Source organism: Triticum aestivum, chromosome 1A, assembly GCF_018294505.1.
Source record: "Triticum aestivum cultivar Chinese Spring chromosome 1A, IWGSC CS RefSeq v2.1, whole genome shotgun sequence".
Lineage (NCBI taxonomy): Eukaryota > Viridiplantae > Streptophyta > Magnoliopsida > Poales > Poaceae > Triticum > Triticum aestivum.
The window spans coordinates 538,725,322-538,796,238 of record NC_057794.1 but is presented as its reverse complement, the minus strand read 5'-3'; the positions used below and the strand labels follow the sequence as shown (position 1 = coordinate 538,796,238).

The window sequence follows — 70,917 nt, the reverse complement described above, 5'->3', positions numbered from 1 at the left end:
AAAAACACAAGTAAATCAATAGTACTTTTTTATCATGGAATTTTCTAACAGTACCACTGAAACCTACATGTATTAATGAAAAAGTAACATCCTAAGTTTTGTACTGGAGAATGTGTTAAATCCTAAAAGGACTGGCACGGGATACAAAGAAGGAAGAAAAAAAATACTACATATATATGTACCTTCTGACCCTCCTACGGTTTGTGTGCATAATCTCAGCCAAACGCTTCTCCCTGGTGACCTTCCTGATCTCACTTTCTGTGAATGACCCATCCACAATCCACCACAAAGGGATCACTGGCGTCATGCTCGAACCTGTTGCTTTTGGTGTTATCGTTTCAAGGGCGATGGCTGCTGCTTCCAGCACCATGTCCTCCTCATCCCGGCATGGCAGAACGCATCAGCGGGTTGCTTTGATAAAGTAATGGCTGGTTTTGCATCCAGTTCAATGAGCTACCGCCGTTGAAGGCCGAGAAAAATAATACATATGGCTCCACGTACTGATTCAGAAACAGATGACACCTAACAATGTATGAAATCAAACTTTTCAACTTTTGCTATTAATATGTAAAAAACAATTTTTATTAGGAATATGTAAAAAACTGAAGTAAATAAATATTACTTTTTCATCATGGAATTTTCCAATAGTACCATGGAAACCTACATATATTAATAAAAAAAGTAACTTCCTAAGTTTTTTGCTGGAGAACGTGTTAAAAAAGGACTAGCACTAGATAGAAAGAAGAAAGAACAAATTACTGCATATCTATGTACCTTCTGACCCTCGTAGGGTTTCTGTGCACCATCTCAGCCAGACGCTTCTCCCTGGTGATCTTCTTGATCTCACTTTCTTTGAATGACCCATCCGACATCCACCACAAGGGGATCACTGGCGTCATTCTCGAACCTGTGACTTTTGGTGCTACTGTTCTAAGGGCGATGGCTGCTGCTTCCAGCACCCTATCCTGCCCATCCCGCCACGACAGAAGGCATCAGTGGGTTGCTTATAGATGGATCTGCATCCAGTTCGATGAGCTAGCGCTGTTGAAGGCCGAGAAAAATAATACATATGGCTCCACGAACTGATTCGGAAACAGATGACACCTAATAGTGTGTGAAATCAAACTTTTCAACTTTTGCTATTAATATGTAAAAAAACACTTTTTTACTTGGAATAAGTAAAAAACACAAGTAAATCAACATTACTTTTTTCATCATGGAATTTTCTAATAGTACTGTGGAAACCTACATATATTAATAAAAAAGTAACTTCCCCAGTTTTGTACCGGAGAGCGTGTTAAAATATAAAAAGACTACCACTAGATATAAAGAAGAACAAATTACTACACATATATATGTACCTTCTGACCCTCATAGGGTATGTGTGCACAATATCGGCCAGACGCTTCTCCCTGGTGATCTTCTTGATCTCACTTTCTGTGAATAAGCCATCCGCAATCCACCACAAGGGGATCACTGACGTCATTCTCAAACCTGCTGCTTTTGGTGTTACTGTTCCAAGGGCGATGGTTGCTGCTTCCAGCACCCTGTCCTCCCCATCCCGCCACGACAGAAGGCAGCAACGGGTTGCTTTCATAAAGTAATGGCTGGTTCTGCATCTAGTTCGATGAGCTACCACTGTTGAAGACCGAGAAATATAATACATATGGCTCCACAAACTGATTCGAAAACAGATGACACCTAACAATGTCTGAAATCAAACTTCTCAAATTTTGCTATTAATATGTAAAAACACTTTTTATTAGGAATATGTAAAAAACACAAGTAAATCAATATTACTTTTTTGTCATGGAATTTTCTAATAGTACCATGGAAACCTATATATATATATATATTAATAGAAAAAGTAACAGCCTAAGTTTTGTACCGGAGAACGTGTTAAATCTAATAGGACTAGCACTAGATACAAAGAAGAAAGAATAAATTACTGCATATATATGTACCTTCTGACCCTCATAGGGTTTGTCTGCACAATCTCAGCGAGACGCTTCTCCTTGGTGACTTCTTGATCTCACTTTCTATGAATGACCCATCCGCAATACACCACAAGGGGATCACTGACGTCATTCTTGAACCTGCGGCTTTTGGTGTTACCGTTCCAAGGGCGATGGCTGCTGCTTCCAGCGCCCTGTCCTCCCCATCCCGCCATGACAGAAAGCATCAGCGAGTTGCTTTGACAAAGTAATGGCTGGTTCTGCAACCAGTTCGATGAGTTATTGCTGTTGAAAGCCGAGAAAAATAATACATATGGCTCCACGTACAGATTCGGAAACAGATGACGGCTGACAATGTTTGAAATCAAACTTTTCAACTTTTGCTATAAATATGTAAAAAACACTTTTTACTAGGAATATGTAAAAACACAAGTAAATCAACATTACTTTTTTCATCATGGAATTTTCTAATAGTACTGTGGAAACCTACATATATTCATAAAAAATTAACTTCCCCAGTTTTGTACCGGAGAGCGTGTTAAAATATAAAAAGACTACCACTAGATATAAAGAAGAAAGAACAAATTACTACACATATATATGTACCTTCTGACCCTCATAAGGTATGTGTGCGCAATATCGGCCAGAAGCTTCTCCCTGGTGATCTTCTTGATCTCACTTTCTGTGAATAAGCCATCCACGATCCACCACAAGGGGATCACTGGCGTCATTCTCAAACTTGCGGCTTTTGGTGTTACTGTTCCAAGGGCGATGGTTGCTGCTTCCAGCACCCGGTCCTCCCCATCCCGGCATGACAGAAGGCATCAGCGGGTTGCTTTGATAAAGTAATGGTTGGTTCTGCATCCATTTCGAAGAGCTACCGCTGTTGAAGGCATTCTTCCCCAGCTACAACGTCTCCGAGGTCCAGTCGACGGCTTCTGTCTTCACCATAGGGTAAGGAGGGCCGGGGAGCATGCTAGATGTGCATGTAGGTACCGGTGCTGGTGGGCTGGTATTGGTCACGAATGGCGACCAGTCCACAGGTTCCTCCTTCACCCTATCTCTAGCAGGGATGGGTAGCGAGCTGGATGTCACTGGTACTGTTACTCCTGGGATGGTATTCATCGCCAATGGCAACCAGTACATGAGTTCCTGCTTCACCATAGCTTCAGCAGGAATTGGCAGCGAGCTGGATGATACAGGTAGTCTGGTACAGGTGGGCCGGTATTTGTCCCCAACGGTGACCAGTACACAACTTCCCGCTTCACCATAGCTTCAGCAGGGATAGGCAGTGAACTGGGTGTCGCCGATACTGGTTCTGGTAGGATGGTATTCTTCCCCAATGGCGACGAAGACACGGTTCCTGCTTCACCATAGCTTCAGCAGGGATGGGCAGCGAGCTGGGTGTCACACATGAGGTAATATATTTAGGTGGGGAAGCCCCCCCCCCCCCCCCGACCGTTCAACAAGTAGGAACATAAATTTAAAAAAAAGATAAAACATTGAATTATGTAGATTTGGAACATTTGGTTCCTAGTCCTAGAGATAAAAATGTTAAACTAGTGTGCTTCTAGGCTTGGGATGCAACAATCTAGTTGATAGGGAGGAGTGATAAGGTGGGTGGAGGAAACGTGGACGTGAGAAGAAGTGGGGAAGAAAAAGGGTCGCGAAGGGCTATGGAAAAGTAGTGAACCACCACAGATAGAGATTCCAATGATGGTGGTAAATACCTCACTAGCAACTTAGTTGTATGCCTATAATAAGAGGGGTAACTCTACAATCTGACACTACAAGCTGAGACAATGGTGGTGGTGGCACTATGGCAGACATAGCGAAGGAGACTGAGGTGATTATAAACAAGATGGCGATGATTGAGAGGAGGGCAGTAAAGAGGATGACAAGGAGGGAGTGGTGGGGGAGAGAGTAGCCGCCGACAATAGGAAGGGGCCGGAGGAAGAAGCAAATGGTCGGTGAAGAACGACGGCCCGTTCCCTAAAGTGTACACATGAGTGGTCACACCTTAGCTTCGTCCTATAAATCATTCAAATGATCATGGCTCAGTCAACATAGAAATACATTTTGCCAGTTGATTACGATAGATGTCAGATGATATTCTTTCAGTCCCATTTTTCTAACATGAATAACAAAGTCTAATCGTATGCTTCTTCTTAGCGTTGATCAACTAAGAAATAAAAATTGTTTAAAAAACTGATAAAACAAAATAGCCGTTCAAAAGGGTTCTCCTCCCTGGAGTAGTCCCCCCCCCCCCCCCCCCCTCTCCTTTCTCAGAAGCACATTTTCACAACCATTACAATGAAAGAAAACACTTTTTTTGCAATTTCAGACAAGATTAGAACATAAACTAAAAAAGCTTCATCACATACCCGGCAAAACAAACATGTTACAGAGAAAGTTTCACTCATCCAGTGCGACAAGTTTTGCTTCCTTTGTCATGATAGGAAAACTGAAACAATATCTCCAACTTGCCTCTTGTAGACAAGATTCTTTAGCGCCATGCATAGTTGCCTTGACTTGTTGACCGGCATTCCTCGGAATTACAACCTATATCAATTACTTAATTACTCATCAGCGCACCTCTCCAGTTTTGAAGGATACTGCAAATAGAATTCACAGGAGCATAGACATTAGTTAGCACAATATTTAGGTAATTACCAAGAATCAAAAATCAATGTATCTATTATGTTATTGAAAAAAAGACGAAGAAGTCATCATGTGATTCAACATAGGCTATAATATCTAAAGTATTGATTATAAATTTATGGCCAGACTCAAAAATTAGTATGTGTAAAACGTACGAGTTAAATCAAGGTTGCTATAGCTAAAAATTAAATGGAATAAAAGTTGCAACAAGGGAAAATCACTAGTTCAGAACAATCGTATGAAATCAATCTTATCTATCCTTTGGTATTAATATGTAAAAAAAACACTGAGTGCTTAAGTAGATCTTCTTTCATCAAGTTTGGATTGCTTACCACGTGTTCCACATGGTAGTGCACACGTAAATCCATAATAATTTTCAAACCATGGAATTTTCAAATAATTGTACCTATTATAGTTCCATGGAAACATATTCATAAAAAATTTACTCCCTAAGTTTTGTACCAAAGAACGTGTTAAAATCCGAAATGACTAGCTCCGGATATAAAGAAGGACAAAGGAATGGTTGACATTATATGTACCTTCTAACGCTCTTAGGATTTGTTAGCACAATCGCTGTGAGGTGCTTCTCCCGTAATCTTCTTAATTAACCTCACTTTTTGAGAATTCGACAAAGTCCACCACAAGGGGATCACTGGCGTCATTCTTGAACCTGTGGCTACTGGTGTGAGTGTGTGACTACTCCAAGGGTGATGGTTGCTGCTTCTAGCACCTAATCCTCCTCGTCATTTTCAGCTATAAGACAATCAACTGTACTATGCAAACAGATACATCCGTTAGAAAATAAAAATGTAAAAAAATGAATTATGTACATTCTAAACATTTGATCTCTAGTCTTAGTGATATAAATGCTAAACTGATGTGCGTCTATAGGCTTGGGAGGCAACAATCTTGGCATGGAGGAGGAGGAAGAAGGTGGGTGGAGGAAAGAGTGAGACACGAGAAGAGGAAGAAGTGAGATGGAAGAGGGGCATCGAAGGGTTGTGGCAAAGTAGTGAACCACCACGGATAACGATAACACTGATGGTGGTCACTGCCTCACTGACAGCTTGGCCGTATGCCTATAGTAAGAGCGACGACGCTGCAATTTGACAGTACAAGCTAAGGAAATTAATGGTGGTGGTGGCACTGTTGTAGCATAGCGAAGGGGACCGGGCCAGTTATAAAAAACATGACCAGGATTGATAGGAGGGGGCAATAAAGAGTACGACAAGGCGGGAGTGGTGCAGGATAGAGGGGCGGGCGACAAGGAGGAAGGGGCAGGAGGAAGAAGGAAATGGTCGGGGAGAACGCTGTGTTGCACCCTAAAGCTTACAGACGAGCGATCATACCTTAGCCTCATGCATCCTATAAAACATTCAAATGGTTATTGCTTAGTCGACATAGAAATGACTGCTTCTGCACCCAGTTTAATGAGCTAAAGGGATGTGTCAAAGTGGTCACAACCACCTCTAACATCGATGACAATGATGGTCGTCACCGGTAGCTTAAGAGGATACCTAATAAGGCCACACTTGGGATAGATGTAATTTAAACAGAGGTGTTTAACTCAGATGTTTATCTTACATATCACTATGCAATTTCCTTCCAGAAACGAAACGATGGGCCGAGACGGGTATTTTTTACAAGGATATTTTGAAGGAAACGATAATCCAAACAAGGCTTAAGAGTGTTGATGATCCGACTTGACACTGCAGGTTGATAGAGTGGTGGTGGTGGCCGAACTAGCAAAGGGGGCTGAGGCAGTTAGCTAGAGACAAGATGACGAGCTAAGACGGAGAGGAGGATACAGCAAATAGGACGACGAAGCGGGAGTGATGGGCAGAGAAGAGCAGGAGGCAACCGGTAGGGGTCGGGAGGACGAAGACAACCGGTCGGGGGAGAATAAGGGATGCCTTAAAGCTTACACACTAGTGGTTACACCCTAGATAAGGTTTATAAAACATTCAAATGATTGGCTCAATCGACATAGTATTTTCTCATTCACTTATGCTAGCTTTGTGAGATGAAGTGTTTTTTGTCCCTTTTTTCTTCCATGAATCCTGAAGCCTAATCAGATTGTTCTCAGATATGACTTATAAATAGTTGTTTCTCTAACCCCAAACGCCTAAGAAATTAAAGTATCAATAAATCATTTGTCTCAACTGAAGAAGCAACATCGGTCCAAAAAATTATTTTTGAAAACTGATAACACGAAATAGTTGTTCAAGAGGGTTCTCCTCCCCCTAGGCACATCACGACAACCATTACAAAGAAAGCAAACACTTTTTCCGCAACATCTTGATAAGAGTGGAACAAAAACTAAAAACATGTGTTATTACATGCCCAGAAAATAGAGCCAACATGTAAAGTTTCTCTCCAGATGCGTGAAGTTTTTCTTCCTCATCACAGCAAAATAAAGCATCATCTCTCACTTGATTCTTCTAAGCCAGCAAACCTGCGAACCCCCGCTGAGCTTGATTTCTCGTAATCAAAAACCCACATCATTACTAATTGGTGCACCTTTTCCGGTTTTGAAGGATACTGCAAATAGATTTCACAGAACCATGCACATTACTAGTTAGCTTCAGGTGACATCCAGCTCACTGCCCATCCCTGCTCAACGGAGACCAGGACACGGGTTCCTGCAGCTTCACCATAGCTTCAGCAGGGATGGGCGGAGGCGAGCTCGCTGCAACGCTGGTGCTGGTGCTGGTGGTGCTGTTGTTGTTGTTGTCTGTGTCCTCGTCGCTGGAGGAGTTGATCACACCGTGCGTGCTGACCAAGTCGGCGCCGTCCAAAAGCGAGACGTACGCCATCTCATCGAATTCCATCATCGTCTCCATGGGCGGGAGGTAGATGGCCGTCGTCTGCATAGGTGGCGTCAGGGGTGGAACTGGAAGCGCGTCCTCGTGCGTCTGCCCGAAGACGCTGGCCGTGCTCTGCGGTGCAGACAGAAGCAGGCCAGACGCAGACGACGCCGGGTTGACGGACGAACTGGACAACGGCGACGTCATGTACGCGGGCGGCCACACCACGGGATGCAGATGACGCCTGGTTGCGTGAGTGAAGGGCGGCCACGCCACGTCAAGCCATAGGAACACGCTTCCGCTTCCGCCGCCATTAACGCCACCGCCCGACGTGGGATACAGCTCCTCCGGATGCGACAATGGTGGCATCTCATACTCATAGTCGGACGACCCGGAGAGGTTCTCCTGCCACTGCGGGAAGGCGCTGCCGCCGACGAGCGACGGTGGAGCCTGATCCTGGAAGTAGTAGGAGTAGGACGACGAGGATCCGTAGATGCTCTGCCAAGAGGCGGAGCTTCCCGAGACGCTGCCGGCGCCACCGCCCGACCCGTGGGTTTCAGAGAGCGGCGGAGGTTGTGGCTGGTGGAACGACGAAGAACCGGCCTCCCACCCGGATCCGGCGGACAACGAGGCGTGCGCGTGAGAGGCCGAGGTCCCTCCAACGCCCCCGGCGGCACCGCCGGACCCGAGGGTTTGGGAGAGCAGCGGCGGAGGTGGTGGTGACGAGGTGGCGGCTCCCCATCCGGATCCGTAGGCAGAGGAGTGGGAGGCGAAATGGGTGGCGGCCGGGTTGTACTGGGACGTGCGACGGATGGAGGAGCTTTGGGAGAGGGAGGTGCGGCCAGGTTGGAAGTGGAACGGCCGGAGCTGCAGGCGGCGGCTGGCGAGCCGTCCTCCTTGTTCTCCATCGATCGGGATAGGAGATTCGAAGCTCTCGGCGCTAGGGTATTGGGGAGGAGGAAGGGTTTTGCCGGCGGCTACCTAGATGGAGGGTGCAATGAATCTGGGCTTGCCAGATGGACGCGCTTTTATACACGGAGAGCATCGGCGGTCTCGGCATGAACACAAATAGAAAGTAGCGGCAACTCTGAGAGGAGTGCGAGTAGGGTTTGAGATTCTCCTCGAGTGAGGGGTGATGGGCTGCCGGGCCCCCTTTGTGCTAATCCAGCCCATGCGATGAGACAGTCTTGTGGCTGCTTGCTTTATGATAACCGGTTTATTCCTCAAAAAAAATTATGATAGCGGTTTTTTTTTTTTCATTAGCCATTTGTCATGAGAGATAAATCACGGGACATTCCACAGGGTACAAAATCTTGTACAGTTCTCTGAGGAAAAAAAGCTTGCGCCTTCTATAGGTTGACGACAAAAAGGAAGTTATGGCAATCAATGACAGATGTTTGGCACCTTCCGGATGTTGGTTCACCAGTGAACACTGGCTCGGAGTGGCTTCTTCGCATCGTATGTGATCTCCGGGAGATCGAGCAAATGATGCGGCTACACATTGGCGCACACATCATACCTGAAATGAGATTGTCCATTACAAAGCTTCCCCTCCTACTAAAGCTTCCTGCCGCTTCTTGTGTAGTACTAATCTCAATTCTCTACTAGGCCCAGATCAACATCGGATGCTTGAGTGCTGTTGTCAAGAGCAATGGAGTTATATAATATGGTCCTAATGTTGCACTAAGGGGCAGCCTCGTAGAAGTTCAGCTGATTGTACGACGGAAGTGTGGACCCCACCAGAGTCGGGTGGGTAAGATTGAATGTTGATGGTTCATTCTTGGCGACTGATGGAATGGCTTGCACTAGCATGGTTGTACGTGTTGACATGGGCAGAGTCATATTCACATCTCGCCGTCAACTCTTGACATGACATGCACTCTCGACATGTATGGAAGGCACTGCACTAGCTAAGCAATGGAGTATTCTGGCAATTGATTGAATACGATAATCTGGAGGCTGTGAATCTCATTAATGGCAAGTCCATGGATCAACCTAGATATGCATACTTAGTGCATGAAATTAAAGACTTGTTAGAAGGTGATCACATGTCTTGTTACTCATTTTTGGCATAGCATGAACTTCATTATTCACTTCATGGAAACATTAGACATTTAGAGGGCCGCAATATCATCTAGCTTAGGTTTGCACCGAAAAATGTTGAGGAGCTATGTAGGCGTGATTGTATTTGAGTAATACAAGTATTCACCCACACAAAAAGTGCATCCGGAAATAATATTTTATTGTTGTTGCCCAAAATGCAACTTATGATTGTCTACTAGTCTTCATGATATTCGGCAAACTTTTACATGGATATTATGATTAAATATAGGGGGTAAACAAAATTTGAAACACTATAAGATGCTAAAGTTTTATAGGTCATGTAAAATATGGTGGTCCAAAATATAGAAGCCGAGATGGAAGGGAGGTAGACAAGGGGTGAATGGCGGGGCATGAAGTGTAAACAAAAAAACATGAGTAAATTGTAGTAAAACTAAATGAATTCAAATTAATAAGCTTTAAAACTGGAAACAGACATGAATAAATCAAAAAAAACTCAAGCATACAAATTTGAACATTCCAAACCAATATGTGTATTATATATTTTAACTTTACATTAAATAGACTAGATCCACTAGGTCAAAACAAATAGATTGATATTTTTTGTTATTGAAAGTAGCAAATGAAGGACTGATCCTTAATGTTATATATATACGTTTAATTTGTATGTTAACTACTAATGTGTTGCATTTAGGACAAACACTTTTAGGACATCTTATTTGTAAGTTCTATATATAAGTGATCAATACTACAATCATTTATGTTTGTAACACACGCAAACATTTGGATCTACACCGGTCGCACCACGTACACAACATTTGGTTCCATGTAGTCAGAGGTTAAATTGAGAGCCCTAGGCTGACATCTGTGTCCCATCGGGTTTGACAGGTTAGCCCTATACTTGTATACACACGGGTCCCCATCGATGACATCGCGTATGCAACATTTGGCTTCATGTATTGAGAGGCTGACATCAAGGACCCAGCAGGTCAAAGCTACTCATGGCATAGTCATCAAAGTGAAATTGACAAGATAATTCTTTCCCCGCGACTTATATGGGGATCCCCATTAGTGGCTAGCGCCTCACCGTAGCGGACCTCCGCCCTTCCGTGACCCGAATGCAACACCGAGTTGAGCCCTAGAAGGGCCGATGGCTCTCGAAGGCGGCGAGGGTAATCCTCATCAACTCCTCGTTGGCTAGCCTCCTCTGGTTTCTCATGAGCTTCTATAGCCTTCATGAGACGCTTCACCAGGAGGTGGCCAAATATCAGTCCAGGTTCTTCTGGGCTGGCGAGGGGGACAAGCAAAAATACCATATGATGAGCTGGCCTGACATTTGCAAACCCAAGGACCATGGAGGTCTGGGGATCTTGTCTTCCCGTCACATGAACATTGCTCTCCTGACCAGATGGCTATGGCGATCGCCAACGGGGAGGGCGGCCTCTGGCTTACCATCATCCAGAATAAGTATCTCTGGGGCCAACCTCTAGCTTTCTGCCAGCGCTCTGGGGGATCCCAGTTCTGGCAAGTTGTGATTCAGCTTCTTCCCATGCTCCGAATTGGCACGTCCATCTCTGTGGGTTCCGGGTCCTCGATCCTATTTTGGTTCGACCGCTGGCTTGGGGATTCCCCTCTAGCCGCCCGCTTCCCAGGCTTATTTGCCATTGCGGCTGACCCCCGGATTTCCGTCGAGAGGGCCCTTATTGACTTAGGGTGTCTCGCCTTTCGGCGCCCCTTTGGCCCCCAGGAGGTTGACGCGTGGGACGCCCTTCTACAAGACATCGCTATCTTGCCGATGGATGTAGAGGGCGCCGCTGACTCCATGACGTGGTGCCTGGAGCCCTCGGGATGCTTCTCCACGAAGTCTCTGTACGCTGCCATCGCCCCCTCGCTGGCCCCTGAGCCCTTTAGCCTGATCTGGGACATTCGCCTCCCCCTTAAGATCCGGATATTCCTCTGGTAGTGGATCCAGGGACGTCTCCCCTCTGGGGTTGAAGTCCGCAAGCGCAATGGCCCTGGGGACGGGATGTGTCCCCTGTGCGCCACGGTTGAGGATTCGAACCACATTTTCTTCAACTGCCCCACGGCCCCGTTCCTGTGGCCGTGCTTCCGTGAAACGATCGGCGGACAATGGTGCAATACCAACTTCCCCGACTTACTCGCGAAGATCCATGCCTCCTCCCCGCGTTACCGCCATATTAGATAGTTGTGCATTGGGATCCTCGCGTGGACGCTTTGGAATATTCGCAACAAGCTTGTGCCTTTGCGACGTGCGACTGACGCGATCTTCAAAATATGTGGCTATTTGCAGCTCTGGCGGCCGCTTAGCCGCCCCCAGGACCGGAGCGTCATCAACACCCTCCTCACTGACCTTCGATCGATGGCCTTCCGCATGGCGCCCCCGCTTCCGCCACCGCCGCCGGAGCCTGATTAGGCATGCTTCGTTTGTGGCAGTCTTTGTGTGTGTCCTTTTGTTCTTAGGGCTTGTTGAGCTGTGCCCTCAGCATTAACCTTACTGCTACCTTATCTGTGTGTGTGTAACTTTGAGTGTGTGTGTGTGAACATTTTTGGATGTTTGGCTCGGGCGGTTTGCTTTATATATAAAGCAGGGCGAAAGCCTTTTTCGGTAAACTTCTCGTCATAGACGTGACCTAATTTTCACGATGTCCACACATCTGTCAAGTGTAGTGCACCAACCATCCTAGAAGTTCCTGGGCAGGGCCCACTTCATATCTATGACACAACGGGCCACAGTCCTATGATGATTTTCAGACTTCGTCTTACTCTCTCCGTTCCTAAATACTTGTCTTTCTAAGAATTTCAACAAGTGACTACATACGGAGCAAAATGAGTGAATCTACACTCTAAAATATGTCTATATACATCCGTATATGTGGTAGTCCATTTGAAATCTCTAAAAAGACAAATATTTAGGAATGGAGAGAGTGGATTATTGTCAACTCGGTTGAGCGTCAACCATGGCTATAACGAAACAAATATAATCATCATAGATGTGCTCACATCTATGATGATTTTTCTCGACCATGGAGTCATTTATACCACTATTTGTTGTAGTGATATGCATATGAGAACAAGCACCGGAAATGACATGGGATAACCATAACCATTGGCGTTCTCACCTATTAGTTTAAATAGTAGAAGCCAGCAAAAAGGAAACATGATGCATGATGTCCACGTGAACTGTGTGATATCATCAAATCTAAATTTATTGCAAGATATTCCTGGCATGCATTCCCACTAAAAGCAGTGTGAATAGATGACAAATGAAATGTAAGTAATGGAACCTACCATTTAACTACTAGCTTAACATAATGATACTGGTAAACACATAAAATCTAAATTATCTAATGATTCTTATCCAACTACCTAGTAAGGGGAAGTTATCACGAACTTGTATGGTGTAGCATGTTTGTTCATTTATTCACTCAGTTTTTTTTGTTTCTTTTTCTTTCACTATTTAATTTTGTTTATATTTTCAAAATATTCTAAATACATATATTTCAGAGAAATTTACTTCAATTTTGAAAAGCATTCGTCGTGCATTGAAAAATGCTCATGCAGTGTAAACAAATATTCATGCAACTTTTAAAGAATGTTAGTACCAACCAAATTCATGACATTAGAAAATCTAACGTGTTTCAAAAAATATGTCCGTGACCTTTCAAGAAAATTTTAAAAGACCACTCAAAAAATATTAATAACATTTTACAAAAAGTGTTCGCGTGTTCTAAAAATATGTTCACGAATATTTTGTAAAAATGTCAATAGAATGTGAAAAACGATGTTCATGTAATTTACAAATAAAAATACCTGTAGCATTTTCAAAATTCAACTGTTTCAAATATATGTTTTTGACATTTTTAAAAATATTTTAAAAATCATGTTTAAAAAATGTTTGGTACCATTCATAAAATGTTCAGTGTGTATTGAAATTGCTTAACATTTACTCACAAAAATATTCAAACAAGTATTAAAAAACAATTATACTCTCTTCGTAAAGAAATATAAGAGCGTTTAGATCACTACTTTAGTGATCTAAGTACTCTTATATTTCTTTACAGAGGGAGTACAATGTAAAAAATATTCAAGTAATTAAAAAAATATTTAGTACCATTCAAAAAAATTTAACGTGTATTTGAATAATGTTTAACATGGATATTTTTTTTTCAAAAACTACTATTCAAAAAAAACTCATGATATATTTGAAAAATGTTCAAGTTCCATCAAAATATATTCCATGTATATACAAATAGTGTATAACACGTATTGAAAAAATTAGACATGTATTGAAAAAGAAAAGGAATACGAAAAAGAAAAAGAGAAAACAGAAGCAACATAGGCAGAAAAAAAGAGAGGAGGAAAGTATAGTTTTCCCACTCAAATGTCGTCTTATGGATCAAATCACGAATAAATCACCCCCAGACTTGTCGGCCCCTGAGTGTTTTTGCTCTGATAAGTATACTACATGGAAGGTTCTAAAACCGGTCGATACCGGTCAGTAGAACCTTCCCAAAACCGGTTTAATCGGTCGACCCACTAAGATGTGAGCGACCCCAGTGACAGAGGCGAGACCAGGCTCCCTCTCGCAATAAGCCGATATAGGTTTGGCGATTAGGGTCCATCTATATCTCTATCAACACCTCAACAGAGATTTTCTTTAAGCATAATAGGTGCAGGCAGTTACATTTTTGTGTAAATAAAATTACAGTTTTCTAAATCAAATGATACTTACAGAAATCTCAGACTATTGAGACCTACTAACAAGACATATGCCCCTCAAAAAAAAACACTAACAAGACATATATCCTTGTCCAAGAAATGATTTTATTCCAAGGCTTGTTTGTTCAGACAAGAGTATGTATATACACCAAGTGATTGCAACTAAACGATGGGCTAGCTACTGGCCGGGTACCAACCACAACATACTCCACTTGAAGATCGTGGTGTTCTTGTTCTAGTGCCGCGCAAACTCGCACTCACACACATACAGGTACCTGCAGTACGGCGGTCTCAATCTCGCTCCATGGCGATGGACGTCAGCGACTCAGCGTCCTGAAGAAGTACCAGTAGGCCTCTTCAGGCAGGCGTGTTAGCCTGACGGCCTCGGTTGTCCATGAGCCTTCGTCGATGTCTTCGGGGAGCTCCATGACAAGCAAGGATCTTTCATCAACTGAGACAGCGATGCTGATGCTTCGGTGCTTGATTGCACACCGGTCTCTGAAAGTGGCTATCGTTTCATCTGTAACAAGACTGTCTCCGGTGTAGAACAGGAAGTGATTGCGCGCCCGCTCATCATCACAAACATGCTCGATGAGATATCCTCAGAAGCAGCTGGCGCAGCCTCTGAAGATCCTCCTTGGCGATTGTCTACTCGCAGCACTTCTCAACCAAAACAGCGGATAGGAGCGCCTCCATTGTGAAGCACAAGAAAACAGGAATCTATCCCAGCATTTCACCAGATAGATGGTGCTATGAGCTTGAAAGAGTCTTCAGGTAGGCAGTTGCTCACTCGGTGACTTTGAACGGGCAGCTGAAAGCTTCAGAAGGCAATTGTATACCAAATTTAAGAAAATATACCTATCCAATCGTCCAACAAAAGGCAACAATGTTATGACCGAAGATTGTGCTATAAGTTTCAGAAAATGATGGCTGTCCTAATCTTTAATTCTTTATTGACCCATCCAACAAAAGTGATATTGTTATGAGTTATGACAGAAGAAAAGTACTGTACCTGGCTTTTATTCAGAGGTCAACACGGTGGAAACTTGACGCTACAGGTTTCCATTTTTCTTCTGTTCTTTCCACACACCTGCCCAATCTGACAGTGATTATGTCCGCCCACTGTGTTCTTCTTTCAGCTGTTGTTCCAACTTGTTAGCCTGAACTCCCCAGACCGTAGTTGGTCATGCAGGCAACTGCGGGGTAGCATCTGCATCCGGTGATCCTCCCTCGCCGATGTCGAGGGTACTTGTCCTGCCTCTGAGCTGCACGGCAATTTCGTGCAAATGATTCGTAACTGGAAAGATATTAGTACTAGCAAGATATATCAGCTTTGTCCAAAAATTGAAAATATAGTCTGCAATAAGTAGGTAACCCCACATGGACTTTATTCAAAGGGTTTGCTTCCTGAGATGAAGAGTATACAAGAGTGATTACAAACAAAGCCAGTAATTAGGGCACCCCTACAGAATGAGCTACTGGGTTCCAGTATACTCCATCTAAGATCGATCGGTCTAGGACCACATCAACTTAAACCAAGCACCAACATTCAGAACAACATGCAAGGAAGCCTAATACATACCAATCTGGTAAGCCATACATAATTAATCGAGTATACAAGAGGAGAACTATGGTGTGGGGTTCTTGTGCCGCACAAACTCACAAGCATATACGTAGTTGTAGACTTGTAGTATGGCGGTATGGGAGACCTCCAGCCCAAGATCTCAAATTTTCCCAGCGGCACGGTGCTCCATGTCCTCGATAGAACATCCACCAGTGTTATCGTCGGAACCTCGCCCTGAGCAGCATGCCCTTTTTGGTAAATATCATGTAGCACAAAGAGGTTAAGATCCTCAGATACTCGCCGTGTTTGAGCAAGGCTCCAAACATACCGAGGCTTATCCTCGTGAAGATATTCACCAGCCAACAATGCATTCTTCTCCAGATACTTCCTATTGTTTCTGAGAACCCTGCACCAGAACTGGATGCTGAGATTTTCTCTCAGTAAGGCAGCGACAATATATACGAAGATGAAAGATCCTCGCATCCCGAGGGCTGCCTCCATAGCTATGGAAGTTAACTTTGGGTGCTCCTCCGGGTCCGTGCTTCCAAACACGAGCATCTTGAAGAAATACCAGTAAGCTTCTTTAGACAAACAACTTAGCTTGATGGCTTCCGTTGTTCCAAACCTGAGCATCTTCTCTGATCGGCTAGTCACTATGATTTTACTCCCACTTGTCATGCATCTTTCAGCAGAGTGCAGCAGCCTCTTCCACACCCCTTCGTCCACATCCCCTATGAGCTCAATAACAACCAATGACCTTTCATTACCTGATGCAATATTTTGATGCTTGATCACACAATGATCTCTAAAAGTCATCACCGTTTCATCTTTAAGGCCATTTCCGCTGTAGAGCAAGATCGAGGAGAAGTGACTGCGCACACGCTCATCATTGCAAACATATTCCACAAGAGTGCTCTTCCCAATAAATCTAGGACCAACGATTGGAAGGACACCCAAACTCCCAGCCCCTAGAGGATCAGCTTGTAGCAAGAAGCTGATGGCTTGTTCCCTCTCCATTTGGCGGCCGAACATACACTTGTCAAAAAATAAATACGCACCATAAGGTTGGCGGTACATGCGAGGGTAGCTCATCAAAATTATGACAAACACCTTCATATCAGCAACCATGCTTTCCAGGACAAGAACAACATGTTTCAACTCCTTACTGACGTCTCTACCAAATTCTATGCTCCCAATTTGAGTGTCGCTAGAAAGGCGGCGAAAGCGCTTAGCCGGATTAAATTTGGATTGAACGAACGAGCAGAGACTCACCTCCTCATCGCCGGTCTTCTTCTCTCTGCACCTGAAGGCATCTAGAAGGTAGTACCCTCTGAACATTTGCTCTCTCATCGTGCTAGCCTGATGTATCATCCCCCGGTTTGTGACACACCGCCCGTCGGCCTCCTCGACAACAGCACCTACCCTCAGAAGCAGCTGGCGCAGCCTCTGCAGATCCTCCACGGCTGTCTGCTCGTTGCGCTTCTCGGCCACGAAGGATATAGCTCTGCCGACAAGATCACCAAGAAGTGCAGAAATGATTGCCTCCATTGTGAAGCGCAAATGAACAGGAAGCCCTCCCAGCCTATTACCAGATAGATGGTGCTCTGAGCTAGAAAGACTTAGGAATTTGCTTACTCCATGACATTGAATGGTTAGCTGAAAGCTTCAGAAGGCACTTGTGCTTTAAATTTCAGAAAATAGGTGTTCCTAGTCTTCATTGATCCATCCACTGAAGGCGACACTGTTTTGACAGAAGAAAAGTATTTGTTTTTGAATGAAACGGATGTCGAAATGGTGGAAAAGGATCTCGAAATGGTGGAAACTTGATGCTGCACGTCTCTTCTGCTGGGAACAAAAGTCAAATCACACGCTTCTGCTCTTTCCAACACCAGCAGAATCTGGCATTGGTTGTTTTCACTCACTGTGTTTTTTTACTGTTGTTTCGCCCCGTCAGTCAAAACTCAAAACTCCTTGCATGGAGATACTGATCTTTGTAGCAACACATGCAGGTTGTCTGAAATCTGAAATCCCCACACTGCGCGGGTGTTGTTTTCTTCTAAGTTCTACTACAAGACACTGTCAACAAGCATCATGGTTGAGAAGTGCTGTGAACACGCAACTGCGGTTCAGCTTGCGGAGTTAGGCAGTTGCTGACTCATGACTTTAAAGGTCAGTTGAAAGCTTCAGAAAGCAACTGTGTAAAATATTCAGAGAATAGGCGTTTGAACCAGCGAACAATACTGTTACGACAGAAGAAAAGTTACTGTTTCTGATTGAAAGGCCAGCGTGGTGGAAACTTGAAGCCCCGTTTTCCACCTGTTGGGGTCAACAGTGAGATCACATTTTCTTCTGTTCTTTCCAACACCTGACCCCAGTCCATCAGGCAGTGGTGTTGTTTTTTCAGCTGTTCTTTCATCTTGATGGCCCGAACTCTCGTGTGGATTTTCACTTGTGGTACTGATCTTTGTAGCAGCATGCAGGTCGACTGAACCCCCAGATTGTCATGAGTGTTGTTTCTACTCCTTGCTGGCTTTCTGTAACAATTACCATGCTCTCAGTCTGAGTGTCACTAGAAAGGCGGCTAAAACTCTTAGCTGGGTTAAATTTGCGTTGAGCGAACAAGGAGCGACTCACCTCCTCATTGTCAGTCCTCTTCTCTCTGCACTTGAAGATGTCGAGAAGGTAGTACCCTCTGAACATTTGCTTCATCATCATGCTAACCTGACAGATCATCCCTCGCCCCTCGGTTAGTGACACGCTGCCCCTCAGCCTCCTCAATGATGGCACATAACCTCACGGCAATTCTCGACCACGAAGCATATGGCTCTGCTGACAATATCACCAACTGCAAAAAATTGTGCCACCATCATAAACTTGAAGCAAACAGGAACCCCTCCCAGGCTCACCAGAACTTGAAGGAGTTAGGAAGTTGCTGAATCAATGACTTTGAATGGCCAGCTGAAGCTACAGAAAGCAATGATGCTGTAACTTCCAGAAAATAGGTTCTCTCCTCACTAGTCTTCATTGACCCATTCAACAAAGTCGGCGTTATTGTGACAGAAGAAAAGTACTCCCTCCGTCCGGAATTACTTGTCGCGGAAATAGCTAAAAATGAATGTATTTATAACTAAAATACGTCGTATTTCCAGACGGAGGGAGTACCTGTTTTTGATTTAGAGGTCAACATGGTAGAAACTTGAACTGCATGTTTGCACCATTGAAATCAATAGCCAAATCACATTTTTTTCCTATGTTTTTTCCAACACCTGTACAATCAAGCAATGGTTGTCTCTGCTCACCGTGTTCTTTCAACTGTTCTTTCATCCTGCACAATCTCTGGGTGGTGCAGCCGTTCGTTGGAAATAAGGTAATAGCAATATATGTCAGCTTTGCCCAAAAAGTGAAAAAAGTCTGCAGAAATATCAACTAGATTTTATTCCAAGGATTTGTCTATTGAGATCAAGAGTATACAGGTGATTACAAACATAACACTACATGATGATCTACTGCATTCTAATTGCAGTATACTCCGTATAAGATCGATCAGTCTAGAACCAAATTAACTAAAATCAAGCACCAACATTTAGAACAACATGCAAGGAAGTCTAATACATGCCAATCTGGTGGTAAACAAACATAATTGATCGAGTATACAAGAAGAGAACTACGATGTGGTGTTCTGCCGCACAAACTCACAAGCATTTATGTAGTTGTAGTATGGTGGTATGAGAGACCTCCAGCACAAGACCTCAAATTTTCCCCGTGGCACAGTGCTCCATCTACTAAATAGAACATCTACCACTGTTATCCTCGGAACTTCGCCCTGAGCAGCAGGCCCTTTTTGATAACTATGATGGAGCAGAAAGGGCTTAAGATCCTCAGAAACTCGCCGTGTTTCAGCAATGGTCATAATATACTGAGACTTATCCACATCACAATATTCACCGAACAACAATAAATTCTTCTGCATGTACTTCCTAAAGCTTCTGAGAACCCTGCACCAGAACCAGGCACAGAAATTTTCTCTCAGTAAGGCGGCAATAACATATGCAGAGATGAAAGATCCGCCCATCCTGAGGGCTAGCTCCATGGCTATGGATGTTAACCTTGGGTGCTCCTCCGGGTCCGTGCTTCCAAACACAAGCATCTTGAAGAAATACCAGTAAGCTTCTTCAGACAAACAACTTAGCTTGATGGCTTCCGCTGTTCCAAACCTGACAATCTTCTCTGATCGGCTAGTCACAATGATTTTGCTCCCACACATCATGCAACTTTCAGCCGAATGCAGCAGCCTCTTCCATGCCTCTTCGTCCACGTTCCCTAGGAGATCAATGACAACCAACGACCTTTCTTTACCCGAGGCAATATTTTGATGCTTGATCACGCAATGATCTCTAAAAGTCATTGCAGTTTCATCTTTAAGGTCATTTCCGCTGTAGAGCAAGATCAAGGAGAAGTGATTGCGCACACGCTCATCGTCGCAAACATGTTCCACAAGAGTGCTCTTCCCAATAAGTCCAGGGCCAACAATTGGAAGGACACCCAAATTCTCACCCCTTAGAGGCTCACCTTGTAGCAGGAAGCTGATGACTTGTTCCCTCTCCATTTGGCGGCCGAACATACACTTGTCCAAAAATAAATATGCACCATAAGGTTGGCGGTGCATGCGAGGATAGCTCATCAGAAACATAGCAAACTCCTTCATATCAGCAACCATGCTTTCCAGGGCAATAACAACATGTTTCAACTCCTTACTGATGTCTCTACCAAATTCTATGCTCTCAATTTGAGTGTCGCTAGAAAGACGGCGAAAGCGTTTAGCCGGATTAAATTTGGATTGAACGAACGAGAAGCGACACACCTCCTCATCGCCGGTCTTCTTCTCTCTGCACTTGAAGGTGTCGAGAAGGTAGTACCCTCTGAACATTTGCTTTGTCATCATGCTAACCTGACAGATCATCCCTCGGTTTGTGACACACCGCCCCTCGGCCTCCTCGACGATGGCACGTAACCGCAGAAGCAGCTGGTGCAGCCTCTGCAGATCCTCTTCCGCGGTTCTCTGCTCACGGCACTTCTCGACCACAGAGGATATGGCTCTACCAGCAAGATCATCAAGAACTGCAGAAATGAGTGCCTCCATTGTAAACTGCAAGCAAACAGGAATCCCTGCCAACCTCTCATCAGATAAATGGTGTCTCTGAACTTGAAGGACTTAAGCAGTTGCTGACTCGGTGACTTTGAATGGTCAGTTGAAAGCTTCAGAAAGCAATTGTGCTGTAAGTTCCAGAAAATAGGTGTTCTCATAGTCTTCATTGACCCATTCAATAAAGGCGACATATTGTTTTGACAGAAGAAAAGAAGAAAAGTACCAGTTTTTTATTTAGAGGTCAACATGGTGGAAGCTTGACGCTACATGGTGATTTAGAGGTCACAACTTTGTTCCATGCTTCCAAACACCTACAGAATCAAGCAGTGGTTGTTTCTGCAGTCTCTGAGCAGTGCGGCCGTTTGCTTAAAAGAAATGGCCTTCTCAAGTCACTGTAAACAAGGTAAAACAGAGTCAGCATTACTATCAACTACTCCCTCCGTTTCTAAATATTTGTCCTTTTAGAGATTTCAACAAGTGACTACATACGAAGCAAAATGAGTGAATCTACACTCTAAAATATGTCTATATACATCCGTATGTGGTAGTTCATTTGAAACTCTAAGTAATGGAGGGAGTAGATCTTATTCTAAGGCTTTTTTTATATGGAAGAGTATACAATTGATTATAAGCACATTAAGTAATTACATTTCTGGTAATACAATAGATTATAAGCACTACAATAGATTACTACACCAGAAGTCTTAGCACACATGCATATCTGGTAAGCCATTTTCTGTAAATAAAATTACATTTTTTCTAAATCAAATGAGACTTAAAGAAATCTCAGATGATTGAGACGTACTAGCAGGACATATGTCCAAGAAATGACTGTAACTACACTCTGAGCTGCTGGCCGGGTACCAACCACGACATACTCCAATATAAGATCGGTCAATCAAGAACTCGGAACATGCATGAACCACCTCTACGGCTCACTTTCGATCGTGGTCTTCTTGTTCTTGTGCTGCACAAACTCGCACTCGCACACATACACACGTACCTGTAGTACGGTGGTATGAGGGACCTCCAGAACAACACCTCGGACCTGCCCCATGGCGCGGCGGCGGTCCCGGACAGGAGGTCGACCACCTTCACCCTCGGTGCCTCAGTGCGATCATCCAGCCCTCTCTGGTAGCTATCGCACAGCAGGAACAGCTTGAGACGACCCAGACACGGCGCTTGGGCCATGCTCCAGACGTACCAGGACTGGAGGTCGAGAGGGTACTCGCCGCCCAGCAGCATGGTGTTCTTCTGCAAGTAGTCCCTGAAATGTGCGAGGACCCTGCGCCAGGACCGGGCGCAGAGACGGTCTGCGCCCAGTCCCAGCAACAGGCCGGCGCTGATGAACGCGTTCATGAATGAGCCACGCATCTCAACAGTGAGCTCCATGGCAATTGGCAATGGACGTCAGCTCCGGGTGATCCTCGGGGTCCGTGCTACCGAATGCCAGCGTCCTGAAGAAGTACCAATAGGCCTCTTCGGGCAGACGTTCTAGCCTGACCGCCTCAGTTGTTCCGAGACTGGCCACCTTCTCCGATCGGCTAGTGATTATGATCTTGCTCCCATGTTTCAGGGATCTCGCGGAAGAGCACAGCAGCCCCCTCCATGTGTCTTCGTCGAAGTCTTCACAGAGATCGACGACAAGCAAGGATCTTTCCTCAACCGAGGCGATGTTGATGTTTTGGTGCTTGATTGTACAGTTATCTCTAAAAGTTGTTGCCGTTTCATCTGTATTGAGGATGTCTCCGGTGTAGAACAAGATCGACGAGAAATGGTTGCGCACCCGCTCGTCGTCGCAAACATGCTCCGCGAGAGTGCTTTTCCCAATAAGTGCAGAACCAGCGATCGGAAGGACACCAGGATCTCCATTCCCTAGCGCAGCCTCTGAAGATCCTCCTTGGTGGTTGTCTGCTCGCGGCACTTGTCGACCACAACGGATATAGCTCTGCTGACAATATCTCCAAGAACTGCGGAGATGAGCACCTCCATCGCGAAGTGCAAACTACCCCTCCCAGCCTCTCACCGTCACCGGATAGATGGTGGTCTGAGCTTGAAGGACTTAAGCAGTTGCCAAGTCAGGTGCACTGAGCTTGAAGGAATTAGGCAGTTGCAGACTTGATGACTTTGAATGGCCAGCTAGTCTTCATTGACCCATCGGGTGTTCTAGTCTTCATGGACTCTCTATCTGCCCTCTCATCACGCTAGCCTGACGGATCATCCCTCAGTGTGCGACACGACACCCCTCGGCCTCCTCGACAGCAGCAGATATCCTCAGAAGCAGCTAGCGGCGCCTCTGTATATTATCCTCTGCTCCTTGGCCAACCAAGACAGATATGGATCTGCTGACAATATCACCAAGAGCCGTAGAAATTATTGCCTCCATTGTGAAGTGCAAACACACAGGAACCCTCCCAGCCATTCACCAGCTAGTGGTGCTCTGAGCTTGAGGAAATTAGGAAGCTGCTGACTCAGTGACTTTGAACGGTCAGCTGAAAGCTACAAAAGGCAATTGTGTTACGAATTTCAGAAAATAGGTGTCTTCCTAGTTTTTATTGCTGCTACATGAAAGTGACATTGTTGTGACAGAAGAAGAAAAGTACCTGTTTTTGCTTTAGAGGTCAACATGGTGGACACTTGACGCTGAATGCTTGCACCAGTGGAATCAATAGCCAGATCACATTTTTCCTCCATACTTTCCAACACCTGCGAAATTAAGCAGTGGTTGTGTCTGCTCACCCTGTTCTCATCCTGCACAATCTCTGAGTGATGCAGCCGTTCTTTGGAAACAAGGTACTAGCAAGATATATCAGCTTTGAAAAAAAAGTGAAAACAGAGTCCGCATAAATATCAACTAGATTTTATTCCAAGGCTTTATTCAATGAGATGAAGAGTATTCAAGTGATTACAATCACAGCCCTACATGATGATCTACTGAGTTCTAGTTGCAGTATACTCCGTATAAGATCAATCAGTCTAGAACCAGATCAACTAAAATCAAGCACCGACATTTAGAACAACATGCAAGGAAGTCTAATACATGTTAAACATGCAAGGAAGTCTAATACATGTTAATCTGGTAAGCCAAACATAATTGATCGAATATACAAGAAGAGTATTACGGTGTGGTGTTCTTGTGCTGCACAAACTCACAAACATATATATAGTTGTAGTATGGTGGTATGACAGACCTCCAGCACAAGACCTCAAATTTGCCCTGTGGCACAGTGCTCCGTCTACTGAATAGAACATCTACCACTGTTATCCTCGGAACTTCACCCTGAGCAGCCGGCCCTTTTTGATAACTAGGATAGAGCAGAAAGAGCTTAAGATCCTTAGAAACTCGCTGTGTTTCAGCAATGGTCATAATATACCGAGACTTATCCACGTCACGATATTCACCGAACAACAATAAATTCTTCTGCATGTACTTCCTAAAGCTTCTGAGAACCCTGCACCAGAACCAGGCACTGAGATTTTCTCTCAGTAAAGTGGCAATAACACATGCAGAGATGAAAGATCCGCACATCCTGAGGGCTAGCTCCATGGCTATGGATGTTAACCTTGGGTGCTCCTCCGGATCCGTGCTTCCAAACACAAGCATCTTGAAGAAATACCAGTAAGCTTCTTCAGACAAACAACTTAGCTTGATAGCTTCCGCTGTTCCAAACCTGACCATCTTCTCTGATCGGCTAGTCACTATGATTTTGCTCCCACATGTCATGCAACTTTCAGCAGAATGCAGCAGCCTCTTCCATGCCTCTTCGTCCACATCCCCTAAGAGTTCAATGACAACCAACAACCTTTCTTTACCCGAGGCCATATTTTGATGCTTGACCACGCAATGATCTCTAAAAGGCATTGCAGTTTCATCTTTAAGGTCATTTCCATTGTAGAGCAAGATCAAGGAGAAGTGATTGTGCACACGCTCATCGTCGCAAACATGTTCCACAAGAGTGCTTTTCCCAATAAGTCCAGGACCAACGATCGGAAGAACACCCAGATTCTCACCCCCTAGAGGCTCAGGTTGTAGCAAGAAGCTGATGGCTTGTTCCCTCTCCATTTGGCGACCGAACATACACTTGTCAAAAAATAAATATGCACCATAAGGTTCGCGGCACATGCGAGGATAGCTCATCATAAATATAGCAAACTCCTTCATATCAACAACCACGGTTTCCAGGGCAAGAACAAGCTGTTTCAACTCCTTACTGATGTCTCTACCAATTTCTATGCTCTCAATTTGAGTGCCGCTAGAAAGGCGGCGAAAGCGCTTTGCGGGGTTAAATTTGGATTGAATGAACAGGGAGCGACTCACCTCCTCATCGTCGGTCTTCTTCTCTCTGCACTTGAAGGTGTCGAGTAGGTAGTGCCCTCTGAACATTTGCTTTCTCATCATGCTAACTTGACAGATCATCCCTCGGTTGGTGACACACCGCCCCTCGGCCTCCTCGATGATGACACGTAACCTCAGAAGCAGCTGATGCAGCCTCTGCAGATCGTCTTCCTCGGTTCCCTGCTCACGGCACTTGTCGACCACGAATGATATGGCTCTGCCAGCAAGATCACCAAGAACTGCAGAAATGAATGTCTCCATTATGAAGTGCGAGCAAACAGGACCTCCTCCAAAGCCTCAGATTAGCTAGATGGTACTCTAAGCTGGATGGAGTTAGGCAGCTACTGACTCTATGGCTTTTAAACGGTCAGTGGAAAGCAACAGAAAGCAATCATGCAAAAAAAACAGAGAAAGGCGGCTAGGACAGAAGAAAAGTATCTGCTCCTGATTCAAAGGTCGGCGTGGTGGAAACTTGAAGCTGCATGTTTCCCCTGCTGGGATCAACATCAGGCAGTGGTTGTGTTTGCTCACTCCCATACAAACTCACAGTCATATGTGTAGCTTTTGTACAGTATATACGAGACTTGCAGCACCAGACGTCAAATTTGCCCCGTGGAAGAGCGCTCCAGGTACCGGATAGAGGATCCACCGCTGATATCCTTGGAACCTCGTCATGAGCAGCAGGACCTTTTTGGTAGCAACCACGTCGCATCAAACACTTAAGATCCTTGGACCCTTGCCTTGTTTAGGCCATGCTCCAAATATAGAGACCAGGGCTGCTGGTATTCATTGACAGGATATTGACCTAACCATGAGATATTCTTCTGAATATCCGCCTTCGTGTGTGTGAGAACCCTGCGCCACAACCAAGCACTGAGATCTGATCTCAGTAATGCGGCAGCAACATATGCGGTGATCACTGTTTCAAATAGCCCGCTATAGCTCCGCTATAGCACGCTATAGCGTTTACAAAAGGTCTTGCGCTAAGAGACTTTGGTCCAAACAAATGAACAAACATTTTAAATAGCGCGCTATAGCTCCGATATAGCACGCTATAGCATTTGAAAGAGGTCTGGCGCTAAGATGCTTAGCGCGCTATTTAAAACTTTGCCGGTGATGAAAGATCTGTGTCTCAAGGGCTTAGCTCCATGGCTCTGGATGTTAACTTTGGGTGCTCCTCCGGATCAGTGCTTCCAAACACGGGCATCTTGAAGAAAATACCAGTAAGCTTATTCGACAAAAAAATTAGCTTGATGGCTTCCATTGTTCCAAAACTAACCATCTTCTCTGCTCAGCTTGTTCCCTCTCCATTTGGTGACCAAACAAACACTTGATGGCTTGTTGCTGACTTGGTGACTTTTAACGGTCAATAGGAAGCTTCAGAAAGCAATTGTGCGAAAAATTCAAAGAATAGGCGTTTGACCCAGCCAACGAAGGTGACACTGTTATGTCAGAAAAAAAGTATTTATTTCTGATTTAATAAAAGTCAGTGTGGTGGAAACTTGAAGCTGCAAGTTTCCCCTGTTGGGATCAACAGTGAGATCACTTTTTTGTTCGGTCCTTTCCAACACCTGCGCAATCAGGCAGTGGTTGTGTTTGTTCACTCTGCTCTTTCAGCTGTTTTTTCATCTTGTTAGCTCCAGCTATCTGTGTTTATTTTCACTTGCGCTACTGATCTTTGTAGCAAGGCATGCAGGTTGCCTGAACTGAGCTCCCCAGACTCGTGTGAGTGATGTTGTCTTCTACAAGACACCATTAACCAGCATCATGGCTGAAAGCTGCCAAACTTCACAGCACGATTTGCAGAGGTTGCACCAGCTGATTCTGAGGATCTGTGCCGATGTTGAGGACGCACAGGGTACTTGCCCTTCATCGCCCTCTCTGAGCAGTGCCGTCATTCGTGTAAACGAAACGGGCTTCTCGAGTGGTTGGAAACAACACTAGATGTTAGTACTAGCAAGATATGTCAACTTTATACAGTAAGGGAAAGGAGAGTCTGCAGAAATATCAGCTACTTAGTCAAGGGCTTGTTTATTCAGATGAAGAGTACACAAGTGGTTACAAGCACAACCGGCAATTAAGGAGCCCTATGTAAACATCTAGCTCCATATAAGCTCAACCGGTAATTAAGGAGCCATATATGTACTAACACCTAGCTCCATACAAGTAAGCACAACCAGTAATTAGGTACCAGTTACAATATACTCCATATAAGCTCGAGTCAAGAACCAGATCAACTTAAATACACCAACTTTAACACCAGCAAAGCAAGGAAGTCGCATCTACCAATCTGGTGAACCATGGTCCATAAGACAAGAAGAGAACCACCAGTAATTCAAAGCAGTGTCACGACGGTGCCAAAGAGCGCTCCTCTTCTTCATCTATGCTGTGGTACTACTCTCGTGCCGGACAAACTCACAAACAGTTGTGTAGCTGTAGTACGGTGGTATAACAGACCTCCAGGACAAGACCTCAAATTTTCCCCGTGGCATAGCACTCCAGGTGCCAGATATAAGATCCATCACTGTTATCTTTGGAATCTCGCCATGAGAAGCAGGCCCTTTTTGAGGGTCACACCCTTGCAGATAGAACTTAATATCCTCAGAACCTTGCCGCCTTTTGGCCATGCTCCAAACATACCGTGGCTGTTCTTCATCAACAGGACATTCACCTAACAACAAGATATTCTTCTGCCTGTGCTCCCTAAGGTGTCTGAGAACCCTGCACCAGAACCGAGCACTAATATTTTCTCTCAGTAAGGCAGCAATGATATATGCGTATAAGAAAGATTCACGCATCTCTAGGGCTATCTCCATGGCAATGGATGTTAGCTTTGGGTGCTCCTCCGGATCCGTGCTACCAAACACGAGCGTCCTGAAGAAATACCAGTAAGCTTCTTTTGACAAATAATTTAGCCTGACAGCTTCCGTTGTTCCAAGACTGGCTGTCTTCTCTGATCGGCTGGTGATTATGATTTTGCTCCCATGTGGCATGTATAGTTCATACAAGTGTAGCAGCCTCTTCCATGCCCCTTTGTCCACATCCCCTAAGAGCTCAATGACAACCAACAACCTTTTTTCATCCAAGCCAATATTTTGATGCTTGATCGTACAATGATCTCTAAAACTTGTCACTGTTTCATCTTTAAGGTCGTTTCCAGTGTAGAGCAAGATCAAGGAGAAGTGATTCTGCACACGCTCATCATTGCAAACATGGTCCGCAAGAGTGCTCTTCCCAACTCGTGCAGGACCAACAATTGGAAGGACGCCCACATTTCCATTCCCTGGAGGCTCAGCTTGTAGCAAGAAGCTGATGGCTTGTTCCCTCTCCATTTGGCGGCAAAACATATACTTGTCCACAAATAAATATGCCCCATAGGGTTGCTGGTACATGCGAGGGTAGCTCATCAGAAATATAGCAAACTCCTTCATATCAGCAACCACGCTTTCTAGGCCAAGAACAACCTGTTTCAACTCCTGACTGCTTTCTCTACCAATTACCGTGCTCTCAATCTGACTGTTGCTAGAAAGACAGCGAATACGCTTAGCCGGATTGAAATTGGATTGAGCAAACAAGAAGCGACTCACCTCCTCATCATCGGCCTCCTTCTCTCTGGACCTGAAGGTGTCAAGAAGGTAGTACCCTCTGAACATTTGCTCTCTCATCGTGCTAGCCTGATGTATCATCCCTCGGTTTGTGACACGCCGCCCCTCGGCCTCCTCAACAACGGCACTTACCCTCAGAAGCAGCTGGCGCAGCCTCTGCAGATCCTCCTCAGAGGTTGTCTGCTCGCGGAGCTTCTTGACCACGAAGGATATAGCTCTGCCGACAAGATCACCAAGAACCGCAGAAATGATTGCTTCCATTGTGAAACTCAAACAAACAGAAAGCCCTCCCAGCCTCTTACCAGATAGATGGTGCTCTAAGCTAGAAAGACTTGGGAATTTGCTGACTCAATGACTTTGAATGGTTCGCTCAAAGCTTCAGAAGGCACTTGTGCTTTAAATTAGGTGTTTTCCTACTTTCTAGTCTTCATTGACCCATCCAATGATGGCGACATTGTTTTGACTTTGGAAAGAAGGAAAGTATTTGTTTTTGAAAAGGATATCGAAATGGTGGAAACTTGATGCTGCACGTCTCTTCTGCTGGGAACAAAAGTCAAATCACACTCCTCTTCCGTTCTTTCCAACACCAGCAGAATCTGGCATTGGTTGCTTTCACTCGCTGCTTTTTTTTACTGTTGTTTCTTCTTGTCAGTCAGAACCCCTTGCATGGAGATACTGATCTTTGTAGCAACACATGCAGGTTGTCTGAAATCTGAACTCCCCACACTGTGCGGGTTTTGTGTTCTTCTAACTTCTACAAGACACTGTTAACAAGCATCATGGCTGAGAAGTGCTGGGAACAGGCAACTGCGGTACAGGATCTAGAGAGGCTGCTTCTGAGGATCTGTGCCGTTGTTGAGGAGGCCAAGAGGGGAGCGTCGCAAACTGAGGGATGATCCATCAAGTTGTGGAGCTCACTGGTGATTCCAGTAGTCGCACCTTAGACACTTCTAACAGTAGACATCTTTCAAAGCACAGAAAATTGCTAAAGTCGACAAAATTTTGATCCGACCAATTCAGCGAAAGACTTGTAAGTAGCAACTACCTGTTGCATAAAGACATAGCATGTGGGAGCTCAATGACTCTGAAACTACACGGCCATATGTCCTATAACTACAAAGAGATGAATAAATAAGGAAATATATGGAATAAATGAGCATGAACTTCAAACAGAAGATATCCTCAGAAGAAGCCGGCGCAGCTTCTGCAGATCCTCCTCCGTGGTTGTTTGCTCGTGGAACATCTCGACAGCGAAGGATATAGCTCTGCTGACAAGATCACTAAGAACCCCCAAAATGATTGCCTCTATTGTGAAATGTTTACAAACAGATGCCCCTCCCAGGCTGGTACTAGATAGATGGTGATCCAAGCTCGAAGGATATAGCTCTGCCGACAAGATCACTTAGAACCCCAGAAATGATTCCTCCATTGTGAAGTGTTTACGAACAGATACCCCTCCCACGCCGGTACTAGATAGATGGTGCTCCAAGCTCGAAGGACTGAGGCATGCCTTCGAATGGTCAAACTGAAAGTTTCAGAAGGTAATTGTGCTATACTTTTCAAAAAAGTAGGTGTTATCCTCGTCTTTATTGACCCACCAACAAAGGCAACAATGTTATGACAGAAGATTGTGCTATAAGTTTCAGAAAATGGGGGTTCTCCTAATCTTTCTTTTTTTAACTTGGGTTCTCCTAATATGAAAGCAGAACTGCAATGACGGAAGAAAAGTGTTAGGAAATATGCAACTTGTATTCCCATGAGGCCATAGACCGATATATATACATGTACAGATGTGAAACATATGCAGGAAACCCCTTATATAATGGGATAAATACAAAGGGGTACATGACTTATAATATAACTCTAACACCCCCCCCCCCCCTCAAACTCATGGTGGATGAATAACACTGAGTTTGGAGAGATAAAAGCCATGTTGTGCTCTAGTCTGGGCCTTCGTCAGGAAATCCGCCAACTGTAACTCGGAAGGCACATACTGAAGAGCAATAACCTGATCCTGCACACCAGCGCGTACATAGAAAGCATCAACACCAATATGCTTGGTGAGCTCATGCTTCACAGGATCACGCGCAACGCTAATAGCACCTGTACTGTCAGATAAGAGCGGAGTCGGTGTAGTGACAGAAACACCAAAATCCTAAAGTAACCACCGTAACCAAGTCACCTCTGCAGTCAAAAGAGCCATTGCTCGCAACTCAGCCTCGGCACTCGAACGGGAAACTGCAATATGTTTCTTCGTCTTCCACGCAATGAGAGAACCACCAAGAAAAACACAGTAAGCAGAAAGTGAACGGCGATCTAAAGGATCACTAGCCCACGTAGCATCCGAATAAGCCTGAAGCTGTAAAGAACTGGAGCGAGGAAAGAATAGACGGTGAGAGATTGTGCCCCGAAGATATCGGAGAACACGAAGGAGATGACTATAGTGGACCGATGTGGGAGCGGAGACGAACTGACTCAGAATATGAACCGGATAAGAGATATCCGGACGAGTGACAGCTAGATAGACAAGACTGCCAACAAGATGATGATAACGCGTCGGGTCAGGGAGGGGATCACCATCAGTAGCACGGAGGTGAACATTGAGCTCCATAGGAGTCTCAACAATGCGTTCGTCAGTAAGAGCAGCACGAGCAAGAAGATCCTGGATATACTTTTCCTGGGATATAAAAAAGCCATCAGAGGTAGAAGAGACTTCAATCCCAAGAAAGTAGCGAAGAGGGCCAAGATCAGACATAAGAAACTGCTCACTAAGACGGGCCTTTACAAAGGCAATATACTCGGGGTCATCCCCAGTGATGACCATGTCATCAACATAGAGAAGAAGAAGAGTCCGACCACGAGGAGAAAGGTGAATAAACAATGCTGGATCATGAGCACTTGCTGAAAAACCAGCAGCAGTGACCACAGAGGCAAAACGCTCAAACCAGGCACGGGGGGCTTGCTTAAGGCCATAGAGAGAGCGACGAAGACGACAGACCATGCCATCAGGAACAGAATACCCAGGTGGTGACTGCATATACACCTCTTCACGCAGGTCACCATTAAGAAAAGCATTCTTAACATCAAACTGAGATATAGACCAGTGGCGTGCAGAGGCAATGGTAAGAAGTGTACGAACAGTGGTCATATGTGCCACAGGAGCAAAAGTCTCGTCATAATCACGACCATGCTCCTGCTAAAAACCACGAGCCACAAGACGAGCTTTGTGATGCTCAAGAGAACCATCGGAGCGAGTCTTAACCTTGTAGACCCACTTACAAGTGATGGGACGGACTCCGGGAGGAAGGGAAACAAGATCCCAGGTACTAGTGCGTTCAAGAGCAGCAATCTCCTCTGCCATCGCAAACTGCCATTCAGGATGAACAACAGCCTGACGATAAGAAGTCGGCTCAAGAACAGCAGCACCAGCGGTGGGAAATCCAAAGCGATCAACAGGCGGACGAGGACGAGAACGCAAGCCATAAGTAGGCTGAGAGGAAGATGACGACACATCCACGGAGGCATCCACAGGACGTGAACGGCGAGTGTAATACTGAGGAAGAGATGGAACAATAGAAGGAGGAATTGCCAAGGTAGAATCGAGGGGTGGCGATGAAGAAGTCACCGGAGATGGAGGTGTAGAATCTGGTGACATGCTAGACAAGGAGACCGTGGAAGATGGTGGCATCAAATCGACTAGAGGTGGAGAAGCAGAGGGAGCAGAACGAATAGGCACAGACTCGACGGGGGTGATAGGTGAGTCAGGAAAAGTGAGGAAAGAGATATCCTCCACTGAAAAGGTCGAGGAAGATGGGCGTGGGTAGAAGGGACGAGACTCATCAAAAGTCATGTCTCGAGAGATACGCATCCGACGACCGATAGGATCCCAACAACGATAGCCCTTATGCTCATCACTGTAGCCTAAAAAGACACACTCAACAGACTAAGCGGTCAGTTTGGTGCGTTCGCGAGGGGCAAGAAGAACATAGCAAACACAACCAAACAAGCGAAGCATCGAATAATCAGGAGAACGATCAAAAAGACGCTCGAAAGGAACACCACCCTGTAGAGCAGCGGAAGGCTGGAGATTGATAAGATAGGTGGAGGTGGAGACGGCCTCAGCCCAAAAATGAGGCGGGAGAGAGGCAGTAATCAGCAATGCACGAGCCGTCTCAAGAAGATGACGATGCTTTCGCTCAGCCACACCATTCTGAGCATGAGCACCAGGATAAGAGAATTGAGAGAGAGTGCCTTCCTCAGCAAGAACACCACGCAACATCTTAGAGATATACTCGCCAGCAGAGTCAGCACGAAGAACACGAATGGGTGAAGAGAACTGAGTATGAACCATGGCAGCAAAACGCTTATAAATAGACAACACCTTACTACGAGAAGTCATGAAATAAAGCCATGTGTAACGAGAGAAGTCATCTATGAAAATAATATAGTATTTATGACCACCTTTGGAAGCGAAAGGAGCCGGACCCCATACATCAGAATGGACTAAATCAAAAGGACGCTTAGACACTGACTCACTATGTGAATATGGTAACTGAATCTGCTTGCCAAGACGACAACCCTGACACTCTAAAGAGACATCTCCTGAGACAGACCCCAGAAGGCCTCGATGAACTAAAGACGACAACCGAGAACCACACAGATGACCAAGTCGATGATGCCACTGCTTGAAGGAACCAGTAACAGAGGCGACTGAAGCGGAGGAACTGGCGATAGTGGTGGCAGCAGAAGGAACATGAAGCCGGTCCAACTCCCAAAGACCCTGAGAATCACGGCGGCGAGGGCCAGCCCCAACCAGAGTGTGCGTGCGACGGTCCTGGACAGAACAAGAGTCAACGTCAAGGATGACGCGACAACCAGAATCAGTAAGTTGACCAGCAGAAAATAGATTCATGGTGAGTCGAGGAACATGAGCAACATCAGGAACAGAGTAAGGAGTGATAAGAGTGCCTCTACTAACGACAGAAAGTGGAGTACCATCAGCAGTGAGGACATGAACAGGAGAATCCAGCGAGCGAAAAGAGGACAAAATGGAAGAATGAGAAGACATATGAAAAGAAGCTCCAGAGTCCAGAACCCATGGGGATGTACCTGACTGTGTAGAGGGTGATTGCTCAGTGCAGGAAGCATCAGTCACAGAACCAGCAGTACCCGTCGAGGAAGAACCTGAAGCCGCAAGTAGACGCTTAAGTCTCAGAATATCCTGCTCAGTCAAAGTAATGGCTGAAGCTGTCGAGGTAGATGACGAAGTCCCTGAAGATGATGATCGCGCCTTGCGCAGGTGTTTCTTCTTCGTGTAGCACTGAGACTCAAGATGACCATCATTGTTGCAGTAGTCGCAATGTGGACGGGGGCGACCTGAGCCTCCAGAAGGAGTGGGCAAGAGCGGCGGAGCACTCGAGCGAGAAGGGGTCGGTGCAGCAGGTGGCGTAGGAGCACGAGTAGCGAGCACGGAGGGAACCTCCAGCAAACCAGCACCACGTAAGCGAGTCTCCTCAGCACGAATCTCAGAAAGCGCCTCCATGAGAGAAATACGGCCACGAGCAAACAACTGAGCACGCCAGGGCTCAAACTCCTTACGGAGCCGAGACAGGAACTCATAGACGCGATGAAACTCCAAATTGGCCTGGACAGCCTGGCAACAGGGGCAGGTACGACAACCAGCACTGCGGAGAGAATCAAGCTGGCGCCAGATAGCAGAACTCTGTGCATAGAAGTCATCAACAGTAGAGTCACCCTGCTGAAGAGCATGCTCCTGACGGACCACAGAAAGGTATAAGGCATCACCAGAGGGCTGATAGCGCTGACGAAGATGGGTCCACATCTCAAAGACAGTAGGAAGACCCAGAAACTCAGAAGCAAACTGAGGCAGAACACTAGCAGTGAGAACAGCAGCAGCACGAGCATCATCATCAAGCCACTGGGTGTAAGCAGACAAAGCACCATGATAAATCTGAAGAGCCTTCTCATAAGCCAAAACCTTCTCATCATAAGCACGATCAGCAGCCTCATCGGCAAGCTTAGCCGCATCCTTCGCGGCCTGATTAGCATCCGGAGCAAGAACCAGTGGAGTCGGAGGAGTAGGGGCCACCGGAGGAACTGGACGTGGCGGACAGCAGACCTCGCCAGAAAGAACACCCCAGAGACGGATGCCACACATGTGAATGCGCATGAAGCCAGTGAACTCGGTGTAGTTAGTACCATCAAAGATCACCGGACAGCGAGGAACAGCAACATAGCCGGAAGATGCGGACAGCGTGCCTGTTTTTTTTTCCCAGGCAGCAGCAGTCACACGGGAGTAACAGAGGCTTCCGACGGGCAGCAGACGGCAACCGCCGGACGAGGAGCAGTCTGGCGGAGAGATCCGGCGAGAAGAGCAGCTGGCGGCGAGATCGGCAAGGAGCTGCAGAGAGCGGAAACTGGCAGCTGGCGGCGAGATCGGCAAGGAGCTGCAGAGAGCGGAAACTGGCAGCTGGCAGGGAGATCCAACGAGGGGCGACGACCGGTGTCTTGTTGTTGGAAGAGTAGCAGCCCGACGGAGATCCGACCCAGAGAGGCGACCAGCTTGCTCGGTCCAAAGGATGCGGCGTGAGCGTTACAGAGATGCGGGACGGACGGGGAAGGAGCCGGCCTTGGGTGGACCGATCAGAGAGGACCGGACGTGAGAACCGGCGCTACGACAGAGAAAAGTCGCGGCGGCGGCCACGGAGGATCAACAGCACGAGTTGCGGCGTGCGAAAAAATTGACCTAGCTCTAATACCATGTTAGGAAATATGCAACTTGTATTCCCATGAGGCCATAGGCCGATATATATACATGTACAGATGTGAAACATATGCAGAAAACCCCTTATATAACGGGATAAATACAAAGGGGTACATGACTTATAATATAACTCTTAACAAAAAGTACCTATTTCAACTACTTGCTGCTTTCTCTACCCATTACCCTGCTCTCAGTTTGAATGTCACTAGATATGTGGTAAAAACATTAGCTGGATTAAATTTGGATTGAACGAACAAGGAGGGACTCACCTCCTCAGTGTCAGTCTTCTTCTCTCCACACTTGAAGGTGTCGAGAAGTTAGTGCCCTCTGAACATTTGCTTTGTCATCATGCTAGTCTGACAGATCATCTTTGCAGTGACATGCCACCCCTCAGCCTCCTCGACAACGGCACGTAACCTCAGAAGCAGCTGGTGCAGCCTCTGCAGATCCTCTTCCGTGGTTCTCTGCTCACAGCACTTCTCAACCAGTAGAATATGGTTCTGCTGACAGTATCATCAAGAACTGCAGAAATTAGTGTCTCCATCGTAAACTGCAAGCAAACAGGAACCCCTCCCTGACTCTCACCAGAACTTGAAGGGAGTTAGCAAGTTGCTGACTCCATGACTCTGAATGGTCAGCTAAAGCTTCAGAAAGCAATTATGATGTAGCTTCCAGAAAATAGCATGTTTGCACCATTTGATAAATAGCCAGATGACGTTTTTTCCTCCGTCGTTTCTAACACCTGCACAATCAAGAAGTGGTCGTGCCTGCTCACCGTGTCCTTTCAATTGTTATCCAGCACAAGCACTGAGCAGGGAATTGGCATTTGACCCAGCCAACGAAAGCGACACTGTTATGACAGACGAAAAGTATCTGTTTCTGATTTATATCTGATTTAATAAAGATCGGTGTGGTGGAAACTTGAAGCTGCAAGTTTCCCCTGTTGGGATCAACAGTGAGATCACTTTTTTGTTCGGTCCTTTCCAACACCTGCGCAATCAGGCAGTGGTTGTGTTTGTTCACTCTGCTCTTTCAGCTGTTTTTTTATCTTGTTAGCTCCAGCTATCTGTGTTTATTTTCACTTGCGCTACTGATCTTTGTAGCAAGGCATGCAGGTTGCCTGAACTGAACTCGCCCAGACTCGTGTGAGTGATGTTGTCTTCTACTGTACAAGACATCGTTAACCAGCATCTTTTGGCTGAAAAGTACCAAACTTCGCGGCAGGATCTGCAGAGGTTGCAGTAGCTGCTTCTGAGAATCTGCGCCGATGCCGAGGATGCCCAGGATGCTTGTCCTTCGTCACCCTCTCTGAGCAGCGCCGTCGTTCGTGTAAACAAAACAGGCTTCTCAAGTAGTTAGAAACAACGCTAGATGTTAGTACTACCTTCTGAGAAACAAAGCTAGATGTATCTAGCACTAACTTGGTGCTAGATACATCCATTTGAGGGACAAGCTTTTGCGGACGGAGGGAGTACTAGCTAGCAAGATGTGTCAGCTCTATACAAAAAGTAAAAAAGAGAGTCTGAGGAGAAACATTAGCTACTTAGCCAAGGGCTTATTTATTCAGATGAAGATGGCAAAAGTGATTACAAACACAACCGGTAATTAGGGAGCCATATGTACCGGATACCAGTCACAGTATACTCCATACAAGATCGAGTCAAGAACCAGATCAACTTAAATAAATATCATCAACTTTTACACCAGCAAAGCAAGGAAGTCTCATCAACCAATCAGGTGAGCCATGGTCCATAGACAAGAAGAGAACCACCAGTAAATCAAAGCAATGTCACCACGGTGCCAAAGAGCGCTTCTCTTCTTCATCTATGCTGTGGTACTACTGCTGTGCCGGACAAACTCGCAAGCAGTTGTGTAGCTGTAGTACGGTGGTATGACAGACCTCCAGGACAAGACCTCAAATTTTCCCCTTGGCATAGCGCTCCAGGTGCCGGATAGCAGATCCACCATTGTTATCTTCGGAAGCCCACCATGAGAAGCAGGACCATTGTGGCAGTGACTACTTTGCAAAAGGAACTTAGTATCCTCAGAACCATGCCGCCTTTTAGCCAAGCTCAAAATATACCGAGGCTGATCTTCCTCAGCAGGATATTCACCTAACAACAAGATATTCTTCTGCTTGTACTCCCTAAGGTGTCTGAGAACCCTGTACCAGAACCGAGCACTAAGATTTTCTCTCAGTAAGGCAGCAGCAACATATGCGTATAAGAAAGATCCACACATCTCTACGGCTATCTCCATGGCTATGGATGTTAACTTCGGGTGCTCCTCCGGATCCGTGCTACCAAACACGAGCATCCTGAAGAAATACCAGTAAGCTTCTTTAGACAAATAGTTTAGCCTGACGGCTTCCGTTGTTCCAAGACTGGCCACTTTCTCTGATCGGCTTGTGATTATGATCTTACTCCCATGTGGCATGCATCGTTCAGAAGAGTGCAGCAGTCTCTTCCATACTCCTTTGTCCACGTCCCCTAAGAGCTCAATGACTACCAACGACTTCTCTTCATCCAAGGAAATATTTTGATGCTTGATCACGCAATGATCTCTAAAAGTTGTCATCGTTTCATCTTGAAGGTTGTTTCCAATGTAGAGCAAGATCAAGGAGAAGTGGTTTTGTACACGCTCATCGTTGCAAACATGTTCCACAAGAGTGCTCTTCCCAACATATGCAGAACCAACAACTGGAAGGACACCCACATTTCCCTACGGAAGCTCTGCTTGTAGCAAGAAGTGGATGGCTTGTTCCCTCTCCATTTGGCGGCCAAACATATACTTGTCCACAAATAAATATGCACCATAGGGTTGGCGGTACATGCGAGGGTAGCTCATCAGAAATATAGCAAACTCCTTCATATCAACAAGCATGCTTTCTAGGCCAAGAACAACCTGTCTAAGCTCCTGACTGCTTACTCTAACAGTTACCGTGCTCTCAATCTGAGTGTTGCTAGAAAGGCGGCGAAAACGCTTGGCCGGATTGAAATTGGATTGAGCAAACAAGAAGTGACTCACCTCCTCGTCATCGGTCTTCTTCTCTCTGCACCTGAAGGCATCGAGAAGGTAGTACCCTCTGAACATTTGCTCTCGCATCGTGCTAGCTTGATGTATCATCCCCCGGTTTGTGACACATCACCCCTCAGCCTCCTCGACAACAGCACTTATCCTCAGAAGCAGCTGGCGCAGCCTCTGCAGATCCTCCTCAGCGGTTGTCTTCTCGCGGCGCTTCTCGACCACGAAGGATATAGCTCTGCCAACAAGATCACCAAGAACCACAGAGATGATTGTCTCCATTGTGAAGCGCGAATGAACAGGAACTCCTCCCAGCACGTCACTATATAGATGGTGCTCTGAGCTCGAAAGACTTAAGACTTTGTTGACTCGATGACTTTGACAGTCAGCCAGAAGCTTCAGAAGGGCAAGTGTGGTATAAATTTCAGAAATGATTGCTTCCATTGTGAAACGCAAACAAACAGAAAGCCCTCCCAGCCTCTTACCAGATAGATGGTGCTCTAAGCTAGAAAGACTTGGGAATTTGCTGACTCAATGACTTTGAATGGTTCGCTCAAAGCTTCAGAAGGCACTTGTGAAAGACTTAAGACTTTGTTGACTCGATGACTTTGACAGTCAGCCGGAAGCTTCAGAAGGGCAAGTGTGGTATAAAATTCAGAAAATAGTGTTTTCCTAGTCTTCATTGACCCATCCAACGAAGGCGACATTGTCTTGACAGAAGAAAAGTATTTTTTTTATATTCATCATATATCAAAATGGTGGATATATAGGTATAGCATGTGGGAGCTCAATGAACCATACGTCCTAAAACTACAAAGAGATGAATAAATAAATAAACATACAGAATAAATGAGCATGAACTTCAACCAGATTCATAATGCTAGAACAAGATACTTTTTACTTAAATTTTTGGGGAAATGCTTTCATAAACTTTGTCAAGAGTGACACTGGCAAATTATAAAGGTTCAGAAAAACAGATACTAGACCGGCATTTATCACCCCGTTCCAGAACTTAAGAATAAATTATTAGCTAAGGGCTCTAATACAGTTCATTTGATTTGATGTAGAGAAAAATGACGAAAGTGGGATCTGAAAATATGTCTAGAATTTAGTATGCGGCATCATCATTGGTTCACACGCTATAATCATGTGATCTAATATGCCCTTGAAGCTTGATCAATCCATGACCTATGTTCTCGGAAAAGCATGATTAATCCGGAAAATGATTAAAGTACAACCAAATCCACCATGGATTACAAAATTATTCGTTCATCAATCATCTGCTATCAGTATCCGAGCATGGTTGCTCAGCTGAAGAAACAATTGGTCATACACACTAGACTACAGTTGATGTTCATCCACAAGCGAACAATACCAAAACAAAATCACTATGTATTTGGTAGCACAACACGGTTACTGATACAGAGGATGAGTAATAGACCTTGCACAATGGCTCCCCTCAGATGGTGTAGTCGGACCACTGCCGTATGAAGGAGGTGTGATCCATGGACTCTCCGGGCATGTCCTCGTCCTTGTCGGACTCGCCCTTCCTCCCTCCAATCAGCCTGGCAGGGTTGCCCACCGCGGTGCTCCTCGCCGGCACATCTATCAGCACCACGGAGCCAGCCCCAATCTTGGCCCCGGCTCCAATCATGACGTTGCCGAGGATGGTGGCGCCGGCGCCTATGAGCACCCCGTCCCCAATCTTGGGGTGGCGGTCGCCGACGGCCTTGCCGGTCCCGCCGAGGGTGACGTGGTGGAGGATGGAGACGTTGTCGCCGACGACGGCGGTCTCCCCGATGACGACGCCGGTGGCGTGGTCGAGGAGGATGGCCTTGCCGACGACGGCGGCGGGGTGGATGTCGACGGCGAAGACGTCGGCGACGCGGGACTGGAGGGCGAGCGCGAGGGGGCGGCGGTTCTGCGCCCAGAGCACGTGCGCGACGCGGTGCGCCTGGATGGCGAGGAAGCCCTTGTAGTTGAGGAGGCAGTGGGAGAAGCCGACGCAGGCGGGGTCGCGGGCGCGCGCGGCGAGGAGGTCGGCGACGACGGCGGCGCGGAGGGAGGGGTGCGCGGTGAGGGAGGCGAGGAAGAGGTCGTAGAGGAGCGTGGAGAGGAGGGTGGAGGAGCAGAGCTTGTTGGCGAGGTGGAAGGAGAGGGAGCGGGGCAGGGAGGGGTGGGAGAGCACCGTGGCGTAGAGGAAGGAGGCGAGCGCCGGCTCGGCGTCCGCGTCGCGCCGGGCCTCCGCCTTGATCTGCGTCCACACCCAGGACTCGTCGTCCTCCGACTCCGGCGGCGGGTAGGCCGGCACCACCTCGGACGGGAGCGCGGGCGTGGCGGGCGGCGGGTGCTGGCGGCCGCTGTCGGGCTCGCGCGCCTGCGGCTGCTGGCCCGCCGGCATCGCCGCCGGCCGGAGCTGCGAGGGATGGATGGATTGCTGGTGGGTGGGTGGGTGAGTGAGGAGGAATTGCGGGCCGCTCTCCCTGCGGATCAGATTGCGGGGGCGGAAAAGGCCGAGGCCCAACGGAGCGCACGAGACGGACAAGTGGGGCCCGTAGAAAACAGGAACGTGTCTGGTCAGGTGGTGGAGTGAGTGTAGAACCTTTGGCGACGAGGAGATAGGATTCGGAGGGCAGCCGTCGGAGACTTTTTCTGGTTCCCTTTGCCTCCAGCCACCATGCTGTCAGGCTAATCAGCGTGATTTTTACGACATTCGTCCGCAACGTTTTCACAACGGATGCGATGAGAATAAAGGTACTCTGATTCTTCAATCGCTCCCATCTTCGTCTCACCCATCGCTCCCGCACGATTGAAAATTTCATGCACCGAATTTTTCCTCTTCCTCCCGAGCCGCTCGCGCGGGTGGTTCCGAAGACGCCAACTCTAGCCTCGCACGCTCCACTCCACGAGCTCCCCTGGCCGTCTCCGCTGTCGGCGCCGGCGCCCGACCGTCGAAGGCGTCGGGCGAAGTCGGTGCGCCCCGACGGGCCTCCCACGTGCGGGGGAGAGGCGTCAAGCGGGCGGCGTGGTGGATCTCTTTGGTGGAGCGGCGGGCGGCGAGGAGCGCATGGTGAGGCTGACCACGACCGAGGGATCTCGAAGGCTATTGCATGCTCTACTCCGATTACTTCGTCGATGCTCCACTTCACGGTGAAAAAACATTTCAACGCCGTTATCTGATGAGCCGAAAACTCTTTCTCAGCATTGTGAATTCCATCCGGGAGTTCGACAACTACTTCAAGTGCAAGATGGATTGCACCGACAAATTTGGATTCACCTCGATCCAGAAGTGCACGACAGCGATGAGGATGCTTGCATACGGAGCTCCCGGTGATTCACTCAACGACTATGAGCGCATGGTCGAGTCCACCACCATTGAGTGTTTCTACAAGTTCTGTCGGGCAGTGGTGGCAGTGTTTGGACTGCAATACTTGAGAACACCCAATGCGGAAGACACTGCTCGGATCCTAGCACAGAATGCAGCAAGAGGATTTCCTGGGATGCTTGGAAGCATCAACTGTATGCATTGGAAAATGGAAGAACTGCCCATTTGCTTGGCAGGGGATGTACAAAGGTGCAAAAGGCGGTTGCAGTGTGGTACTTGAGGCGGTGGCCACACATAACCTCTGGATTTGGCACTCCTTCTTTGGTATGCCAGGAACTCACAATGACATCAACGTGTTGCAATGCTCCCATGTCTTTGCCAAGCTTGTTGAAGATCATTCTTCTCCGGTGAACTTCGAGGTCAAATGGGCGACACTACAACAAGGGGTACTACCTAGCTGATGGCATCTATCCGAGATGGCCTGCATTTGTGAAGACTATCTCAAACGTTGTGCCAGGAGGCAAGAATTCCCAGTTTGCCAAGGTGCAGGAGGCTTGCCGGAAGGATGTCGAGCGAGCATTTGGTGTGCTCCAATATCGATTTGCTGTTGTCCGGCACCCTGCTCAGACCTGGTCGAAAGATCAAATGTGGGAGATCATGACTTGTTGTATCATCTTGCACAACATGATCATCGAGAGCGAGCAAGAAGAGCCAGTGTTTGACACTGAACCATACTACAGGCAGGGTCCTCTAGCCGAAGTTGATCACCAGCTACCGGCAACCTGGACTGCCTACCTCAGTATGCGTCAGGAGATCCGAAACCCACAGGTGCATCATCAATTGCAGCAGGATCTGGTGGAGCACCTATAAAGGCTCAAGGGCAACACCGGGCGCGACGTGTGATGAAATATGAGTTTTTATTTGTTGAATTATATAATTTGTATTGAATTATTTGTTGTTGCACTATTTTGTTGAACTATTTAATGAACTATGTGATAAAAATATGTTTATGTTGGTAATTGAACGTCGAGCCACGACGAACCACGCTGAATATGACCTATTCTCGCCCATATGATCCCTTTATTTGCCGAAAGTGGACCGAAAACTGGATCAATATCAACGCCTGAAGGCGACCTAGAGGCGACGGCTGGATGTCCAACCACTCCCAACGTCGATTCTATCGACGGCTCGCCCCTAAAGGACGATTTTTATGCCTTCTGAGAAACCAACGGCTGGAGATGCTCTCAATGCGATCGACGGAGACGTGCTAGCTGCTCCCTCCGTTTGGATTTATTGGGCTCGTCGACACAATCGGCAGGACCAAGAAAACGAGTAATTAGCTTCGGTTAGAGCAAAAATCTCGACATTAGCTGTACCGGACGTTTCGGAAGTCATGTATATCTTAATGCCCCAGCAGTAATTTCGCAATTACCGCGCACGCACAGCCGCTTTCCTGGCCAATCGGAAGAGCTGGAGCGCATGCAGTCTATTAACTCACCCACGATCCCATCCAATACTATCGCTGCATGCAACGGCTGGGTTGACTCCCTTGATTTTCTATGAAAAGAACAGCAACCGAACACTGAATAAAATCGACGGCCTAATAAAAACGGACAGGCCTCGGTTGCTTATGGGTCCAATAAACCCAGACGGAGAGAGTACTAATTAAGACGTGGGCTTGGCGATCCCAGCAGCACCGACTCCAGCTGCGTTACCACATCAAGAGGGAACCAATCTGTGGTTGAGATGGTTAGGTGGACAGTGGTATCCCCAATCCACCAGGGTTCAAATCCTGATGCTCGCATTATTTCTGGATTTATTTCAGGATTTTCGGCGATGCGCTTTCAGTGGAAGGAGACGTTCCCGTCGACGACGAGGCGCCTACGATAACTTCGTAAAATCTCAAGATGATATGCTGGCTCAGTCTCTCGGAGATTCTCATAGAGGTAGGGTGTGCATGTGTGCGTTCATAGGGATGAGTGTATGCGCGTGTATATGAGCGCTTGTGTCTGTACTGATGCTAAAAAAAACCACTTACCAGGATACGATGACGGGAAGCTTCGTTTGGTGCCATTAAACCCTTTAACAGTCGCTACAAGGGCGACCTCTCGTGCATGCCACGTCGAAAGTATTGGTTGGGCAGGAAAAAAAAGAGAAGTAAAAAGAAAAAGGGAAAGAACGGAAAACTTGTCAAGTGAAACCTTTCGCCTCGAGCGCCTCCTTCTCCCCCCATGCCCTCTGCCTCGAGCGCCTCCTCCTCCCACTCCAGCGCCGCCGCTACCCTCGGCCCCCTCTCTCTATCCAGTGATGTCGCCTCTCCTCCCATGTACGTGCGCCACCGCCCCTCCGCCTCCTCCTACCTGTCACCGTCTCGCCGCTGCAGCCGTCCCCAAGGTGAGAAAGCTATCAAGGCTAGGTTTCACCAGAAAGGAAAAAAAATCCCCATTCCCTCCGGCGTCTCTTATGCCCCGCTGCCCGCCTACTATTCCTCCCGAAAGTATATTCTTCATCCTCGACGCAGAAGGATAGCACGGATTGCAGAGATGCCCTGCCGCCGTGCTCCTTTTCGCTGATCCCCTTCCACCAGATTGGCTGATGAGGGGAGGTCCAATAGGTCCATGGTGGGGATGGAGCAACGAAGCCGGAGACCCAGGCGACGGATGCCTCATGGGTAGAGGGGAGGTTGACAATACGGACAAGGAGCAACGGTGTCATATGGATCTGCAGGGAGGCATCTTCGAGGGATGGCTGGTGTCAATGTGAGTTTCTGTCAATCCTTCTCTCTCTCTCTCTCTCTCTGTCCGTATGTGCAAAGATCGCACCGTTTCATAGTGTGTGCATGTTTGATTTCATTCTCACTGTTCCATAAATGGTTTTCTCCTATCATTTTTGTTTACATGATGATAGGTTATGCAATTTTGGAGTTAACGAATCTGCTTAGTTATCTGTATATTGGCCAGTCCCTGTCATTGCTGATTGTTTTGAGTCATCAATACTCATATTTGTGCAAACTGAGAATTAGTTTTGTACTGCAGATTTGTGTTGGTATGCCCTACATATCGGTTTCATCGCCCAAGCACCTTCTGCGGAAAGAAAGAAAAAGGCAAGTACTCCTGAGGATGGCATGTTTATTCCTTCGGTTAACAAGTTCATGCATGGTTAATTATTAATTCATTCATAATCGGTAATCTTGAATGTATTTATAGGCTTTCAACAATTACAGTCAGGGCAGTCTTCTAATTGTATCAGCAACATATACTGCACCGTGGACCACCGGGTCAAGAACTCCAGCTTGGAAAAGTACCTTTACCATGCACTATGCAATGACAGCTACCCAAATGCTAAGAATAACAGGTAATACCTCTCTCTGGCATTGAATTTATTCAGAAGTGTTCAGCTATAATAATTATCATTGTTTGCTTGCTAAACAAATATGATAATGCTCCTTTATTAGTACAAATTTTGGAGCATTCATACATGCATTAGATGCGGATAGTAGTATACTAAAGCAAATTTTCATACTAACTACGAGGTTCACTGTGACAAGAGATCAAGTATTCACACTCTGCCATTTCGTTTGCTAGATAGATGCACTTGAATTTCTTTCTTCCATGACTCTTAACTATGCCACTCTATCCACTCTGGAACCACACCAAACGGTAATACTTGATGAATATATAGGTTCCTAGGTCTAATATGCCATATGTTGCTTGACACCGCACCTGTTCTAACTAGCATCACAAAATCCTTCAAGTTCTCATGTAATCTAGAACATCCCTCTTTATACAGATTTACATAACTCTAATTCACAATATAAAATTGTACTCCCTCTGTTTCTAAATATTTGTCTTTTTAGAGATTTCAAATGGACTACACACACACACACACACACACACACACACACACACACACACACACACACACATATATATATATATATATATATATATATATATATATATATATATATATATATATAGATATATATAGACATATTTTAGAGTGTAGATTCACTCATCTGCAGCCGCCGATAACTCCGACCCTGAGCTCCATCCATCCGCTGCCCCCTACCCCGTCCGCCTGCCTCGGAGTCGCAGCCGTGGATAGCCCCATCAACCGCAACCTTCACCAGCCACGCACAAACCTTCCGAAGACAAATTCCAGGTAAGTGCATGGGATCCCCCATTTGATTCATATCTGTGTCTACCTATGTATCTATCTATCTAGAACACCTCTCTTGTGTTGGTTGCATCTATGTTATGCCTGACAAGTTATCCATGCTATGATAGCTCCATATGCCTGACGAGTTGTACATCATCTATGTATCTACTAAGTTATCTATGACGCTTAACAATCATCCATGTATCTATCTTTCTTATTAGTACTCCAAAACTAAGTCTTGTTTGGTCATCAATTTGTTCTCTGTTGGCATGCAAATTCTGCAAGGGTTTTTTGGTCTCCTAATTTAGTCCTAGGAGTGATACAGGTTGTCAAGTTTTATGTTGTTGACCTGCTTCAGGCCATGTTTCTCTGTTTCTTGAGTTATAATTGTTTGCAGACTATTTTGTGAGAGTTCCTGATTCTTTTCTTTTCTTAAGGAAGCAAACACATATTGTCTTCTTGAAAAGATTGACAGCTTGGACTTTGAATTTGCCGTATGTTAGTCATACTAATTTCTGGAGCAACATAAAAGTTTTTGTAGGACCATAGCAAAGAATTATAGCACCAGCCACTTTATTTAAGGATAGAATTTTTTTTTTGCATCTACTTGTTGTACTAAAGTATCATGGTTTTCTGAATTTAATATGTAAACGTGTTTTGTCAAATCCAGTGAGCGACGCATTTGTGGGATAAAAAAATCTCGGTAGCCGTGTCATTCCCGTCCGCTGCACTTTCCGGTGGTGGATCTTGATTCAGGCGGCACATCGTTTGTTTGATCTGTTCATTGACATGATCTTATCTCCTCCCATCTCTTGGCTTTTATATCAAGGTTCCTATTTGCTGTTGAAATCTCAGAAGAAATTTATGGAAGGTTTGTCTATCATTTCCAATTTATATTCGCAGGTTAGTCTTCCCCAAAACTGACAATTTCTGCAATTATTTTGGGCTGCTTTGGTGGTGAGACTGAAGGCAGTATTCCATTTTCGCCAAACAAAGCCAGCGCTACCTGTTTCTGAATTGCATCGGGGAGGGGCGAGTGGCAAGATATATTGCCTTAGGAAGCAGAACTTTTGTGGCTTTTCCGGAAGGATTTGCTGCATGAGTTGCTTTTATTTACATATAGTTTGTGTGAACAAGTCAGTCTAATAATCCCAATATGGTGACCAATAGCATGCTAACTTCTTGCAGGATCAGCTGAAACAGCAAGGCTTGGGCAAGCAAAAGAAGAGACAGAGAGAGATAGCCGAGCATCATGCCAAACGGAGGCCGATTTCCAAGGAAGCTCGCTAAGGTATGTATCGTGCATCTGCATATTCAATCTGTTTGTTTATAAGATAATAACAGGGCTTTTGATCATTTATATTCTTGGCATTTCAACTTCCAGACCAGCAGTGATTCTGGCGCAAACGTCAAACGCCTTGAGCAAGAGACGAACATAAAGATCGAACAGCTGAAGCAGCAGGTAGCAAACATCTCTCTAGAGGTGATTCAGATGCTTCTGAGGTACGTCACCACTCTGAAGAACTAAGGGTTGATGAGTCAGTGCTGCATATGATGGCAATTTTGTATTATTTGTTTGTACACATAGTGTACTACATTTCTATGTGTTTTTTGGGTAGAATGTATACAGAGTGGCGTTATCTATAACTGCTAATATGTGTAGGAAGCTTCCTTCAGACGCCTCATATTTTGTAATGGAAGTGGTTCCTCTGCTAACAAATCTTCTGAACTACCATGATGCAAAAATATGCTTGTTGTTTGTATTTGGATACCCTGATTATACCATGATACCATCTATTCTTAGATGTTGATGCTCTGCATCGATTTATTTCAGATGCTGGAACATGCTTCCGTTTTCCTGACTCGTATAGCAGAATCGTTTGCTTCATCTCCAGAGAAACTGGATCAATTGTGCAACCATGGATAGGCTGCACAAGCTCCTAGCTTAATACTCCCTCCGCCCAAAATAAGTGTCTCAACTTTGTACTAACTTTAGTACAAAGTTGTACTAAGCTTATGACACTTATTTGGGACCGAGGGAGTAGTTGTTAGCAACTGGGCGGGACAAGCATCACTGGGTACATTATACAACATGCTTCTATTTCACTTTTTACTGCTACTGTATTATTTATGGAAATTTGCTAACTCTGGCTCATATATCCTTGAAGGGAGTAATTGTTCTGTCAATATGTGCAAGTGGATCTTCAATGGCAGCTAAAACTCTCCTCCTCCATGGAATTAGTGGCACACTTAAGATATCCTTTCAGGTTCTGGTTTGGTTGCTGGTACAACTGTATCCCCCACTAGGCCAGCTGATCAGGTGATTATTGCTTTATTAAGTTTAGGAATCACTCACCCTCACCAGCGTGTTGATGAATTGACAAGATGACTAGCTCTCTAGATTTTTCACTTTCCTTTACATATTACAAATTCAAATCTGTCGGTCCTAATGTCCTATTGATAAGAAGAAATGATAAAAATTACTGATACACTTCACTGGTGATATTACTTCGTTTTCATAACTGACACCGTTAGAATGCACAGAGCTACTCTGTTGCTTTCCATTTTGTGCGTGATATTGTAGCATGTTAATTTGGATCTCCAAGACATAGATTCTCTCTTTCCTTCTCTGCAATATCTAATTTCGAGTGTGTTGTTGTTCCTTTTTCATTGCCTAATTGGAGTGATATTGTAGCATTTTATTGCAATGCCACTGTAGGGAGTAAACTTGCAGTGTGGTACATGAGAGCATGTATATAATGATTGGTAAGATCAAGCTTTTTACCAATTTATACTGATTTAAACTTGTTGATATGGCGATAGGGTGTCCAGTGTACATGATTGTCGATTAAATTTTTATATAAACTTCTTCCAATTTGTTCCACTATGGATATGGACCTTTTTTCTATGAACTCCCTTTTATACCTTGGTCTGTTTTTGTTCGTGGTGCAACTTAAGACCATCCTGACATATTAGCTTATATTGTCATTTTTCTGAAAGACACATGATCAGGTCTTAGGGTATAGCATTTTCATAATTTCAGATTAGCTATCCCAGTCTCAAAATTTATAGATTGGGTGGATCGTGTGCAGGTACATCAACAAGAAGTTCAGGAATAATTACAGGGCGACGATCCTAGATCCCCCCCCCCCCCGCCTCCGACTCGAGCAAGGAGCAGCTGCTGCTCCAACCTTGCACCGCCGACCTCACACCGGCCCAAGCAGGGGTGGCGCGCCTCATCCTCATCTTCCTCTCAGCGCGGATAGAGATGGCGGCGGCTGGATCTGGCTAAGTGGCCAGTGAGGATGACGACTTCACCCCCGCCCCCAGTCAAAGTCAACCGGCCACTTCCATCGGGCGTCGCCATGTTCTTCCTCACGCGTCGCCGACCGGCGGCGAGAAAGAGGACATCGTGAGGCTCGAGGAGGTTGCCATCACCACCGGCGAAGAGGACGAGGACCTCCTACTTGATATGTAAGCCGTCGTTACTTCTGTTGACCTGACCCGATCGGATCCTGCTCGTCAATATCCGTATGTTTTCATGCATGGATTTCACTTTAGTTCATAAAAAAGTGATGTAGTACTAAATTTTAATTTCAACATATATCAGGACAACTCAGCCGTGAACTTTAAAAGAGCAAACAAGGTTCTGGTATTAGAGTCTGAGCTGGTAATTTCTGATTATCTTCACTTGAATGTGTAAAGTTTTGTTTAATCCATTTTCCTTTTGTTACTTGTGTTTGCACGTCTCTCAACCTGACAAACATTTGACACCTGAAGCCTTTCTATGTAGGTGGGAAAGTGATTCAAGAAATTTATATAGCGTTACCTGAATGCACAAGAGTTGCTGCTGGAACTCCATTAGTACAGTTACAGGACTTCTTAATATGCCATGCTAATTCAATTTAGCACATGACACACTGACCAGCCATAATATTTAATTAGATAATGTGTTGTGAAATGTTTGGCATTTTGTCTGCAGTTCATGGCAATAATTTCAGTACTTGAGATTCCATAATCCATAGTAGTCTTTTGGTCTGCTTAGTTGTCAATTATACAGTTGGAAAAAACAATTGCATATTTATTACTCTTCCTAGGTGTGTCCAGAGATCTAATGCTTCGACACTACAGATGTCTCTGCTAAATGGTTTGTTCGATCGCATGGGATGTGCTAATGGAGATGGCGAGGAAGACAAGTAGAGATGTGTGATGGTAAGGGGTTAACTAAATTAATCATGCAACATTTGTTTGCTATGTGATCTGGGAATTATATCTTACAGATTGCCTTTCGTCTCCCTTTTGATTAGTACTCTTGTCATCTACATGGATAGATTCTTCTGTCCTAAATCACGTGGAAGGTTGCGATCACTGTATGGGCACCTACATTACTCCTTCTCCTTGACTATATGAGATTTATACCCGTTGCTCAAGTATGTCATGAGGTGATTTACTATCTTCAATGGTTCCCAATTACTATGAATGGTAATTTTTTGAATGTATGTTGTTGTGCTCTCATAACTGGGATCATCCATATGATGCTCATGTTGATCTCGTAGTGTAGTCTAGGTTTATGTATTTGGTAAATATTATTTTCCCATGAATTTTCTGTACTACATAAGAAAGGTTAGTTTGCAATACGAGGCCATTTGCTATTTTAAGGGGATCTCTGTACTGGATAAGCAAATTATGTAGGTACCATTTTTGTATAGCCATTTCTTCCTTTTGACTATTTTGTTTAGACTTTGGACTTCCAACTTAGATCTATGGTCTACAACGTTAAGTTCAGTAGCAAGTTCTGTACTGTCATTTTTTCTGTAGATCTCTCTTGTCTCGTATATTGGAGTGGGGAAACTTTGCAATCACTCATGGATAGATGAAGCTGTCAAGCACTTGTGCTTTTGCTTTTGTGATTCCATTTACTTCTTCTTAACAACACACTTCTACAGTGTTTTGTGATATAAACATTTAGAAAACTAGGCGTGATGTGTTGTGAACTCATGACCGCTAGCCCTTTTTTTGTTTTTTTGTTTTCCATTTTGGGTACATAAAAAGTCAATAGTTTTTAGCACAAGGTTTATTTTATTTTATTTTATTTACCAGGTTAACAAAGGACTTGAGTATACATTAAAGTATAAGCACCATGATTTATTCAGATGTTTGACACTTGATAGTATCCGAGATGCCGCAACAAGGTCTGGTGTAGTGTTTTACAATGTTGTCATTTCTTCACTTTGCAAAAAATGGGAAACTGATCGTGCCATTGATTTATTTCGCCCACATGGTGTTGATTATTTCATAATTCATCATTTTTATTAACTTATTCATGTGAAGTGTAATCTTGAAAGTTGCATTTGCAGACTATACCATCTGAAATGTCGTTTATTAATAACTGTTGGAGTGTATATCCTTCGTTAGAGTGAGTACGAAAAACTGAACCAAAAAGGGAATGTAATGTTGTCAGCGAGGATGGGATTCTTATGCCTCAGGTTTCCCTTTGTATCACTGAGACTTGAGAGTAGATTGTAGGGTAATACATTCTACATGCATGTGTGTTGTAGTTGTAGCAAGTTAGACAAGGTACCCCCCTAATGCCGAGAGTATGGAGCTGACGAAGGCTATCAACAACAAGCTTCAGGGTGCGTGCACGCAGATGAATTTCTCGTTTTTGGAATAGCCATATTGAATAAGTAGTCTAACTGACTTCCTTGTTGTTTGTTTATCAATATGCAGAGGAGAATGGTCTAACCTATAGCCCAGATCAGGTGCTAGCGTCCAATGGAGCTAAGCAGTGCATTGCACAAGCTATGCTTGCTCTTTTCTCACGTGCTGGTGTGGTAAAGTTATCATCCTTGTGCATTGATTTTTTATTGAACAAATACTTTTCATACTAGCTTAGACAATACGATGAAAATAGCAGCACCAAGTGGTTATCATGTACTCCTTTTGTTGTCCCCAGTTCTTAAAAGTTAGCAGATTGCTTCTAAATGTATTATAGCACATTTGATTAACTTCTTGAGTATCATAAACAAATGTGATGATGCAGGTCTACAAACAGTTCTGAACATAAGCACTAGAAAATATTTTTGCTGCAATGACCATATAAGCAAATAATGTGTATCTCCATTGCTCATGTTTGATATTCATTCCTAATAGTATGCTTGTGTTATTGCTTGGTACATATTGTAGTTTTAGTTATTTGTTTAATATTTTTGAATCATTGACCCGCCTTTCTCATCTTTCTACCTAGAGTATGGTGATGTACAAAGCTCTTGATATATGTAGTGTGGTTGATTACGAAATGTACCAAAAAGTGAGTGCAACTTATATTAAGTTATACTCACGAGTCTTGATGTTGATTGAATTGAAACTTTGAAATGATTATAATTGAGATTTGAAAATGTTACCCAAACCTCTAAGGGTAGTTGCATCCTGATGCTTTACATCCTCTGGATGTCTTTTTCTTGAATTTATGGTACCTGCACAAACACATCCTTTACCCTTTTATTTCCAGTTATGACAACAACGCAGGCTATTTTGGGGAATTTGATTATTTGCCATCACTTATTTTGTAGTTTGATGATTTGCCCTCCGTTACTTTGTAATTGATCCCATGACACCTTTTACCTGGCACTTTGCTAATTTGCCCTCTGGCAAGTGGGTCCCGCAAACAAAGACCAAAATACCCTTGCCAATTGATTGACCAGAATCGATCCAGTCGCTCGTCGTTCTCATCCCCTTCTCTCGCACAGGAGGTGAGTCTCTCTCTCCCGCTCCCTGGACGGCGGCGGCGGCTACTGGACTCGACGGTGGCGGCTACTGGACTCCCGGCCAGGAGGTGAGTCTCTCTCACCCGCTCCCTCCCTCTTCCCGGGCACATAGGGTTAGGGTGACTAGTCGCCGCCACCGCCCCTCGCGTTTTGCTCCGCCACCCTTCGCGTTTTGGTCCGCTGCCGGCAACCACCTGCCTGTGCGCCGCCGCTCCGGCCACCGCTTGCCCATGCGTCCCTATCGCCCGTGTGCCCGTGCGCGCCGCCACTGCTGCTGCACTTGGCCGTGCGTGGTCAGTTGCTGGATTTGTCTCAAAATCATATCTGTAGATTTGTCTCAAAAATTATTTCCTGGTTGTATAGAAAATAGTGGTCAGTTGCTAGAACCCAAATGGGATAGAAGGAACCCCAGATTTATGGACGTTTCTTGCTTGTTGTTGGAGATCTCATGATTTCTTGCTTGCTGCTGGAGCCTCATGATTGTTTGCTTGCTTGTTGTTGCAGACCACATCATTGAGATGAGTTAGGTGTTGGAGATGGCTGAACCGAAGACGGGTGAGCACGTTGTTGCAGATGGCTTCGACTTTCCTCTTTTGTTTGTTCCGGAGCTGAGGTGAGAAAGCAAAGTAGCTTCTTTTTGGTGCTCATCTGAATGCACGTTAGCGAATAGACTCTAACTCCATCGTATATTGTTCGTTATTGGTCATTGTCGAGTAGCCCGCCTCCGCCGCCGTTGGTGTTCACATTAACTATTAGAGTAGCTCGTTATGTCTACAAGCTTGATGATGGAAGCGAGCAAGTTGTTGACAAGCATGATGTTGTGTTTGATTTCAACATTTCTGGTATGTCATGGGTTAGCTTCAATGAAGCTGTGGCAGAACATATCAAAATGGGGATAGGCCAGGAGATACATATGGCACTACAATTGAGTATCATACGCTGTGGAAAGGCAAAGATATAGCACAAAAAGAGATTTATGGTAGCATGAGCCAAAGTTTTCAATATTTGTTTAACTTCAAAGCGGAAGTTGAGAAGAGATCCCCAGGAAGCATTGTGGAGGTGGATATGAAGATGGTTAACGGTATAGTTCGCTTTAACCGATTCTTTATGGCTCTTAAACCTTGCATTGATGGCTTTAAAGCTGGTTGTAGACCATATCTTAGTATAGACTCAACTGCACTCACCGGTAAATGGAGAGGTCACTTAGCCGCTTGTACAACATTAGATGGGCATAATTGGATGTATCTTGTAGCATTTGCATTCATTGATGGTGAAACCGATGAAAATTGGACATGGTTCATGTCACAACTCAACAAGGCATTAAGTCCTGTTTCCCCTCTAGCTATATGCACAGATGCATGTAAAGGTTTAGAGAATGCAGTCCAAAAAATATTCCCTCATGCAGATCAAAGGGAGTGTTTTAGGCATCTCATGGCTAACTTCTCTAAAAAGTTCCAAGGAGATGTGTTTGGCAGAATGTGGCCAACTGCTAGGGCATATAGGCCACAAGTTTTTAACTACCACATGAATAAAATCCTAGCAGAAGCACCTGATGTGCATGAATATCTCTCAAGATACCACAGCTTAAAATGGATGAGATGCATGTTTGACCCCTCCATTAAATGTGATTACATCAACAATAACCTTGCCGAGTCTTTTAATGGTTGGATTAAAGATTACAAAGATTTGCCACCTGATGAGCTAGCTGACACTCTTAGAGAGCTAGTCATGAAACTTCATGAGAAAAGGATAAAGATTGGAATGAAACTGAAAGGAAAAATTATTCCAGCCATCATCCAACAAATTCATAATAGGACAAGGGGACTTAAACATTTGAAAGTTGGGAAATCTGGAGTTGCAAGTTATGAGGTGAGGGACACAAGTAAATACAACTTGCGACATGTTGTGAAAACTGACCAAAGCGAGTGCACGTGCTTGGAGTGGCAGCACACAGGGAAGCCTTGTGAGCATGCACTTGCTTTCTTGCTAGATAGAAGGAACCCCAGATGGGAGGATTATGTGCATGACTATTTCTCTCTGGAGAAGTTTCGGGCAACATATGCTGGAGAGATTGAGCCATTGACAGATAGGTCTCAATGGCCACATGTACAATTTCCATTTGACATGGAGGCTCCATTAGACAAGAAAAGAGGGGTTGGAAGGCCTAGAAAGAACAGGTACAAGAGCTTCCTCGAAGGTGGAGATGGTGGTCCTAAAAAGAAGAAAGAGCCAAAACAGCTAGGCAGCAAGAATAGATGCAAAAGATGCCACATTTTAGGCCATAGGCAGTCCACATGTCCGTTGAATGGACCAAAGCCAAGGTACATGTAAATGATCAATGTAATCATCACTTGTAATGATCAATGTTTACTTCATCACTTATTTTACTGTGTACTAACTTGTTTACGTGTAGGAAAAGAAAGAAGAGAGCAACAAGGTATCCAGCTGATGATGATGCCTCGGCACCAGAACCTGAAGTGGCAGCCCCACGACTTGAAGTTGTTGTGACTACCAATAGGGACATGATCACTATGCCACTTAGTCTTCAAGGCAGTCCCAATCCAGTGACAAGAAGGTAACATACCCACATTCTATAGTAATGTTTAATTTTCCTTGCAATTCTTACATTTCTCAACACAAGCAGGATGTTGGCTACGGCGTTGGCTGATGAGGCAACACATGCAGCACCACAACTTGAAGTTGTTGTGACTCCTAATAGGCACATGATCACTATGCCACCGAATCTTCAAGGCAGTCCCAATCCCGTGACTAGAAGGTAAACACATCAACTGTTCTTTGTAATGTTAATTTTTCCTTCCTAATCTTATATTTCTCAACACATGCAGGATGTTGGCTATGGCATTGGCTGATGAGGCATGGCAGCAACCTACCCCAACTGTGAAGGACACCACGATGGCATATGACATGGCCTCAACCTCGAAAGCTAGGAAGTTGACCCCGAAGAGAAGGAAGATCTAGTGTTGTGCATCATCTTCTATGTTCTCTATGCTTTTGGTTGTAATATGTCAGACTTGGCACGCATTACTTTGTGTGCAACATGGCACCAATTATTGCCTTATGTTTTTGGTTGTAATATGCCAGACTTGGCAGCCCCTACTAATTTGTGCAACATCACAGCCTTATGTTAGATGATGTATGGACATGTGAAATGTATTGTGTTCAAATTGTGTGCTGGTACATGCATATGTTTATCTGAAAAGATATGTTATATTTTGGATCATATGTGCATAAATTGTGTGAGAAGTTAGAAAAAACAACCAAAATGCTGTCCAAATTAGGCCAAAATGATGCCCAAATTTTGAACTTTTTTTTAACAACCCAGAAAAAATTGAAATAATTTCAAAAAAACAACCACATATGTGTGACTATTCTGGGAAAATTTGAACTTATTTGGATCAAAGGTTCAACGTTTCCATGCATTTCAAGTTTGAGATCAGCTTGTTTGACCATCTGCCAATGCTTGCATCAGAAGAGACAATGAAGAGGAGCAACACGAACTAGTCCTTCGAGCAGTAGCAGCAGCACGTTCAGAATGGGAGCAGTGGCGGCTGACAAGAGCAGCTCGCCGTGAGCAGCTGGGAGAGACGAGGAGATGCAAGGGGAGCAAGAGGGAGAGGTGGTGGCGGGGCAGCAGGGGCCTCCGGGGAGCAGCAGGCCGACGGCAGCGGTGGCGTTGTGTGTCAGGAGTGAGCAACAGCTAGAGTTCAGACTGTGTGATTTAGTCAAACAGGTAAAAGGGCAAAAGTGTCCTCTGTTTTGTGCACTTAAGTTGTTTCTCCTTTGCAAAGATTATTTTTGTGTACACAAGTGGCAAAAGAACAAAGTGCAAACTAAGGAGTGGCACCTGATCAGTTTCAATGTAATATGTGGCAAAATATCAAAGACCAAAGTAAACGGTGGCAAATAATCAAATCGCCCGGCTATTTTGGCACAAATCGCGCCAAGACGAAGCGCTGTGACTCGTGTTGATCTCGCGGTCGGCGCCGGAGGAGATGCACCGCCGGGCGCCGCCGCCTTGGCTGGCGACCCTGGTGGCGTAGCTCCTCCCCAGGCTGAGACCAGCCCGCAGCGCAGGGAGCGCCATTGACTCGGTCGATCGATGGAGGTGCCAAGGTGATGCTTGCTAGTTCGACTTTACGATCCCGCTCGGTCGATTTAGTTTGTGCGTCATGCGTCTCCGTTGTACGTTGAACCCAACCTCGGACCAATTTTATATCCGCGTGAGGCCGCCGGGCCGGCTACGATCCGATCCGAGATGAAGTTGTTTTCCTTCCTGCTCTCGGGTTGTAGGTTCTTTAGGAAAAGTTTTTTATAGCCACGCCGGTCGACCGTGTGAGGATTCCGACCGTTGGGTCGCCTCGGGGGCACGGCCTCCCTCCCAAGCGATCACTCTCTCTCCTTTTATTCTTTCACTAGATTATTGATGGCGCGCGTTGCCGCGCCCGTCTATTTTGATGGCAAATATTAGAGATTGAACTTTATGTGTGGATACATTTATTTTGAAGTTAAATTGACTTTAAGTGGAATATACATTTGTTGTTAATCCATCTATTTTGTTTATTAAAGTGATTTTTAGGTTAATACACCATTGCTAGTTTTATAGTCATCAAATAATGGACGTTGTCCATCCATGGTGGCAGTGGTGTATCAAAGGGAATGACATTAGGCTATTAGAAGAACAGACATAGTATAATCATGCACAACTAGTAGTAAAGATTTAGTTACATAGATAGCCATCATCCACATGGAAGAGCGGAAAATTATTGTGCTATTGTAGCAGTAGTTGTCTTTTAGCAGTAGATAAGTATATGAAATATGAATTTCACATACTAAGTGAACATATCAAATAATAAATACATACTTTCTGTGTGCAGCTTGTATAACAAGGGGCAAATACGTAAGAACATCCATTTGAAAAAAGGACATGCAACACAATGCAAGCTTAGATAATCATGGTATAGCTTGTTGTCTTAGGACACATATTATGAATATCGTAGATGGTCCGGTACATATGTATGCATAGATGGGATTCTAAATATATAAGGATAGCTTCCTTGACCTTCAGGTCTACTTTAGCCATCAATTTGTTTACACATATTTTTTGAACATTGTAGGACTGGAATGACTCAAGGGGCCTGCAAAAGCAGAGTGAGCATTACATATATACTAACAGTTAATAAAAAGATGAACAATTAAAGAAATGATTATTCTGTTTTACAAATTGGTAAATATGCTAGTAATGCCAATTATTTAAATTAAATAAAAGAGACAGCCATACTAGTGAGATTATAATTGTTGCATGTAGGTAGTTTGCCTTCTCTTGAGAAGTGGTCATGTGCTGTTGTAAAATAAGTTAGTCTTATTCATACATTAAATCTCAACCAATGGGCAAAGCAAACTTCCAAGTCCCTAGGTTCACCATCAATCAGGTTCTCCCTCAAAGAATGAGACTTCCTCAGAATATGAAATGACATTGACGAATCAAGCATCAAACCGGTATAGCAGAATGTATCACAATGCATATATCACATCATGATAAACTTGTTAACTCAATCAGATCTATCTCTTGACAATTTGTGACATGTTTAGTATTATAGCAGCACGTCAACTTTTTACAGAAAAGCTGCCTCTAAACAGCAAAATGTTCTAAGTCTAAAATAACTTTAGACAACAAAACAAGCAACTGGTTTATGTTGAAGTTCAGTTAGCATTTGGACGAAGCGCATGACGAAATAGACTATGTTGGATTATATTTGCATGAAGAGATGAGGTGTGTCAGTCCTGCGAGTGAACTAATTACCTGATCAGCAGCCATGGCAAATTGTGCATTGAAGAATTCACCAAGCAAAATATGAGAACCAGCCTCCATGATCTGTCTGAATCAAATAGTTGACCAGATCCAGGATTGACAAACCCCTGTACAAACTGAGTTTAGAAAGACATTAGCAGAAAAGAATTGCTGAGTGGAAAGGGAATTGTAGGGGAAAGAGAAAAATAAAGATAGTGGGCAATACAACCGTGAACCATAGCTGCTATAGTCAGAGAAGGACGGAAAGTTACATATTCAGGCGCATGAAGTCAAGCAGCTGCAGGCCAGGAAAATAACAATGTATATCTCCACTAAACGATGCAGGTGAACGGCAGCGCACATCAGTTGTCGTTAACACTTCCAAGAACTGATGATTCATCGCCTCTTTCAACCTGGCAGATGAGATTCAGTCGTCGGCTTCACCGAATAGCCATAGGGCTGCTTCGGTTCTCCCACGAAATCCAAGTGTCACGGCCTGCCTCACCCGCATGCCCCGCGACTGAGAAGGCCGTGCACTCAGCGGGGATCAGTCGCCGGCTTGCTGAAAGATGTTGTGCAGCTGGAGTGGAAAGGGTGGGCGAAGAGTGACAGGAAAGGAGGAATATATACACGTACCTGTACTCCTCGGCATCGGAAAGGATCGGCAGCCGCCATGAATGCGCGCTCCAAAACTGAAGTGTGATTGCATCTTTAGAGTGTCAGCGGAGCAGTTTCCATCAGATGAGGCGTCACCCACATCGTGCGCCATGGGATCCCCTCGCGCGCGTCGGGCGGATCCCCAAGGAAGATCGATCGCGCGCGCATCGATTGGATCCCCTCGCAGCGCCCGCACCGGCCGCATCGCGAGCGTCTCGATCCCCCTCTGTCACCGATCAGATCCTTTTTTTTTTAACCTGTCACCCCTCTGTCACCGATCAGGTCCTTTTTGTATCAGGTGCAGGCCGATCCGTCGCTCTGGACCGTACATGCTTGGTTAGTTAAGTGGGCTGGAAACTCCCAAATCGCCTAATCGGCCCAGTTAACCAGAGGGCTTCATTTCGGCCTGCGGAGCAGCAGCCCACAGAACAGCTAGCCCAGGTTTGCCAGATGCGAGACAGATCGTTTTAGCAGGAGATCCGACGGCCAAAAATGTGCAGATCACGTAAACGGACGGCCAGAAACGTGCAGTGCTGAGAGGACTCGCTTTAGATACGGTTATACTGTCCTTAATTCACAACTCAGACAACTGCATACTGATAGTATTCTCTGCCTGTTACTACTAGCTAATTACTGCAAGATAAGCAAATTCATACGGTGATTGCATACTGCACCACTACGTAGGAGTCTCAACCCTCAAGCCCATTGGATGGTGTAGGTGCTGTCGCCGGTCCGCTTGTCCTCATAGCGCTCCCAAATCACGACCCCGCCGTAGTTAGCCGCCTTCTGCACCACCGGGATAACAACATGGAGGTTCTTGCTTGGGGTGCACGTAGCCAACCTTCCGCTCCGAAGCCGGCAGGTCGAGGTAGATCTGCGTGCTCGGTTGCGCCGGGCGGAGCTACAGGGTGGACAGGGTGGGCCGCGGCCCACCCTGGAATTTTGAACCGGCCTATATACCATGTAGAATTATAGATGGGCCAGAGAAAAAAATAAGGCCCAACAACATCTCTGACCCAGGAAAGAACGCACGCACCACGCAGCCTGCACCAGGCGCGAGAAACAGCGAGACGAAACTGAATCTTCTACCCCCTTACGCCCAGCCGCCGGCCGCCCTGTCTCCATCAGCCTCGCCGCCCTCGCCGGTCGACGGACGCACAATCGCTCAGGACTTAGGAGGCTCCTCCACTACTTCCTCTTCGTCGCGCCTGCCGCCTGCCCGTCGCTCGGTGCCAGCCGCACCTCATACGAGGCTGCGACCCGACCCTCTCCTGCCACCGGCCGCCTGGCGCCCTGCAAGCCGGCGGCAGCCGCCCAGTAGCTCGCTGTTTCTCGCGCGGCCTGATTTGAGGTACCATCTCCAGAAGCTCGCTGTTTCTCGCGCGGCCTGATTTGAGGTACCATCTCCAGAAGCTCGCCAATGGACCATTCCCCAATTTTCAATTTAGGGTTTGCTATTTGCTTATGTGTACTAGAGTACATGAGCGACGAACATACACATAATTTTGCACATCATTCATGTCCATTTATGTCATTGTGATCCGTAGAATGTAAATATTGATCTATTCCTATGTGGTGTTGGTAATTACTCACAAACATTCACATGTCATGTTTGTTGTAAAAAAAATTAATGGACCACCCTGGTTTCAAATCCTAGCTCCGCCACTGGCGGTCCACCTGTCCCACTCCTGCTTCAAGTGTGAGGCGCAGTGGGGGCGTCGTAGAACCTGACGGGTCTAATTAGTTAGGATTGTAAAAAACATATGAAGTGGTGATTCTGGGAAAAGTTGGGGAGGGGAACGATTCTGGTAGAATCGTCCAAAAGAACTGGCCCGAAGATGCAGTTGAAAAGCCCCGCGGCGAATTCATTTGGAACAGTTATAAATAAAGTGATTGGATAGATAAGTACTACTCGATTAATTACTACTGTAGCTAGTAGTAGTATACTGTATATGTTACTTATCTCTTTACATTAATGTAAGACGCTTTTGCAGTTTAAATTTGTGGTTTAAATGGTGTGCCATGTGCCGTGTCAACCGTACTTATTAATCGAGACCTACTACACAGGTCTCACGTTATTCTTGCAAGCACATGGCACACCATTTCGAGCACAACTGCACACTGATAATAGCAAACACACCATTACGAACTGACTACTAGAAAAAAAAAAAGACAAGCAAAGTAGCAAACACATGCAATTCACACGGTAACGCTGACGCGAGTGAGAGAGGCTCAAGCCCAATTGATGACGAAGCTGCTGAAGCCGGTGCGCTTGTCCTCGTAGCGATCCCAGACCATGATGCCGCCGTAGTTGGCCGCCTTCTGCACCACCGGGATGATATCGTAGTAAAGGTCCAGGGGGTGGACGTAGCCGACCGTCTTCTCCGAAGCCGGCAGGCCGAAGTAGATTTGCGCGCCCGGCTGCTCCGCCGTCCACCTGTCCCACTCCTGCTGCCAGTTAGCGGCGCACTGGGGGTAGTCGAAGAACCTGACGAAGATGCGGGTGAAGAGCCCCGTGGCGAGCGCCCGCCCCACGCGCCTGTCCCCGCACGACGACGTCGCCGTCAGCTGCACCGGCACCCTGCCGCGGTACGGCTTGTTGTAGTCCCATAGCCGCCTGGCCAGCTCGTCGTAGGGGTCCGGGCCAGGCCGCCCGCCGCCGTCGAGGAAGAAGTCGATGCCGTCCACGTAGGCGTCGCCGAACGGGCGGTGGACGCCCTCGCGGGTGCCGAGCATGTAGGCGTTCCAGAGGTAGTCGGCCACGTCGGCCGCCGACTGGGCGGTCGGCAGGGAGTAGTGGCCGCCGAAGCCCCCGATGGAGAGGAAGACGAGGAACTTCTTGGAGTGGCAGTACTTGATGTCGGCGCCGACGGCGGAGACGTCGTGGCCGGAGAGGTCGAGGTGGTACTTGCCGCGGCCGAAGACGTCCAGGAAGGAGATGACGGCGATGGTGTAGGTGCCGGTGTCGCAGGCCTCCCGGAGGGACCCCTCGTCCTTGTTCCGGCCCCAGAACACCACGACGTTGCCGGTCTTTCCCGTGGCCGCGGCCGGGCGCCCCGCGAGGAGGGTTGCGGCGAGAAGGAGGAGTAGGAGGGAGGCTGGCCGACGGCGTGTGAGCGCCATTGGCGGATGGATATGAGTTCTCTTGCTTGTATTGCCTGCTGCTGTGAATAACTACCTCGATTTGTGTCTGATATATATAGGTGAATTGTTGACCTTGTGGAGATTGAGTTGCTAGACGTGGAATGGAATTGAAGAAGGCTACAGTTGACACGGTACTGCCACGAGTAAGTTGTTGAATTCTCAGCTGGATTATTTAGGCTGGATCCTATACTATGTGCCGCGCGCGCGGGAGCTGACTCAAAAGGATTCCATTTTTTTTAACACAATACAGACGCAAGCGCTCGTATAAACATGCATACACTCATCCCTATGAACACACACACGCACACCCTATCTCTATGAGCACCTCCGAGAGACTGAGTCGGCATATCATCTTGAGATTTTACGAAGTCACCGTAGGCGCCTCATAGTCGACGGGATGTTTCCTTCCACTGAAAGCGTATCGCCGGAATTTCTAAAATAAATCCAGGATAAATGCGAGCACCAGGATTTAAACTCTAGTGGGTTAGGGATACCACTGTCCACCTAACCATCTCAATCAGAGGTTGGTTCGCGGGATTCCATTAATTAGGTGATGTGATTACAATCAGCGGCAACGACGCTCGCAATCTCATGTTGTGTGCGTGCCATTTGAGCCATAGTATGACTAGCTACATTTACATCACGCTTGATCTTGATTATTTGAACCCTTCTTTCTTGAGACAAAATTGATCTGATCTTCATAACTCTGGAATAGCTGGGATTGAGTGTTCACTCATAAGTATTTTAATTTTTGTTGCGAAGGTATGCTCGTGCTTATACTTATTTTCTCTCGTATATGTGAGAGTAAATTTTGTTGAAACATGTCTGGTCCTACTCAATCTGGCACGACATTTGCAATTAGCGACAGAAAATTGTAGAAACAAACCAATCATAATCCATTAAGGACTTCTTCTACGTTTGCTCGTGCATTGTGTGATTGGTCTGAATCTTGTCCAGATACCGACGAAACTAAACTATTACTACAATTTAGATTTGAGTTTCACTTTCCTAATCTTGAAACAACTGTGACATGGTTGTAAAAAGAAAATATAGATTTTTAGTGCTCCCATCCCATACATACCGAATTTATTTGAAGCAATGTATTGCAACCAATATTATTGACGTTTTACAACTTGAGTAATCTGCAATGGACTAAGAACATTGCTAGGAAACCTTCTTTGGGACTAAAACCCAACCACACCCTACTCTATCGCTTTATAGCCAAGTGTACACTCCATATGTAAGAATCAACCACTGCTGGACTAACCGTTTGCATATTCATCATATTCATCCGCAACTGCATTCGATAGGCTAGCATGGTATATCTTGAACCTTTTCTTGTATTTCAATTTGTTTACGGTGAATCTACAAGCACAACAGGTAGCTTTCTTCTGAATTTGTCGATGTAGGCCTTCGTGGGAGGATATGTTAGTATCGTTCTATAGTTTCAAAAAATTGACAGAAACATAGGTGCTACTTTACGTACTTGGTCATATGGTATTGCCAATTATTCTCTCGTAAATAATTCGATGTTCTTCACCATGTAGAGTGCACAAGAAGAACTGCAATATTTTATTCTGTTAGCAAGATTTCACGTATTAACAATAGAAACAAAAAGAAAAGCTAATCTTGTTGACTGGCATGTCATCTTGTTTTGAAACGGGAACAAGCTTTACTGGCCATTGGGTCAAGTTAATGTTTTTCCATGCATTGCTTTGTGGTCTATTGATTCGCATAGATGCTCTTAAATGTGCTTCCACCCCACGTATCTGTAAGTTTATGGGATGAGAAGTTGCTTATGATTAATACTTAGGTATGATGTTAAATCTTGTGTTTTAATGAAAGTTAAAATTCTCATGACGTATTTACTTCTTTATGTACTATATAGTGGAAAAGTGAATCAAAAACCTGAATCTTCCTCCTTCTGAGGTTTAGGACCACAATATACACAAGCTTGTTTTTATCACAGTGAGGCCAGCAATGATCCGATTCTAGAGTAGTCAAGGTGGCACGCATCGGAGGCGGCTTTTTCGCATGACACAGCAGAAGGTTTTAAATGAGCCGATTTTTTACGACACCCTCATCAACTGGTCAGGTACTACAACAGTCAACAAGATTGCATGCACCAACAATCAATAAGATTGCACGTACTGAAAGTGGAAGAATTGCCCTGTAACATGGCATGGATAGTTCAAAGGAAGCAACAAGGATGACACCATCATTCTTGAGGCCGTGGCCGACCAGGAGACATAAATTTGGCATGTCTGTTTTGGGATGCCTAGATCTTGCAGTGATTCAACGTGTTGCACTGATCACCTCTTACACAAAGTTAGCTAGTCGGGAACTACCGCTGGTGAACCTCCAAAAAATGGTCGTACATACAACGTTGGGTATTACCTTATGGATGAGATCTATCCGAAGTGCTACTTTCATCAAGCCATTTCAAAACTCTCAAGGTAAGAAATAATTTACTTTTATAATGCTCAACCGGCTGCTAGGAAAGATGTGGAAAGGGCTTTTGGGATTTCATAATCCAATTTGCTATTGTGCGAGGACCGGTTAGGTTTTGGGATCAAGGATATTCTTTGGTACATCACCACAACCTGCACAATATGATCATTGAGAACGAGCGTGGACAAGATTTTGAGTACAATGTCTATGATTTCATGGGATGATCAGTACAGCCGAGTCAGAGGCAAGACCGACTGCGTCGCTTTCTTGAGGTCTACGATGACAGGTGCCGATCCGCACAAAGATCTTCAAAGGGATTTCGTGGAGGAGTGGCAGGCATGGCATGGGCGACAACGGGACTAGTTTTATCACTATGTTTGTTGCATTTGTGTGCTGAACTTTTTTGTATTGTAAGGTAAACTTTGTTGTTGAGCTTGATGAACAACTTATGATGTGGTTTGTAGTTTGTTTTGGACTCATTTGAGATGCGTTTGATATTTCATATATGTACAATATGTATGAATTGTAATGAAAATATACATGCGGCTGTCGTGCGGCTACCCTATTACAGGGCAGCTGTTGGAGACGACACTTTGCCATGTCAAAAAAACACTTTTTGATGCCTTAAATTTTACTCCAAGCTTAAAATGAAACCCTAAGATAAGGCAGCCATTGGAAATGCTCTTACCCCCCCCCCCCCCCCCCGTATGCACCCTTCATAGTTTAGCGATCTTCCATTTTAAAAGTTGTTTGTCAGCAAGGAGAAGCCGGTGACTTGGCTCTAAATTTCTACAAACTGACACCTCCTAGGCCATCAATTGACTTGTCAACTCAAAATACGAGCTCAACAATCTGAATTTGAGGGTAAATTCCGCATTGTACCCTCATTGCACATCTATATTCCACAGTTTACTCCTGGTTATGTATTATTGTTCTATTGTTACCACAGTTGACCATTTTCCCCATAGTGAGTCCAGTTGTCAGACTCATGTGGCATGTGGCATCTAACCTCATTGTGACATCAAGACCGTGTCACAAAATTTGTATAAATTCAAAACTTTATGTGCCACTTTTCGTCCAATTTAGAATATATATATGTGTCACAAAATACTGTGTCTACCATAGCTTGCCACAGAACTAGTTAAGGTTCGCTAAACTTTTAACGGTTTAAAAGTTATAAAAAAATATGAAATAAATATGGGAGCATCTCTCTAATGTAATAATATGATCCAACGGAGGGATTATCAAAATATGCATCTATGTGTCCTCGGCAAAAATAATAAGCATTTCAGCTCACTGCGACATAAATATATACTGAACTATTTGTTCTTTTTGTCCAGGACACATACAGTTGTATTTTTCTAATCCCTCCGTTGGATCTTGTTATATTATAGGTGTGTTGGTTCAGTATTTTTTTCAGAATTTTTGAGAACTTTTTCAGAACTCTTGCATAAAATTTCTCCTTTTGCAAAAAGAAGCAAAAGTCATGTTTACATGGTCTGCAAAAATGATGCTTGCTAGGTGTTTGTTCTAATGCATATGTGAACATAACACTTTTATTTCTTGTTTTCTTTATACTGAGAAGAAACCTTGTGAAGGTTTAGGGAAACAGAAGGGCTCACCAACAAAAGCCACTAAAAAAGTTTAGAATAATATTGGGGAGGATCAAGTGCAAGAATACAAAAAGTTCAGAGTTGAGAAAGCGGAAAAGTTCATAGGCCTCTCCTGTTCACAAACGCATGCCGCTGGCCGCTAGAGATGTGCCGCCGCCATTGCCCATCCAAAATCACAGTGCCTATCGAGTTTCTTTGTCAAAAGCTTGCATCGATGGCTAACTCCGTACTATTATTTTACCTACTATTATGCTAATGTTGTACTGGTGCTCTTGCTTATTAAGGCATGCATCAATAGTCAATCTTGAACTGGATGTGCTATTCTATGTTCGGTGACTGGAGCGTTTCTTTAATGGATGTGTTCTTTGGCTGAGGACGTCAACGTTATGTTGTTTTCATACTTTCAACAAAAAATATCTATAAGTTCAAAATGTATAACCCTATAAGTTCATTGAAAAACAGAAACAAAAAAATAGTACATGAGCAAGTAGCCGCCCTGCACTGGACGTCAACGTTATGTTGTTTTCATACTTTCAGCTCACATTGTAGCTTTTTCCAGTTCAATGGATTCCAAAAAGGAAAAAACTGTGGATGGGTGATGAATCAACTTCCTGTATTGTTGTGCCATGAGCATTGGACGACCCCGACAACTGGCACCACTGCTTCCCGACCTCCTTCTTGCATCGCCATCTCCTGGTGGGGCTCTGCCGTACTCCAGGCCGTTCAATGCCACCACCCCAGGCCGTTCATTGCCAGCAGCACCCTGGATCCCACCCCCACCCTGGGAGTTTCAGTTATCGAGTAAGTTTCAGTCCAACTTGAGCTTTCAGTCCATGTGTCGCTTGCTGTTGTGGCCGGTCTCCAGGTACATAGTGATGTTCCTATTCATGCATGTAGTGCTGCTCCGTTAAATCACTTGTTTCATCTTGTTTGTTCCAACCAAGCTGGATGCCTAGTACTAGTAGCTTGCACTAGCCTATACATGAGCATCTCAAGCTGTTGTTAATAGATGTGAGTAGTACTGATTGTTTTGATTGAGTTGGCGTCTCAGATTACACTGGAGCATGTGTTTTCACAGAGAGTTTAGGTTCCAGATTGCCAAAAGTTCGAAGATAGTGAGATGGATGGGAAACTACCAGACGGAGATGATATTGGACAAATCAAAATTAGTAAAAGAAAGAAAACACTAGAAGTTCAACTAGGGTAACTTAAAAAGTTCATGAAAAATAAATATAGAAGTTCAGAGAAGAGGGTCGGAAAAGATTTGGGAAAAGACACACACCAAAAAAACATGGGAAAAGGTCAGTTCAAAAAAAACTTGCCTTAGTTAAGAGTTTATTTGGAGTGGTTAGCAATTCAGTAACTAGAAAAAGGACACATCAGTTCAATTATACTTGCCAGAAGTAGTTAAGAGTTTATTTGCTGTGGTTAAAAAATCAAGCTAATTTTCTGTAGTTCTCAGGTTAGAAAAAGGTCTCATTTCACTTTGCTAAAGTCCATCCAGAATCTTGGAATCCTATGTGGTCTCTGGCAAGGTATGCACAGAATGATATCTACCTCGATGAGTGTAATGTGTTTTCTCACTTCCAGGCCTGGGGATGTTTTTTCATTTGACATACTTCAAGTATTTTGTGGGTAAGTAAACCAATCATGTTTTTGTAGATCGGAGGGAAATCATAATAAGTTCTAAGGAAATAAATATAGAAGTTCATATTTTGAAACGAATGAAGTATTTGGAAAGTAAAATGAATTATTTCAAAGTACATAACCTTTTATGTTTCGTTGCAAATTTGTAATGTTACTGTACATGAACTTGTGCATGCTAATTGGTGGCTATTGTGTGTGCAGGATACGTCCAACGACAACGAGCAGGCGGCAAGTGTATTGATGAGCAGCGGGATGGTGGCATGGAGCAGTTGAGTAGGTGTGCGTAGTTCAAGTTCACCAGTATTTGTAAATGCTGGTAGCAGTACTAGTATTTACAAATTTGTAACCTAAGAACTAAGCTTGCATCTCGTTACTTCTATGGAAGCACTGACCTCGTAATATTATTGGACCAACCACTAACTTGAGAATTAGACATGGTGCTCAGTGTATTCTCTCAATCTTGGTTGTTCTTGCAGTGCTTATAAGCTTGACATCTTTGATGAATCCAGCCCAAACTGAAGCATGTCGGTGAGCCGGGGGCTGGGCCAACCACTGTCGTTTGTCTACCTCCTTCCCCGGTGAGCCCATGCTCTTCTGCTCTTGACGCTTGAGCCGCCTGCAATTCTTTTCTCTGTTAGAAAGTTCCCAAAGCATCAGTACTTTGTATCTGGATACACCATGTTATTTCTGCAAATTTCCATTATGCTTGTATGTCCAAAATGTGTGCATTTACTACTTTTGATTTGTTGTAGTGCAGAGAAGTTACCCTGTTGCGGGCTGACCTGGAGGCGGCTCCGACACAATTGCAGGACCACCACGCAAGCTTCCTCAAGGAGCTCATGCCCAACGATACTAAAAGAAAAAACTGCTTCATTTTTGAACTACTTATTCAGTCATGCTATTACCAAGTGAATGGAGTGAAAGAGTATTGCAATCGATCTCTCTTAGACCCTGTCAATCCTCTATCTATCCTTTCTTTGCTTGTTTTTTGGTCTGTAATTCAAGAACTTTGACCTTCGTAATTCGGTTTTTGGTTAATTTGTTATGCCCAGTACAAACCATTAAATCTGAAGAGGCTTCTAATAGCAAGAAAATGTGCAGTCGGTGTGGTGTATATGTCATTTATGTATGAAAATTTGCGGTCGGTGTTGTGTATATGTTATTCATGTACATGTATTATTTATGTGAAAAAAAATTCTATATATGATGAGACGATTGCTACTTCAAAGAAGGTATAGTACATGACAGCTTGATGTGCATGCAAGAATAAGAAAATGGTTTGAATCAAAAATATTGATCAGTACGAATTAAAAACAACGATCAGTTTGGAAAATAAAAGATGGTTAGGTTTTGGTATTCTGTGACATTGACGTCCAAGAAAACATCCAAGTTCTGCAACTGATCCGTCCAGATAGGACAAGGAGGTCAGTCCAGCAGGCGCATCTCAAGTGTCATGTCAGTGCGCCGCCCACCAGTCACCATGCCTCTCCGCCGCATGTCGTGTCGTGTCGCCTTGCCATCAACCACCATTGTGGCTCAGCCCTGTAGTGCTTCCACGATCACCACACTCAGCTTTGTTCTATCGTTGTCCTCGCCTTGCTCTCCTCAATATTGGCATTACAAAAACACCGCAAGTTCACAATTACTCTTAAAAACAGCACGATGAGTCTCACCGTATTTCAAAATTACTCTTAAAAGATGGGAGCAAGTACAAAATCATAAAGACATCCGTTCAAAGTATTCTTTTTTCGGAACCATTCAAAACTACTCTGTGAAAAATACCTTAGTACAAACATAGACATAGATCAATACGAATACTCTGTTTTTTAGACATGAAAAAACAACACAATGGGTTTCACCTTATTCAAAATTACTTTAAAACGGTTTTGAAGTAGAGAAAACGTTCAACATGACTAAGCTTTGCATTTTCGATAGCTATCCAACGGTATATTATTTGCCCCATTTCGACAAACTTTAAAAAAAACCGCGTTCAAAACCAATTTTAACCGTATTTGAATTCGTATTTAAACCGTAAAGAATTAGAAAAAACTTTCTATACGCAAAAGTTGCGCATTTTCCATAGCTTTCCAACGCCGTATCATTTGCGTCAATCCAGCAAACCGTTTGCAAAAAACAGTGAAAAAACATTTCGTCCAGAATTTCACCGTTTTTCAAATTACTTTTAAATCATATAAAATTTGAAAAAATAGTAGATATATGGAAGATGCGGTTTTTCACAAGCTTTCCAACGCCATCTCATTTGCTCAATTCTGACAAACCATTTAAAAATTAAGTCGAAAATACGATTCACGTTTTCGGTTTTGAAAAAACGGTTTTTTCAAAACAGCTCTTAAATCATATTTTTTTTGCAAAAAACAAATTATAAGATTGTAATGTGGATGTCAAGAGCTTTCCAACGATATATTACACACTCCGTTTCGATAAAAAAATTGCAAAAAAATTTGAACTAAAGAAGACGATTTTTAACGGCAACAGAAAGCATCAGTTCAACCGCTCGAATTTCATCAGTTGAACCGCTTGAATTCATCAGTTCAAGTAGGGTAACAGAATAATATTTTGTTACGCGTAACAGAATAGCCCATATGTATATATATATAGGGTCGCGCTATTCATCATCCTGGGTGTAGTAATAGTTATTC

The 70,917-nt window shown here is 45.0% G+C and overlaps 6 protein-coding genes, 1 long non-coding RNA gene and 2 pseudogenes across 17 annotated transcripts; 2 read left to right on the top strand and 7 right to left on the bottom strand.

Moving 5' to 3' along the window:
- Window positions 1-14,872: 14,872 nt before the first annotated feature.
- LOC123044916 (uncharacterized) lies at window positions 14,873-23,628 on the bottom strand (annotated as a pseudogene).
- A 371-nt stretch (window positions 23,629-23,999) lies between these two features.
- On the bottom strand, window positions 24,000-25,546 carry LOC123064525 (disease resistance protein RGA2-like). The gene has a single exon (XM_044487994.1). It carries the CDS (start codon window positions 25,529-25,531, stop codon window positions 24,053-24,055), a length of 1,479 nt encoding a protein of 492 aa, XP_044343929.1. The 5' UTR covers window positions 25,532-25,546; the 3' UTR covers window positions 24,000-24,052.
- A 1,739-nt stretch (window positions 25,547-27,285) lies between these two features.
- Window positions 27,286-29,229, bottom strand: LOC123064514 (disease resistance protein RGA2). Its single transcript, XM_044487984.1, has one exon. It carries the CDS (start codon window positions 29,134-29,136, stop codon window positions 27,652-27,654), a length of 1,485 nt encoding a protein of 494 aa, XP_044343919.1. The 5' UTR covers window positions 29,137-29,229; the 3' UTR covers window positions 27,286-27,651.
- Window positions 29,230-37,202: 7,973 nt separating this feature from the next.
- Window positions 37,203-39,584, bottom strand: LOC123064502 (disease resistance protein RGA2-like; annotated as a pseudogene). The gene has a single exon (XR_006430718.1). The product of XR_006430718.1 is annotated as a disease resistance protein RGA2-like (transcript).
- A 290-nt stretch (window positions 39,585-39,874) lies between these two features.
- Window positions 39,875-41,155, bottom strand: LOC123064535 (probable serine acetyltransferase 5). Its single transcript, XM_044488004.1, has one exon. The coding sequence runs from the start codon at window positions 41,082-41,084 to the stop codon at window positions 40,143-40,145; it is 942 nt and encodes a 313-aa protein (XP_044343939.1). The 5' UTR covers window positions 41,085-41,155; the 3' UTR covers window positions 39,875-40,142.
- Window positions 41,156-46,974: 5,819 nt separating this feature from the next.
- On the top strand, window positions 46,975-48,224 carry LOC123180020 (uncharacterized). The gene is made up of 4 exons (XR_006490668.1): window positions 46,975-47,072; window positions 47,358-47,460; window positions 47,554-47,672; window positions 48,004-48,224. It is a non-coding gene; the product is annotated as an uncharacterized lncRNA (long non-coding RNA).
- A 5,248-nt stretch (window positions 48,225-53,472) lies between these two features.
- Window positions 53,473-55,915, top strand: LOC123044864 (uncharacterized). The gene is made up of 6 exons (XM_044467745.1): window positions 53,473-53,549; window positions 53,654-53,778; window positions 53,886-55,257; window positions 55,350-55,511; window positions 55,581-55,712; window positions 55,783-55,915. The coding sequence occupies exons 1-6, from the start codon at window positions 53,473-53,475 to the stop codon at window positions 55,913-55,915; spliced, it is 2,001 nt and encodes a 666-aa protein (XP_044323680.1).
- Window positions 55,916-57,674: 1,759 nt separating this feature from the next.
- On the bottom strand, window positions 57,675-59,653 carry LOC123179984 (uncharacterized). 10 transcript variants are annotated; one of them, XM_044591927.1, is made up of 4 exons: window positions 59,503-59,653; window positions 59,382-59,429; window positions 58,758-58,882; window positions 57,675-58,092 (listed from the first exon to the last, which is right to left on the bottom strand). In XM_044591927.1, exons 1-4 carry the CDS (start codon window positions 59,605-59,607, stop codon window positions 57,900-57,902), a joined length of 471 nt encoding a protein of 156 aa, XP_044447862.1. In that variant the 5' UTR covers window positions 59,608-59,653; the 3' UTR covers window positions 57,675-57,899. The 10 variants fall into 10 exon arrangements, 4 of the variants coding, with proteins under 4 accessions (XP_044447862.1, XP_044447871.1, XP_044447877.1 ...); XM_044591936.1 differs by having other exon boundaries at window positions 58,758-58,873; XR_006490659.1 differs by adding an exon at window positions 58,236-58,295 and having other exon boundaries at window positions 57,680-58,092; window positions 58,758-59,429.
- A 1,981-nt stretch (window positions 59,654-61,634) lies between these two features.
- Window positions 61,635-62,540, bottom strand: LOC123179974 (xylanase inhibitor protein 1-like). Its single transcript, XM_044591916.1, has one exon. It carries the CDS (start codon window positions 62,523-62,525, stop codon window positions 61,635-61,637), a length of 891 nt encoding a protein of 296 aa, XP_044447851.1. The 5' UTR covers window positions 62,526-62,540.
- Between the last annotated feature and the right edge of the window lie 8,377 nt (window positions 62,541-70,917).

Coding starts and splice junctions, on each gene's coding strand:
- LOC123179974 (XM_044591916.1), bottom strand. CDS start 62,525: ATGGCGCTCACACGCCGTCGGCCAGCCTCCCTCCTACTCCTCCTTCTC.
- LOC123044864 (XM_044467745.1), top strand. CDS start 53,473: ATGGCTGAACCGAAGACGGGTGAGCACGTTGTTGCAGATGGCTTCGAC. Junction 53,779..53,885: donor GTTTGATTTCAACATTTCTG/GTATGTCATGGG, acceptor CGCTGTGGAAAG/GCAAAGATATAGCACAAAAA. Junction 55,258..55,349: donor TTGAATGGACCAAAGCCAAG/GTACATGTAAAT, acceptor GTTTACGTGTAG/GAAAAGAAAGAAGAGAGCAA.
- LOC123064535 (XM_044488004.1), bottom strand. CDS start 41,084: ATGCCGGCGGGCCAGCAGCCGCAGGCGCGCGAGCCCGACAGCGGCCGC.
- LOC123064525 (XM_044487994.1), bottom strand. CDS start 25,531: ATGGAGACATTCATTTCTGCAGTTCTTGGTGATCTTGCTGGCAGAGCC.
- LOC123179984 (XM_044591927.1), bottom strand. CDS start 59,607: ATGCGGCCGGTGCGGGCGCTGCGAGGGGATCCAATCGATGCGCGCGCG. Junction 59,430..59,502: donor GGGATCCCATGGCGCACGAT/GTGGGTGACGCC, acceptor TCAGTTTTGGAG/CGCGCATTCATGGCGGCTGC. Junction 58,093..58,757: donor TTGCCATGGCTGCTGATCAG/GTAATTAGTTCA, acceptor CTGCTTTTGCAG/GCCCCTTGAGTCATTCCAGT.
- LOC123064514 (XM_044487984.1), bottom strand. CDS start 29,136: ATGGAAGCAATCATTTCTGCGGTTCTTGGTGATCTTGTCGGCAGAGCT.